This window comes from Coloeus monedula (genome assembly GCF_965178545.1).
Source record: "Coloeus monedula genome assembly, chromosome: 1".
Lineage (NCBI taxonomy): Eukaryota > Metazoa > Chordata > Aves > Passeriformes > Corvidae > Coloeus > Coloeus monedula.
The window spans coordinates 18,053,693-18,125,781 of NC_138781.1; the positions used below are offsets into that span (position 1 = coordinate 18,053,693).

At 37.7% G+C, this 72,089-nt stretch overlaps 1 protein-coding gene across 1 annotated transcript; it reads right to left on the minus strand.

The window, feature by feature from the left end:
* Positions 1-7,723: 7,723 nt before the first annotated feature.
* Positions 7,724-60,222, minus strand: ARMC3 (armadillo repeat containing 3; the record flags this gene model as incomplete). Its single annotated transcript, XM_082281933.1, has 17 exons — positions 7,724-7,924; positions 9,391-9,553; positions 11,947-12,144; positions 17,156-17,224; positions 21,336-21,436; positions 22,321-22,489; positions 25,886-26,022; positions 27,176-27,425; positions 40,214-40,319; positions 40,441-40,593; positions 45,585-45,768; positions 46,399-46,593; positions 47,928-48,103; positions 48,430-48,498; positions 49,578-49,703; positions 51,667-51,784; positions 60,175-60,222. The coding sequence occupies 17 exons, from the start codon at positions 60,220-60,222 to the stop codon at positions 7,724-7,726; spliced, it is 2,463 nt and encodes an 820-aa protein (XP_082138059.1).
* Positions 60,223-72,089: the final 11,867 nt, after the last annotated feature.

Consider the following 72,089-nt stretch of genomic DNA (forward strand, 5'->3'; position numbering starts at 1 on the left):
ACTGGTAGGTCAAGTATAGCTAGCACATTTGTTAGTGCAATGCTTTAGTTCCTGAGTTCCAAGGAAAGATACCTTCCCACCATACCTAATGTTCAGCAGTGTTCCAGTATCAAAACTGAGCACGGACCTGACTGAAACCTGTGCTGCTCTTTACTACTGAATTTCTGTGGTCAGCAAATACACAGCAAGTGGCAAGGACACACTGAATCAGTGGCAGCCCCTGGATGAGACACTGGAACAGGTTCCCCAGAGAAGCTGTGGATGTCCTGTGCCTGGAAGCGTTCAAGGTCAGGTTGGATGGGGCTTGGGGCAACTTGGTCTAGTGGAAGGTGTCCCTGCCCACTGTGGAGGTTGGAACGAGGGGATCTTTAGGACCCCTCCCAACTCAAACCATTCTATGATTCTGTGACTCCCATCCCTCCTCTACCTCAGGCTAATAAATGCTACAGACTAATCCCTGCATAAATAACTGCAGATTTCTGACCAGAGATTTTGCTCCGAAGGAGGTGCTCTGAGCATTGGATCAGTGTGATCCTTGGCATGTGGAACACTGCATCCTGAGTTCACCCTGCATTTCATTCATGTTATTTTTGTTACAGACCTGTACCACATGCCACACAGCTCTTAGCTTGTGGAAACTGCAGTGAGACACTCAGACCCAACATTAAATTTGTCCCAGTGCTGCAAGTCCCAGTCCCCATCAATTCCTGATACTGTCTTGTCATTGGGAGTTCCTGAAGAAAGGTAGTACCTGAATAGCCCAATGTTTGGGCTTACAGTCCCTGACTTTTTTGCACATATGTATGCCTAGGAGCCAGCCTTTGGTCACCTAGTTCTCTCTTTGGTAATGCAGCTCCCATTAATAGCAGGTGGATCTAGGATTAAACCCACTTACATTAGAAGTCTGCAGCAAAAATAGTGTATGAAATGAAAAGAAGCTGGCACTCACAGCCATGTGATTCTTCTGTATGATCTACCATGGATAAGCTGTGTCTTAAGAGTGCCCATTTGTCAGAGAATTCTCCAACTTTGGAAATTAGATATCATTACCAACATCTGTTATATCTTGAGACACTGAGCAGACCTCCAGTCTTTCATAATATGTTCCCTAATGCCAATTAAAACTAATGACTTGACATTTTGAAAAGCCTTTTGACTCTTTAATATCTTTTTGACACCTGGCCTTTAAGGAATCTTCTTTCAGACTGTGTCACTAAAAGCACCTTGTTCAGAGAAGCTCATACTAAAAAGGAATTAAAAACATGCTATGGTGTGGGGGTTTTTGTTCAAATCCTTCTTATTACTAGGAAGCATTGCTGATCTGTAGAAAAGGTGTGCTGATTTTGAATAGGATAGAGTTAATTTACTTCACAGTAGCTGGTATGGGCCGTGTTTTGGATTTGTGCTGGAAAGAGTGTTGATAACATGGGGATGTGTTTGTTAATGCTGAGCAGCTCTTATACAGCACCAAGGCCTTTTCTGCTCCTTACTCCACCTGCGAGTGGGCTGGGGCTGCACAAGAACCTGTGAGGGGACAGAGCCAGGATGCTGACCCTAAGTGAGCAGAGGGATATTCCATAGCATATGGCATCATGTTCCACATATAAAACTGGGGGCAGAAGAAGAATGGGGAGGACATTCGGAGTGATGTCCTTTATGGTGGTGGTGGAGTGTTGGTGGAGGTCCACTCCCTGGAGGTGTTTAGAAAAGACTGGACATGGCACTTAGAACCATAGTCTAATTGACTTGGTGGTGCCTAGTAAAAGGTTGGACTCAATGATCTCAGAGGTCTTTTTGAACCTAATTGATTCTGTGATTCTGTTTGTCTTACCAAGTCACCTTTAACATGCGATGGAGCCCTGCTCTCCTGGGGATGCCTGAATACCTGCCTGGCCATGGCAAATGGTGAATGAATTCCTTGTGTTGCTTTGCTTGCATATGCAGCTTTTGTTTTACCTATTAAACTGATTTTTCTCACTTTTCTGATTCTCTCCCCCATCTTACAGGAGGGGGAGTGCATGAAAGGCTGTGTGGGGCTGACAGCTGGTGTTAAACCATGACAGGATGTAGATTAGAAAACACAACAGATCAGTATCAGACACAGTGAGACAATCTAGGGAAACAGCAAGAGAAAGCAACAAAGAAATGGGGAACAGTGAGACTGCAGGCTGTGGGACCAGCAGGCACTGAGGTCTCTGGTTGAGATTACCTCAACCTCTTTTGCAATTGAAAAGGTGAGGTGACTTTGGAGCAGTTTCTGCTTCACAAGAATTTGGCACCATGTTTTATAGCAAACTTGCACAACACTGGCACCACTAAAAAAAAGATGTTACACACTGTGGAGCCTATGGAGAGTTTTGTTACTTCTATGCAGCATGGATGAGGGAGTGAAAACCAGCAGCAAACAGGTCCTGCTGAACGGCTTTTTTTGTCTCTTATTCTAAAATACGCAAAAAGATCCTGCGGAGTCCAAGCATTTGGTCTGCTGGAAGACAGGGTCAAAGAAACCCTCTCCTGTGCTCATATGCAAGGCAGGACTAGCATGAGGAGAGCTGGTTGTGGACAGCACTTGAATAGGTGGGTGTAGCCTGGGCAAAGGGCTGCATGAGCAACAGGATCTGCTGCCCATCTTACTGTATTTCCCCCAACATCTATCCAACCTCAGGCAAGAACTGGCTTCATTATCCTTTGTACAAGGTTTCCATAGATGGCATCTTAGCATGCCAGTGAAACATCAATGACTTGGAAGAACTAGCTGGTTCATTAGCATGAAAATAAGCTCACTCTTCATGAAAGAAAAGCTCCTTGTGTCTCCAATACTCCAATTTCTTCCATGTCCTACAAATAACATTTTTATAGGTCAAAGACGTATGCATGTGTATGTATGTCTCTCCCACCCTAAGTTTCCCTCGTGCCTGTGCATACTCTACCTATATGCGAATTCTAAATTCTGCCTGGGTGATAGTGGACAAGGAAGGCCAGACAAAGTTATTCCACTATTTCTGATATCTTTTAGTGTCAGAGACATTGTTTGTATAAAAGGAAAATAATAAGCTCATTAAGAGGGCTAAAGAGCTGTTAATTTATCTATAAAGATCTGCTGCAATAGCAGTTCTGGTGAACTGAAAAAATCATGTCCTGTATACACAGCTGTATTGCAAAGGCCACAGCAACAACCTTTGGTTGTTTCCCTCTGTGCCATTTGGGAAGAGGTGCAGCTGCCTGGGAGGAGAGAAGGTACAGTGTCACAGCTGTAGAGTTAGAGCGTCTGTGTTACTGGATGTGCCAGTGGGTGGTTGTACAGGCATATCTGCGCTATGTGTTTTCATCTCTGCGTAAATGTGTTATTAAATCCCTAGACAAATAGAAATTCCCTCAGCTGTGAAGTGCTGAACCTAGCAGAGTACTCTGGAAATACAGAAATGTATTTGGGCCATGCTCTTTACCTTTCTCATACTGACCATTGCTGGAGATGAGTTACTTTCTTCATAGACTCCTGGCTTGATCCTGTCTGTCAATTCCTACGCTTTGTCACAATGTGTTTGGGATTTTAATTACATGGGTTGTTTTTGTTTTTGTTTTTTTTTCTTTTTTCCAGTCTTTGAAGGAAAGTAGGTAGTGCCAAAGAGTTCTTGGGAGGAAGACTCTTGTCTAAACCAGCAAGAATATAATAAATGTTTTAATGCACTTTTCTATCTTGACTAAGTTGACACACTGGCCAGTACATGTCTACTGCCTCTGCTGTTTCCATTCTGACACTCTGTGTCAATAGTAAGCTGGATTTACAGAGAAATGAATCATGTAGTAGAAAAGGTGTTGATTCATGCAAAGAAGCTGTAGATAAAATAGTAAGTCACCATTCAAAGCCCACATTTACTAATGAAAGAATTGTTTTTCCCTGAAGACAAGTTTAGTGAGAAAAGTAACAGAATAAAAGTTCCTCTTGGATTTGAAAATAAATACCTATTTTGTTCTGAGAGCTCTGGATTCTTCTCAGGATCCAGAGTTAATCAGCAACAGAGATTTCCTGGAGGAAGAGCTCATTTTAATTTCTACATGCATGGGAGTGCATGGTTTGAGGAAGTGATGTCCCATCAATGCTCTAGTTTAGCAGTGGGTAATCAGAAACTATTTGAAATGTCCCAATCCTATATATCATACTGCAGTTGTTCTCTGCTAGCATAAAGATAAAACAAATGTAAGCTAACCTCAGTGTTCCTACTGCTCAGGGATCAAGGGCAACAGAAGGGAGGCATGGAAGTGCTGGTGGTGCTGCTGCCAGCAATCTGTACTGCCTCGGCACCTGCTGGGGGAGGAAGAGTCCTCTTCTGCAGGAAGGTGTTTACCAGGAGCACCCCTCAGAAACAGGTCTCAGCCAAAAACTCATCTGCAGAGCCTGGAATTACTCCCTTAGCCACAATGGTCCCAGCACACACAGAACAAGCAAAAGCAGAGGTATGCAGGGCCAAAGCATTAGACTCTTTCATACCAAAACCTCTACTGCAGCTTGCAATCCCACTGACACCACCATCGGCTTGGTCTGCTGCTTTACCAGCTCACATTCATCAGAAACGTCGGAATAATACCTGACCTTTTATCAGCACAGTCCAGATTTTTATTTCTTAATACACAGGTGTGCTATATTAGGCATTGTACTTTTCAATGCCAAATCAAAACCAAAATTCTTTTCAATGAGTAGCAGGGGCAGTGGGGTGTGTGTGTCTGCACGTGTGGTGTGTCACTTGCAGATGCTTTGGAAGAGACCATGCAGGAAGCTGAGCAGGGCACTACATCATTTTGGCACAGTCAATACTAAGCTGGGCAGTTCCCATGAACAGGAGGAAAGAGTCTTCACAACAGCTTCTCTCAGAAGCACAGACACCACAGTGAGGATGACTTAGATGTGCCTCATTTAAATCAGGATCTTCAGTCCCCATCACTGTCCTGGGATAACCATCTACATGCCCTCTCTTTCATGAAGCTGAGCACATCTCATTTGGTTTTCATTCTGCACAGCTGCTGGGCATGATGCCCATTTCTGTGTCATTGCATGGTGGTTACAGCTGTGGAGGAATGAACCTCATCTCAGTTCTTACCTTTGCTTAAGACAGCTTTTCCCCTTGCAGGAGAGCACCTAATTATAAGGATCTTGTTCTAGGTAGGGTACAGTTTCTACATCTTACAGTAGAAGTTTACATGTCTATGCAGTAAACTGTAAGAACATTTCTGGAAGTGGGTACTGGAGACCCAGACTCTTTTTTCCCAAAGGAAAAGCCTAATTGCTACCCCCAAATATTAAGCTGAAGAGGTTGCTCAACTTTTCTGGTTCCGTAGTCTATTAATCCTGCATTCTTGTCTACATGACGGCAGATCTTCAAAAGGGGATGCTTGAGTGCTTAGTGGCCAGAACAGATCCTGCAATGAGGTAGCTGCAGACTGTTTTGTTCATGCTTAGGAAGGCATCAAGCCTGACTCCTTCTGTGTGACTAATCTGCCCAGTGAACTATTACGTAAAAGGAAATATGAGCCCTTCCCCATCTGCTCCTTAAATGAAGGTAGGTGATCAAATCCCTCAGGCATGGCCCAAACCAAATGGTGCGTGCTGGGCGTGTCCTGGGAATATTCACCCAGCTGAGCCCTACAGAAACGTTTAAACGTTTTGTTTTCTGATTCAGTTCTGGAATGAATGTGAGCTGAGCTGCTCTTATCAAGGCTGGAGGAATTCTTCACCAGCCCATGGACACAACCATAGGTCCCCGATTAACATCAAATAAAAAGGTGTGGCATCTCTTGACTTACTTGACAAATAAAGTGCAGCTTTCAAAGCAACAATTTGAGACTGAAGTGTTTATATTCTACCTAGAACTTAATTCTGACATCCAAGTGCATTACAATTTTGAAGTGACAGAACTCAAACAGTTCAAAGTTCAAAACTGTGAACGACATATAACATTTCTGGATCCTACATTTTAGGATCATCAAATTCTGCATTATTCATTGCAGGGTATAGTATTTGGTTTTATTTGTTTAGATAATTATTTTATGTAAAGCGAGCTTATATGTCTAGAAAATTCCCAATTTTTATTTTGATAAACTGCACTTTGGGGCTTTTTTAATATCAATTTTTATTAGAAACAAAACAAATTGCTTTCTTTTCAAGACCTCCTCAAACACAGTAAGTCATACTTTAACATTATGGTTCCAATACAAAATAATGAAATTCCAATGTAAGAAAACTATACAAAATGATAGCTAGCAGGAAATTAATTCTTATTCTACTTCAATTTACTGGACTTTCAAAGTTGTGGGTTTCTATACCGAATCATACCTGTCAGTGAGAGCATATGACTTTCCATCAGTCTCCTACCTGCTACATAGCAATGATAAGAAACACATCCTCACCTTTCCCTCAATTCTGCCGGCACATCCTGCATTTTGTTTCCAGAGCTCTTTTTCATTCTGATGTCTAGAGGACTGCAGAACATAAGGTAAAAATAACAAATGAGCATGAGGCCATATAAGTGAATTTACAACATAAAGATAAAATGTTCCCCTAAGGGCTACCAGGAAATCATGCTGCATGTCAGAGGAGGAAGGAGAGGGAGTGGTGGGATCATGCTCATGAGCAGTAATGAATACAACAGATACAAATCTCCTCCTCAACCCAAAGCAGTCAAGACAAGTGACTGTGCTTATACAAACATTAAAAAGCTAAAACAACACAGACCCCAATTTTTTAAATCACATTTTTGGTGGGCAGGAAATAAATGTCTTGTTGTAGGTGTTCTGGTCCTCTGAAATTCAGTTCTCTACAATGTTGCCTGCACTGGCCTAACTGCTGTACAGGACATTTTCTCAGTTTTCCACAGTAAACTCAATTGATAGTGGTGCTCTCTGAAATACTCCAGTACATTCCTGACAGTTTCACCAGGAAGTGTTTACTAGAGTGCTCTAGCCAGTATTTTACCTCTCTTAGAAGCACTGCCACTCTTCAGCAACACCACGTTACCCAAGGCTGCAAGAAATACAAATTCCCTGTCTAAAACCACTGCCTTCTCGGAGTCCATTTTATCTTCACATCAAAAATAAAGAACTTGAACAGAGATCACAAGCATTAACTTATCAATCATCTGTCTTTCCTGTGCCAGGACAAACAGTATTTACTTTTATCCAGAGTATCCTATCATCTGTAAATATTAACTCTGCCAAGTTCTAAGAAATATAAATGGGATTTTTTTCTACAGAGGCTGAAAGTATACTGTTATTGTAGTTCTAATTCTCAGTTCTTGTGTTATTTCACACAAAAATTGTCCAGTTGTTTTTAGGTGACTTGTTATTTCATCAGATGTCACATTTTCCTGCTTTATGGACATGAAATTCCTACAAATGTGCATGGGATTTGAAGGAAAATTTTAAAAAAGAATCTGTGGTATTGGAATTTAAATCTGTTTAATAAGCATTGTAATGTTAGCACACACCAAATATGATTGATTACCAAATTTTAATCTGTAGTTTTGCAGTTTAGTCTTAAAATAGTACAAAAAATTTAACAAAATTTTTAAGCACTGAAGTTAGATACCAAAACCATGTTTTATTAAACCTTTAAGGCAACATACCAGATATGTTTCTTTTTGATAGTTGGATATGAACCCCCTTATGTTTCATAAATACAGCACTGCAAACATATTTAAAATATTTATTTTGGTGAAATTCATCAAGATGGTTAAATACGTTTGTATTGATCAGCCTTTGCAGTTCCTTGTTTCATCAAACAGCCTGGTTCAAACATCAGATCTACAACATACTCTTGAGGAGGAAGCAGAAGCCCTTTGGGAGAGTCTTCAACCAATTTAACTTCATTCCAAGCTCTGTTATACTTGCCACAAACTAAACTACAGCCAATGCCCATTCTGTCTGCTATCACCTAAAAAAGAAAGAAAAAGTAGTTACAGTTCATTCATGTAGCTTCTGTGATGTACAGCAAGGCCCAGAGATGCTTAAAAACAAAACGAACACCTGAAAGGCCTAGAGCTTTCTTGAAACAGACTTTATAAATGTCTCAGGTGTTACAAACTTCAAATTTTATTGTTGGTTTTGCTTAGAAAATGTAGACTTTTCAATGTTATTTCTCACATATCCTGTGCACAACATGAAAAACATTGATTTTAACTCTTTTCAAACACTGATACATTTGTTTATCAGCCAGTCCTTCAGACCTCAAATGAAGTGCAACACCCACAGTACCCAGAAATGTTTTTTTCTATTTGGAAGACTTACTTCTGAATAACATTTTGAAGTCTATTCAAGCAATTAGGTGTAGGCACACTGCACACATACAGCTAGTATGAAATATTAAGCGTAAAAATGTAACATTTTTATCAGTCTAAGTTTAGGATTGTTGCTTCACTTGGAAGGACACTCCTTGCTTTTCAGCCCTGGAAATGTGGGAGGCAATGAAATGCGAGGCAAGTGTCTGCTAGATGAAACACCTGCCTTTCCTCTGGGCTGCACTATCACAGACAGACCTATAATGGTTTCCAGCTACCAAACTGCTTTTTCAACATGCATCTGCTGTGAAGGAATGAAATCCAGGAAGATTTTTAACTTGTTACAAATGGACAAGGATATCTATTGCTTAGAGTGCTGTGGCTTTAAGAGAGACGTCCTGTCCCTACAAAAGTTTCTTAGAACAGTGGAGCATGATTAATTCATGCCCTCAGAACGTCATAAAATAAGTTGCAAACTTTCTCTCCCTATGGATACCATAAATTTAGGGTTGTACACTTTCTCCTGTGTACTCTTTCCTAGGTCCTTCCTGCTTAATGTGCTAGGCCCTTGTTTCTCTTTTTCTTTCCATTCAAGAAAGAGAAAAATTCAGCCAATGAAAAAGGATGGGACAGATAACCAGGCTGCACCATACATCTTCATACGAAGAAAGAAGAAATAAAACTTCCCAGTTTAAGAAACTAGAACACAGAAACTGTTATATACTATCACAGAATACTGGGTAGATACCAAATATAAATTGTCCCAACAAGTTTACATTTGCAGCATGGAAAAAGAAGGAAGCTGCATAATTCAATATTTTACAGTTTACAGAAAATGTAAAATGTTTTGACTCCAAATCAAATCCTTTGGCTTTTTGCCATTTATCAAGTATTCTGCTGATATCACTTAAGACAATTTAATGACAACAAGAATGTTTACAGAAAGAAGCGATGCTGGCTTTCATTCACTGGGAAATCAACTTTGCTGGTGAAAAATTATGAAACTGTATACAAAAGATTTTACATTAATATAAATACTGTATTATACTGATGCAAATATACTTTAGTTTAGAATATCCATTTAACAAAAACATGTTATGTTGCAAAAGAAATTATAATGTACCTTGAAAAGTAAAGCCCTGTGATAGAACGTCCCTCTTTTGATTTTCCCAATAGGTACAATGTTGCACTTCAGCTCAAATTCTATTTCACTTATCTGAAGTTCCCAGCTGAAGTTGTGTAGTTTCTCTATTTCAACAGGGCCGCCCATCTTGTCTGCAACAAACCTGTTCCAAATGCATGCCGGGATCAATTACATCTATAATTCCTCTTGTATTTATTGCAAAAATGTAGCACAATGAGAGACTGTAACACTTTTTCTATGTTTCCCTAATTAATTTTTAAAAATTCAGTAACTGGTATTTTAAATATGCTTACTGATAAATACAGATAACCATAACTCAGGTGATTCATTTGTCACAGACACAGACCGAAACCAGGTGCAAAAGCAGAGATTCTGGAGAGGTGTAGTATAGGCATAAAGTCCTCAGAAAAAGTCATCAATAACAGTGTAATTACTCAGGAAGTAATTACAGAAGCTAGTGTTCATGTTTACAGGCAACAGATTAGGTGAGTTACATATTACAGTCCCCAGACCTATCATTTGTTTGAAATAGTAATACAGGCATGAGAATATATATGCCAAAAATAAAGCCATACGTAATGATCCCAGCATAGGAAAGCAGCTGTATTCACTGAAGGTACTTACCTTCTACATGTGTTTTCTTATATTGAAGCCAGTATACTGGGGGTGAGAGGTATTTATCCATTAAAACAAATGGCTCAGAAACAGAAACAGATCAGAACTCAGTCAGTGCAAGCTCTGCTGGAAGCATGTCTTTTGGGGGACTGTGCACACACAGGACCGAGACCTGGTTTGTAAGTCTCCCCATATACACACACCTTCACCTCCCCTATGCAGGGTCACTGTACATAAAGATTTTTGTTCCCCTCAGTGTCTTAGCCACAGGCCCAAGGGTTATTGAGGTCTCTCACTCAGGACAAGATGTTGCAAATTAGACATGAAAATGGCAAGCCATTGCTTCAGACAGGGAGCTAAAACCTGTATCCCCTCCTCTGCAGAAGCAGTGAACATGTTCCTCTACACAGCACAAGCAAGGCAACCTCTGAGGCCTCACTTTTCAAAACTTAGGGCTGAGGAGGCACTGATTGCAATAGCATGACCACAGAGAGCTATCACCAAGCGTGTCAGATGGAGTGTCTTGAAGCTGGGAATTACTGGGTGAAGCCGAGGAAGCGTGGGGCTCGAGGCAGTCCCTTGTGCTGTGTTTGCCCATGGCCAGCCCTCATTAAAGAGAGCAAAGCTGCACGAGCCAACGTGCTCACCACTACACAAAGGTGCGCTGTGTGTTTGGTCCAGAGGAGACATCCAGCACTACTGATGTCCCCTCACCTAGCCTGACCCCCTCCCCAATGAGCACAAGAGGAACTCTGCCCAGGCTGCCAGGCTGCTGAAGGATGGCAGCTGCCTTCTCCCCCGCTCCCTATTCAACACATGCTATTCAGGCAGCTGCCTGAAATGGAACACAAGCAGAAAAATCCCCACAGAAAACATTCTACATAAATTTCCCATGATTGTTTCACTGGGTTGTGTGTCTGCAAGTATTTCACTGGTGTGTTAGAAGAGCAGATTTAAAAGAGAATTTTATGGATTCCACCTTGAGGAAGAGAGCATGATTTATACACAGCTAGATAGTTAAGGTTGAATATCTGTCCTGTCAAATTCTGCAATCAATGGAAAATTCATTCCTCATATCACATTAGACCACTTCATTAAAATGAGTTAGTAAAAGTAACAAATTTTGTGAGAGTAAGTGGGATCTGACACCAAACTCTCCAGATTCAGGAGGCAGCCAGGAAACTGCTAAGATATAAAGGTTAAACTATGGAGAAGATGAAAACAGACACACTGCTTGGAGGTGGCAGTGATTGGTGCCCAGGCTGAGAAGTCAGTGTAACTAATGAATCACACATTGATACCAACAGTCTGTACATGCACTATTGCAATATTCTGTCACTATTAAATCATCAGGATATTAATTACAAGAGCACTTAAAAGCTATGTTAGAAAACTTGTCTTATGCTTTTGGCTCTATAGAAAACAAAATACAACAGAGTTGCTGTCCCAAGGGGTTCCAAAACTAAGTAGGCAGGAAAGATGGTAGGAGAAAGAACAGACATGATACATGTAACTTTCAACCATCTTGACTATTAGATTTGTGTTCTAAGCATGCTTTTAGGCTTTGCAAAACCTAGGTCTCTGGGGCTCCTTGATGCGTTGCTAATGTGTTCATTGCAAAGAATCAGTACAGATGCATAAACATGAAAAAGAACCTGAAATTGTCTATAACAATATTTTTTAAATGAGAAATTGATACTCTTTTGTTGCAAGTGATACTTTATTTTTAAAAAAATTAAATTAATTGCAACAAAATTAGAAACAAAATACTAAAATCTAAAATTATGTCAACATTCTGGGCCAAAGCTGATTTGGATTCCACTTAAGCATTGGAAAATAATTATTTTGGAAAAGTTGTCCTTGGATAAGAAAACAGTTATTTTACCAATTCAGCTTATGGAAATACAATTTGGTACTCACTGTGCAAGAGCCACAACCTGTTCCCGGGTAGTAGTTAGTGGTAGAATTGTTTTGGAAGCATCATTAATGTAATCCATTAAAATGAAGTCAGGTGGTGGTAGCCAGCGGGAATGTTCTACATTTATTTCCTCTTGGACTTGAGGTGTAATGTTAATAACTTCTTTTGGTTTTTCCTCTTCTTTTTCCCCCTTCCCTTTTCTTACATTGAAAAAAAATTACATATTTATTTAGAATACTGTAAACTCTAAAGGTCAAATTCAAATACATTAGTTCTCCATCAGGAAATTTAGACAAATTGACTGGGGAGAAGTGGAAGGTAGGAAATATCTTTTCTCTTGGTAACAAATATCCAAAATCTACAAAGCTGTAGAGAACGCTTGTGGAACATGCCCTCAGGAGGTGGTTAGAAACAACTGCCACTAACTCCCTATTAACAATGTTGTAATTTTATTTTTAGTTAATGGCTCTGATATGCCGTTCCCATACATGGATTATCTAGAGGAGGAGACACTTACTTGCCTACTATATACATATAGGGCATATTTTTAGTTATGGTTTAGTTCTGTATGGATATGAACTAAAAAAAATGAACTCCAATGAGATTTTACTTGATAAAAATCTGGTCTTCAAATAAAAGAAAAAATGGTATCAAAAGCATGGCTGAAATCTTGACAGGATATTCCAAAAGACAGCCTCTGTACTTGCAAGTTCAAGTACTTCAAGCATTATGCAAACTACAGCATGGCTTGTCAGAGAAAGATTTTATAACAAGTCTGTGTTTTTACTGACTTTTTTTCATTGCACATGCTTCATATTTTACTAATGCTCAGGATCTGAAAAAATTACTATGATCCTAAACAGGCATCTTAAACACCAAGCAGAAGTATAAATGAAATTATTGTTCTGCTTCAATTAAATACTGTGCATTTCACAAGTTATGCAACAACTATAAAATCAGTATCTTACTAGAGGTATTATTAAGGTCTATACAACCAGACAGTTTAGGATCTTTCATTTGTGGGAACACATGAAACTAGTATTTTGTAAGCATTATGTCTTTTTTCAGCATAGATCCTGAACAGTTATACTGTGAAATACAACAAAATTTCTTTCCTCCATTTAACAGTTCTGGCTTATTTTTTAAAAACCTATAGTACTTCTGGTGATCTTGGAAGGAAAAAGAAAAAAAGAAATTAAGGACCACTGGAGTACATGGCTCCAGGACACACTACCATTATTGCATGCTCTTCAAATTATTCTTAAAATTTTTACTGTGAATAGCACTCTTAAGGTGGAAGGCATTGAACAAAGCAAAAGGGCATATACCATTATCAGTAGTTGAATTCAAGCAATTTGTCTTCAGAATACTTTGCAAAATTTTCTTTAACCTATTGAGATTTACCATATTCACAAAAAACCTTTTTCATAGGTGTCACAAAAGACATTATTTTAGAAGGATAACCAATTAAGATTTAATCTTAAAATTATAGAAAATTCACCACCCTCTTAAATAAACTGTTCTAGTTACTAATTATACTTACACTTGGAAAAAAGCAGACAAACAATTTTCTTTATCTAATTTGACTCTATCTAACTATAGCCAGAGAACTTTATAAAGCTAGATTAAATAGCTATCTACTTACCCATTTAACCATTTATGCACTACGGTTAAAAATACAGTGTTTAAAAAATCCTGAATTATTCCCAACTCTCTGGTGCCCAGTTTAGGAGATTTTCAAAAGAACAACTTTTACAAATGCTATAATTCTTGTTTCTTCACCATTTGCTCTTTCCCCACTTCTTCCCTTCTATCTTCCCAGTACTTTGTTTTCTCTATGAGAAGTGCATCATAAAATTACAGTGCTATAGGAGAATTTGTTCCCTATTCCTATCTATTCAAATAACTCTAGAATCACACTTATTCTCCTCCTTTCCAATTTTCAGGAACAAAACACCTGAGAGAGACGGGTTTGAACAGTGATTTGTTTGGGTTTTTTGCTGCTGCCTATTTCTCTCAGGTATGATTATGTTCTGTTCCTTGGTGGAATAGGTGATTTAAGGTTGTCTTCCACACTTGTCTCTACCTTACTCCTCAGCTCTTCAGTTCATCATATCTGTCTAATCCTTACCTTGTAAGGAACTGTGGAGCTGCTGTCTTACAGCTCAGTGCCGTAAAATAACTGGTAACCACTACAGGAGACTTCTACTGCATTTTTTCCTGCCCTCTTTTTTAAATCTCCATCTTCTTACCAGTGGGAATTGTGACATCAGAAAAAAATCACTCTCATTTCTCAGAGCTGTCTTCCTAGTCATGAGACTACTTGCTGTGAAAGCAGAGGAATATTGCAGAGGAAAGCTCATGGCACTTAACAGTCTCCAAGCTGTTTCTGATTCTTTGCAACTTTAGTACAAGATCCAACAGGTCACCAGAGCATCAGCTGGAGGAAGAAGGCAGCCAATACAGTATTCTACCAAAAAAAGGCAGCCATGACACCTATTTTCTTTCCATTTTGCATAGCTTAAATGCCCTGGTTCTCTTTTGAAAAGGAATAAATGAGCATTGGGAAATATTTTCTTAAATCCAGTACAGAAACATAGGATGGAATAAACACACATTTATTAGTCTACATTAAATACAATTTTTTAGCCCAGTCAATGTATATCAGATATGAAACTGCCTGATTAAAAATGTTGCTGTCAATGCGAATATATGTCAAACTATCAACTAGGCACTTCCTCTACATCTAATTCAAACATTTCCAGCAGACAATTACAACTGCCCTTTCTCTTGGCTTTCAACTATGGTTTATATAAAGTAGTATCACTTTTTCAAAACAGTGGCTTTAAACAGTATTCAGTAGGACTTTGCAAAATAGTGATGAACAGAAACATATGATCAAAGGAAAAAATATGTAAGAAAATGTCTAAGCATGTTTGAGACTTGGAGTCAGCTACTGACCTTCAAGTAACTCCCATATATCTCACAAATTAATAATAACAATGATATATGAATTATGGATTCAAAATGAATGACAATGGGGTTATAAATCATACAACTTGATCATGACATTCAAAAGCAATTATTTCATAGTTGAAGAAAGGAGTCCTTGTACCCCCACAAGGTTTACTATGGGAAATTGAGGCAGGTATTTATTTTTTCCTAACGAAAATTTTTTGCTTTCTGAAGAGTTATGGTTGCAAACAGACTAGTCATTTACTCTGTAATTGACATAAATTACATTAATAAGCAACTATCCAAGTGTATCCTCATCACACACTGTAATAAACAAATATATTATCTTGTCAGAACAGGACTCTCAGCTCCCGAGACTATACAAAATGGCCTGTGACTCTAGAGCATCTTCCGAGGTGAAGGAACCCCCCAGTGGAGCAGAGAAAACATAACTGGGGCTCAATACCTCCCCTTGCCTCTGCTCCCTTTGACTGAATGGGCACATGCACGGTGGTCATGAGCAGAGCACACGGGGCAGCAGGAGGACCTGCAAGGGAGCAGAAGCTGGGACAGGCCTCCTAAGACACTCAAGCTGCCGTATCCACTCTGTGCGTCCTGACACAGGGACCTTCCACGATGCAGTTCATATGATCCATTTCACGTATTTACTATAAAATGATTTAAACTGGATTCCAGAAGTGCTTGCAGTCCTAATGACTAGTCAATTGGGAATGCCTTTTAAGTCAGTAACTTCTGGATAGACTAGTCTGACAGTCTAGTCTATCTTGGGTTGTGACTTAAGTCAAAACCTGAAATGTTCACAGTCAGTAGTTATTATCTGTCAATAATTTGCATGAATGTTCTAAACAAGTTGATATAATTCAAGCATATTCAAATATTACTCAAAGTGTAATACCTTAAGCCTTTTCCTCTAGTGCTGCTTTTGCTGATGTGTCCAGATAACTCCTGCTTTCCCTCTGTTGGAGATACCACTGAACTATTGAGATCAAAAGCACATTTCAGTTTTGTCTTGATTTTCTTACCGCACATTTTGTCTCTCAAGCACAGATACAAACATACACAGAAATATACAGGCAGTGTAAGAAATCAGCCATTATATCTGTCAATAAAACACCTGTACAGACAGTAGGGTATCAGTTCATGAATGAGCTCCAAAATAAAAATTGGAAACAGTACATCAGCTCCTAAAACAGACACACCATTTCTCCTTTTTCTTCAACCCTGCAGCACTTAGCATTCCATTGATGGCAAGAAGGCTCTATTTGGACTGGTTTTGGATTCCCCTGGGATTAGGCATGTACACCTGCCTTCTCCAAAAGGCACTGTTGTGGTCATGATTATGCTGCTGGTTTACATAAAGGACAGTTGGGAGACCATGGCTCAGTTTTCCTCCACAGGAACAAACTACAGGTTAAGTATTTTATATTAGGAAAGGACTAGAAGCCTGGTCTTGGCAAGAGTAAGGAAGGTTAAGTACCTGAACAGCTGAAGTAGAAAGCCCTGTTCGTTACACCTCATCGTTAGTTATCAGCTACAACAAACCACAAAGAGACTGCTAAGCCCCAAATATCTTGTGGTCAGCTATCTGCAGGTGTGAGGGACAGACTCAAATCCTCTTTCTGTAAAAGAAGGAAATTAATTTTCCACTACAAGAGTAGAGGTTCTGATCTACTTGGTATGAAGAGACAGACTGCAGCACTGTACCTAGTATATCGTATGGATCACAACAACTGCTGCAAGAGCGAATCATTTTTAGGCTAGTTGCCTAAAAATCAGGACATCTTTGAGCACACCCTTCTCAGCTTTTAGTCATCTATGGAACTGCACTGGAAGAGATTTAATCTAGAAATAAGGAGGCATGTAGGCAGTGTAGGAACATTTTAAGGGTCTAGGTTCTAAACTGAGAAAGAACTTCTACTGTAATTTCCCTGCGTCTTGGTTGTCAAATTGTAAAATAACAACATTTCACTGCTTCCAAAGGATAATGAAGGAAAGAAAGAGCAAATAAGTGTGAGCTGTTCAAATATAGCATGGGAAGAGAGGACAAATAATCACTAAGGTAGACAAAGGAATATTACTGCAAATAGGAGGTGAAAGAAAGACTACAAAAACATATTTAACATTGTGTTTAGGTCTTTGTACTCCATTCAGAAACTGTCACTATTTTCAGTCAGAATTCTCTTTCTACTGTTAGAGCAACAGAACATTGAAAACTAGCAAATCTGAAAACCATACCTCGCTTTTTCTCTACTGCTTGTTCCTGAAAGAGATGGTGACACATCTTGTGCCTTCTCTACTACAACACTGAAAAAGAATAAGATATTTTTGCACGTTATTTGTAGAGTTAACATTTGCATGTGAAGCTATGAAAATGGAGTTTGGATTTTAAAGGACAGTAAATATACTCCTAGGTGGTATGTAAGTGGAAGAAATAATGTAACTACTAATAAACCAGACATTAATTCAGGGATCAAAAACGAAGTATGGAATCACAGAATGACAAAATATGCTGAGTTGGAAGGGACCCATCAAGATCATCATGTCCAACTCCTGGCTCTGCACAGAACCATCCCCAAGACTCACACCATGTGCCCAAGAGTCTTGCCCAAATCCTTCTTGAACTCTGTCAGGTTTGATGCTGTGACCACTTCCCTGGGGAGCTGTTCCAGTGCTCAACCACCATCTGGGGGAAGAACCTTTTCCTAATATCCAACCTAAACCTACCCTGACACAACCTCAGGCCATTCCCTCAGGTCCTGTCATTGGTCACCACAGAGAAGTGATCAGCGTTTGCCCCTCCTCTTCCTCTCATGAGGAAGTTATAGATTGCCATGAGGTCTCCCCTCAGTCTCCTCTTCTCCAGGCTGAACAAACCAAGTGACCTCAGTCACTCCTCATACAGCTTCCCCTCAAGACCCTTCATCATCCTTGTGGCCCTACTTTAGACACTCTCTAATAGTTTAATATCTTTCTTTTATTGTGGCACCCAGAATTGCCCCCAGCACTTGAGGTGAGGCCGCCCCAGCCCAGAGCAGAGCAGGACAATCCCCTCCCTTGCCCGGCTGGTGATGCTGTGCCTGATGCCCCCCAGGACACGCTTGGCCCTCCTGGCTGCCAGGGCACTGCTGGCTCATGTTCAACCTGCCATGGACCAGGACCCCCAGGTCCCTTTCCCTGGCACTGCTCTCCAGCCTCTCATTCCCCAGTCTGCCTGTACATCCAGAGTTGCCCCATTCCAGGTGTAGAATCCAGCAATTTCCCTTGTTGAACTTCATATGTTTGGTGATTTCCCAGCCCTCTGATTTGTTGAGGTCTCTCTGCAGGGCCTCCCTGCCTTCAAGAGAATCAACAGCTCCTGCCAATTTTGTATCATCTGTGAACTTGCTTAGTGTCCCTTCCAGTCCTGGGTCCCAGTCACTGATGAAGCTGTTGAAGAGCAGAGGGCCGAGGCTGGAGCCCTGTGGAACCCCCCTAGTGACAGGCCTCCAGTCTGACGTCACCCCATTCACTGTAACCCTTCGTGCCCAACCCATGAGCCAGTTGGTCGCCCCCCACATGATGTGTTTATCCACATGTGAGCTGGACATCTTGTGCAAAAGGACACTGTGAGAGACAGCATGGAAAGCTTTACTGAAATCCAAAAACATCGCATCAAGTGGCTTCCCTTGATCAACCAGTTGGGTTACCTTGTCATAAAAGAAAATCAGTTTCGATAAGCAGAACTTTCCTCTCATGAAGCCGTGCTGGCTGTGACCAGTGACTGTGTTAAGGTGTTTATCAACCTCCCAGAATAATCTTCTTCATAACATTACCAGGTACTGGTGAAGTGAAACTAACAGGCCTGTAGTTTCTGGCGTTCTTCTTCTTGCACTGCTTGAAAATCAGGACATTCACAAACGGACAAAATCAGCTTCCAGTCAGCTGGGACTTCTCTAGATTCCCAAGACTGCTCAAAAATCATCGAGAGAGGTTCTGTGATGACATCATCCAGCTCTTTGACAATTCCTGGATGAATCCCATTAGGCCCTATAGATTTATAGGGATCCAGCTGGAGAAGCAGATCCCGCAAAATTTCAGGTTTGACTGGGAGTTGATCATTCTCGCAGTCATGGTCCTCCAGCTCAGGGCACCCTTGGTCCTCATTCTTGTTGAAGACAGAGGCAAAGAATGTGTTAAACACCTCTGCCTTGTCTCTGTCCTGGCTTGTGAGGAGATCATCCTCATCCTGTAATGGGACAATGTTGTTTTTACCCTGCCTGTTGCCATTAATATATTTGAGAGAACTCTGTTTATTGTCCCCCGCAGTTCTGGCTGGCTTCAACTCCAGCTGAGCTCTGGCCACATGAATTTTCTCCGTACAGTGGCAAGCAGCAGCTCTGTGTTCTTCCCATGTCAGCTGATCTTGCTTCCACTGGGCATACACCTTCCTTTTTTTGCCTTATTTTTAAGAGAAGATTCCTGTTCAACCAAGATGGCTTTCTGCCTTGTTTCCCTGACTTCTGACATTTGGGAATTGCCTGCTCCTGTGCCCTTAGGAGGTGATGTTTAAAAATCGACCAACACTGATGGACCCCAGCACTTGCAAAAACATTTTCCATGGGGAAACTTACTAATTGCCTGAGCAGTCTGAAGTCTGCTCTCCTCAGATCCAGAGTAGAGGTTTTTGCACTTTTCCTTCTGTTAGCAGAGATTTTAAACTCAATTCCTTCGGGGTCACTGAGGCCAAGACAGCTGCCAATCTCCACTTTGCTCACGAGATCCACTCTGTTGACAAGGAGAAGATCAAGGCGGGCATTTTTCCTAGCCTGTTCCATAATGTTGTCATTCAAGTTTTTTAGGAATCTTCTGGCCTGGGTTGTACAGCTGTGTTATGTTCCCAGTTAATTTCTGGCAAGCTGAAGTCTCCCATAAGGACAAGGTCAGTTGACTTGGAAGAGCCCTTTAGTTCCTCAAAGATTAATTCATCATTGTCCTGGCCAGGAGGTCTATAGACTCCCACAATGGCATCTGCATTGTTTGTTCCTTGATTCTTATCCAGAGGCTCTCAACTGCACCATTGCCAGCTGTGAGCTCCACACATTCTCCCCCTTCTGTTACATACAGTGCCACCCCTGCACCTCTCCTGCCGTGCCCGTCCCTCCTGAAGAGCCTGTAAACATCCAACAAGGCACTCCAGGCACAGGACTCATCCCACCAGGTTTCACTTATGCCTTATGCCAGCAATGTCAAATCTCTGGGACTGGGCCAAAGCCTGGACTTCCCCTTGTTTGTCCCTCATGCTGGGGGCATTAGTGTGGAAACATTTCAGGTGTGGTACATTGTAGCCAACACCTCCTGAGGCACATTGGGAAATCCCAGTAGTGCCCCTTTCCTCAAGTTTTGACACAGCATCCCATCACTCATCACTGGCCAGCCTGGCTTTGTCCCTTTCTCCCTTCCAGGCTAGTTTAAAGCTCTGCGAACGAGCCCTGATAGCTCCTGTGCTAGAACTCTGTTTTCCTTCTGAGATCAGTGAATATCCAATGATGGACACAAAAGTAACTGGGGAGTTAAGACTGCTGCCAAAGTGCAAAAGCAAGAAGCTGTATCAAAGTCAAAGAAAGAAGACCTGATAGTTAAAGACAGCTCTAGGGATCGACACAGAGCATGGAAGTCTAATTTGTCATAGATATTCCCAGACATCTTTATGGTGTCATATACAAGCTTAAAAGGGAAGCTAATGATACTGTAAACCAAGTATGTGATGTGTTGACAGAGCAGAAGTTTTTGGACTTGCAAAATATTGGTAGAGCAATCTTTGATCTGTGAGACTGTTTACGGGAAATGGCTCCCAGTTAAACAAGCCCAATACCAACTTCCTGCATTCAAATCTAAGATTTGTTAGGCTGGCTTCAACTTAAACAGAGAAGAAATGGACACAGGTTCTTTATCAAGCCTGAGAGCTTAATGCTTGGCTTTGTTCCACCCCTTGGAATGATGTGCTTAAAATTCCATGCATTTGTCTGTACAAGAGGACCATCAAATCATAGGTTTCACTGTCAAACGTTGACATTTAGCTTAGATGATATAATTATTACAGCAGATGACAAGCTTTTTTGTAGCTAATAAAACATTGGGTGTCCCATCATCAGGAATCAAAGAGTGTTAAATGAATGAGTCTTCAAGGCTAAGATAAATAAAGCACCTCAACTGAATAAGCTATTTTCCAAATTCTTCTTTTTTATAAAATACAAATGTTTTGCCTTCTAGGACATAAAAGCATTGTGCTGTGAATAAAACAGATGTCTCTACTTTATATATGTGTGTGTATAGACAGATAGATAGACAGATAGAATGAAGTTTTTACTGGAAACAGTGAAAACCATTAAAAATATGAGCTATTACAACAAATGCTAGTAGATCTAACATGACTCACTTTTCTTGGGGTTTAGCGTTAATGAAGATTATTGCCCGACGGTCAGTAAGCCCTTGCTTGCTTAGTTCTTCCAAAGACAAAAATTTCTCTCCATGTTTTATCTACAAGAAAATTAGCATAAAATATAAGGTGTTCTGTTCAGTTAAAGATGCAGAGAAAAAATATATTTAAAAGATACCTAAACAGTAATTTAAAATTCTTAATCGTAAACCAAAGACTGTGTAAGAACTTATAAAGTCATTCAAAATATCTGAAATTATTTTCTTCTTAATTTGCATTTTCTTCATCAATTATTCTTAGAAAAGATTGTTTATAAATATTTTAGCTTGTAGTTTTTGTTTTTAAGCATTCCAAACAGTTCCAGAATAAGGAAATGTTCCTGATTCTGAAGGCTTTACAACACAGGATGGAATTTTCAAAAGCAACCAAGTGCTTTAGGAGCAGGTATTTCACTGATTGTTGGTAAGACCAGTATTTCTACTTCATTTGGGTATTTTGAAAAGTCCTTCTCGGATTTAAACTGAGCATGGCACTAACAAGTGATACTGGAGTCAGTCTTTATATACAAACACTTCTTTTGTGAAAGAAAGGGTCATGACTGAGGTGAAAATATGAACTCTTTGCTTCCTTATGTAAAAATAAACAAACAAAATGTCCATAGGTCATTCAATGTCAAGTTAGCATTAAGTATAGTGCAGGGAAAGAGACCAGAAGAACTAAAGTTTGAGAAAGGATCTGGAAAGGAACTAGGTCTGAAGAGCTCAGATAGGATTGGCAGGATCACAGCTAGGGAATAGCATGAAGATGATTTCATCCATGAAGAAAGATAATCGAAAGAGATCTGTAGAACAGCTGTGAAATTTCAGGACAGGAAAACAAAGTATTTTTCTGTAGCCAGATTCTGGCTTTTGCTACAGTACTTTTTCTAAATTAAGAGGAAAATTTTATTCTTTCTAAATAGAGTAATTTTTTCAGAATACCTTACCTGACCACAATCATAGAATCCATTAGTAATAATATTACTTGATGATAAATATCCCATCCGGCTGTACTTTTGGGAAAGATTGTTATCAAGTAGCTTTTCCAGAGCAGCTTCACTAAACTTATTTTTACGCTTTGTTGACAGATTAATTTCTTCTAGGATGTCTAAAGCACTGATAAATAAAATACAAAGGCTAATTAATCATTAAATACTAATTAACTGTTATTATACAGCTCAGAGTTAGTTTCAGCTTTACTAAGGCCAAGGTAGATTCACTTCCAAGGGCTGATCCTGTGCCCTCTGGGCCAGCAATGAGCTGGCTGGGATGCACAGAATTCCTTCTCTGTGTGGTGCTCAAAAGCAAAAGCAATTCCTTTAGCTAGTTAAATGCTACCTAAAGAAATGCAGACAGGATGCCACAACCTTTTACCTAGAAGGATGTTATGCACCATAGAGAACTTGGGAAAAAAAAGATGTAAAAGTAATAATGATCAGAGCTGACCATATGATACAGTCCAAGCACCCTCTTTCCCCCCACCTCTATCTCTCTGTCTTTCTCTCTCTCTTTCCAGCTGCAATGCAATTTGCAGATTCAGCTGTGCATTATGCAATGTGTGAATCCTCCTGGTCTAGGACTGTTACTGTATTTGGGGGAGCACAGCTGGCAGGTATTTGCTTAACATGAACGAGCATGGAAACATGAAGAGTTGTATCAACACCACCAGGATGGCAGGATTTTTGCAGCATGGAGATAGAAACAAATAGTAATGTGGGGACATGGGAGGACAGGAGTTAAATTCTTAAGCTGTTTCTGGTACTGAAACACACGTACTGGTAACATTTGACCTGAAAAACTTAGGAAAAGCTCACTAAGAAGATAAAGGAAACCGAATCAGGAGAACATCGCATACTGCAGTTTTGAGACTGTTTAGGAATGAAAAAAAAACACAGGAAAAAAGGATGATATCTTCATGTGTGTGTGTGTGTACATATTCAAATTTCTATCTGTGTGTGTGACTATGCACATATGCAGATATTCTTCACGTCCCAAGGGATCAATTATATATGTACCCTATATATATATATATATATATTTCTGTGAACTACACAGGGAGCCTCAGTTGTGGACATCTACAATGTAGACTTCTGGAGGGATGAATTCAGATGAACTCCAGAGAACAAGTTTTTCAGGCGAGGCAAATGACAACCTTCTCTTATAGAAGAGAGCAGTGGGAGAAGATAGTGGAAGAGCAGTTCAGGCTGTATGTTTACAGCATATTGCAGATAATCAGCAAGCAACACAGGCAAGAATTTTAAATGTGTAAATGAATAAAGAAAGTCTAATGTGTACAGCAGGGTCTAAATCAAATGACATTACAGGCACAATGGCACATTATCCTCATATGGAGGAAAGGTAAGCCAAAACCAGACAAATACAGCTGCACCAAAAATTCCATGAAGAGACAAAAACAAAACAAAAAAAAAGCCAGGAATCAAACAGAAATGAAAACACTGACACTTCCAACAGAATAGAAAAAGTAAGGGAGAAACCCAAAAGATGCACAGGCAAAGTGAGACACAACTATTCAGGGACCAAAACAAAAATAAATGTTTCATATGCTACAAGTCAGAGAGGAAAATGTAGGCCTCTTACTCAATGTGGAAAGAAAACTCGTAACAGATGGCACAGAAAAGATTGAAGTGTCTGATGCCTTTTTTGCTTCAGTTTTCATAGAAAGGTTTCAAGCAGATGCCTGGCAGCAATATTAACAAGGAGGTAGAAACAGTAGTCTTGACATGTCTAGAATAAGTTTGAGGAGAAAAGGTTAGCAATCCCTGAGGATACTTACCTCATACACTCTATGAATTTGCAAAAGCAACATTGGAACTATTTAAAATTGTATTGGGAAATTCTAGGCTAGATGCCTGGTGAGTGGAGAAGGGCAAAGATACAATCTAGTTTTGAAAAAACTGAGAACAAGGAAATTACAATAGAGATCATTCAGCCAAATTTCAGTGTCCAAAGAACATCATATCAAATTATTAAATAATCAGTTCGCAAGCAACAAGAGATGAGAAATAGCCATTATGTATTTGTCAAGAATCAATCATGTAAAGTCAATCTAATCCTTGCTGCAATAGGGTAATTGAATTAACATATAGGCAGAAGAAGTAGATGTGTGATATGAGCTGAAATTGAAATATGTTTTGATTTTTTTAAGTCTTTTCACTTATTCCTACTTGGATACTCATGAGCAAGTCAGGGATATATGATCTACATGAAAATAACATGAAGTAGTGCCTGACTAGTTGAAACACTATGCTTAATGTATTATTATCAATAATACGCTGTCAAACTCAAAGGACACATAAATTAGAGTCCTACTTCGGTACCATCACAAAAAGGGATTAAATAAGAACAGTGCCATATGCAAGATACAGAAAATAATTACTGAGCTTTATTTGATGGTGGTATGACCTCACCTGAAGTACCTCATTCAAGCTGGGAGACGGTACTTCAAATGGCATAAAAAATTAGAGAAATTCGGATATGTGTGATGAAATGATAGAAACAAAACTTGTCTAACTTTTTTATTTTGTCATGAAAAGGAAACAGAGAGGGACATGGAAAATGAGAAAATTTAGTGAGTTAAATGCAAATTGCTATAAAAAGTGGTTATTCAATCTCACTGAAAGCAGGACAACATGATTTGTTTTAAGGGATATTTGAAACTGAGAAAGTCCTTCTAAGTGTAAGGATATTCCAGCACTGGAACAGGTTACCTCAGAAAGTTGTGAAACTCCCTAGGATCAGTATTTACCCAAGCCAAAATATGTCAGTGTACCTTATTCTGTCTTACACTAGGATAGGTGGATAACGTCACCTTTGAGGGCCCCTCTTGATCTGAATTTCTGGGAGTCTCAGAAATCCCCTCATATATGGATCTGAAGTATCTGTGCAGTCATCAGAGAAGTGCCCAGCAGAGGGAGCAGGGCAATTACATATATTTAAATTTAACAGTAACTTAAAGAGTTGCCCTGTCTGAGGAGTTCTGTGTCATAATTCTTATAACCTAAACCAGATTCTGTAATTCAGATATTAATATATGGAACTGGGAGTTTCTAAGAAACAGAGCCACTTTCACATGACACTTCAGCACACCTGCAGTTAACCAGAGCTTGTAAATCAAATCTATCCTATGTGTAATAAAGTACAATTTACTGTATATTAAACTTAGTCTGAAACCTTTATTTCAGTTTCAAATGTATGGGGCACTGTAGTCCCTAATATTGATAGATATAAGTTATCTTCAGTGTAAAGTCTAATTCAGTCACAGAAACAATAAATGTTTTATAATTCTAGACAGTTCTCTCTGCAGGCTTATATTTTGTCAGAAGATTCTGTTCCTAAAAATCAATACCATTTCATCTGTAACATCTGTAGTGAAAAAGTAGTTTCAGCTTATCAGAAAGCTTTGTTATTCTGTTATAAATATGTAAAGATTGACTTAAATTAAATTCTCCCATCAAAAATTTTCCTCTGACTTTTGACATTATTTCTACTCACCCTAGGCTGCACAGTTCAAGAGCAGTTAGTTCATCACTTGCACAGATCATAAGAGCCCAAGAGGCATTTCTTCTGACTTCTTCATTCTTAGAATGCAGCAATTCAATGAGTGGTCCCAGTCCGCCTGCATTTCTTAACTATTAGAAAAGTGAAGACATTGCCACTTATATCTTTCTTCTATCCCAGCAAGAACGGCCTGTGAAATTCACCTCCCAAAACATTCAAGCTTTGTAGACAAGCTATACTGGGCTGGAAAAAAGGTCATTTATGGGGATTTTGTGTTTCTGTGAACTCTGCGTAGGCTGGAGCTTCAGAGTGGTACAAGGCAGACATCCCTTCTGGCTCTGCCCTGCTTTTCAGTTATTAGCCTGTGGTGTGGAACCCGAAGAGACTACACAACCCAAGACTGCCACAGAGAGTTACACGGCTTTTTCTGTGTTCTGGTGCCTCCTAGCAACTAATTTACATCACAATATATTTGAATTTGTATTGTATGTATGACAATCTTATTAACATCCTATTCTCTTGTGTGCTACAATACCTTTCCTATACATGCTGGAGGAAATATTGCTCATTTGGATTTTTGAAGAGAAAGACATTTTAAGGACACTGAAAGAGGTAGATTAATTATCTATGCCCCTTATTCATGTCCTTATTAACAGCCTTGACCCATGGGAAAACCCCAGCTTATGATTTATGAATGCACATAGCATCATTCTTATTTATGAGAAGAAAATACTATGACCAATTCATAAACAGCAAAGAGTTCAACTTGCCGGATGTCACTGATCAAAGGATTAATTATATTTTGAGTTTTGTCTGAAATACACTTACTCCATGCATATCCAATATCTCATTAATCAAGGCCAGACATTACCATTCAGGCCTTGAAAATGGGCAACAGAACTCTGAGGGAGAGTAAAGAGGACTGAACTTCTCATCTTCAAAGTTCACCTGACAGTTGCAGCTGAAAGAAACCTTGATGTTTAATGCTCCTAAATATACAGATCAAGATATAGCCCTGGCTAAAGCTCATTTGAGCTACTGAAAAGCTGCAAAGCATTAATTTGGCGAAAGCAAACAGTCACAAAAATTCAAGTTAAAGAAAACCCTTTCCAAGATCTCCTGAAAAACTGAGCTAAATTCAGCAGAACAAGTATCTCAAAAATAAGTAACTACCTAGAAAGCTCAGGACTTCTAGGTCAGACACAACAGATTCCTGATTCATGTAACTCCCAACTCAGATCTAGAAACGTTATCAATAACCACAACCTCAAAGAGTAGTTTTACCTCAGTTCGTGCATCAGCATCACAACCAAAGGCAGCCACAGCAAACGCAGCTTTGCTCTGCACTTGGCTGTTGGTTGAGCGCAGTGGGCCTGCTAGAGCACGCATGATACCATGGCTCTGGATACTGACGCGGGATGGCTCTTGCAGGGACAGATTTGTTAGCACTGCAATGGCATTGGCAACGGCTCCATCTCTCTGGGCATTCAAGGTGTTCATTAATGGCTCAATTCCTTCAGCCTCAGCAACAACACTAGCAAAATGAAGGAGGGGAAAAATATTTATTATTTTAGGACCATTTTTTCTTCTTAGTGTGCTTTTTTTACCAACTAAACTAGTATTGCAATTCAACATTTACATATATACATATGTATGTATCTGTACATATATATATATGTGTGTGTGTGATTTATATATGACTCACAGTGAGAATTCAAGAGGAACAACCTAAGCAGACAAACCAAGACACAAACTTCTGGATTCTTTAACTTACAAGGACATGGATTCTTTCTGAGTGAAATGAACAAGTCAATTAAATCCTGCATCTTTTCAAAGGTGCAGAATTTCTGTATCTTTAGTTCCAGGCAAATGCTTCTGTAGCCTCTTACCACCTTTCCCCATAAACATTCTAGCATGATTTCTAGTGAGGATTATAGTGAACAGAAAATCACATTTTTCTTTGTTCTGCCTCTGTAAATGTCTGTGATCAGATACCTCGGTGGTATAAATATAAGCACCAAGTTTCTGCCATTCTTACAGTGAAAGTGTACATGTTCACAAGCGAACATAGTGCAGTTCAGTACAATGCAGGAATTACTGAGCTGGACTTACACAAGCTGAGCTAGCAGGGTAACAGCACACTCATCAGAACAGAGCTTAGGGCTGGCTATGACTATGAGTCCAGATCAACTAGTCTATCAACAGCAGATCCAGTTTACTTATTTCCTCTGTTCCCAGATGATATTACATCCACGGCTAAAGGGTGCTGCCCCTCAGCAGTGCTGGGACAAATGCTGGTGTGGTCAAGTCCTCAGCTAGACTTTAAATAACCTATTTCCAAATAACGTTGCGGAAGATGGCTGGGATTTTTTTTTTCTAAGGATAATTTCATAGATTTAGGTTAGAGAACAGTCAGAGGAAAAAAAACACTGAAGAAGCATTATTAATGAAGTAGGAACTTTGGGAAGGAGACAGCAGAAGGTGCAAGGAGCTGCACTATTAGAGCATATATAATTTTACTTTAAGCTCATCTGTTTGTTAAACAAAAGTTGGTAATATTGTTAGCAATGCACAGATGGCAAGTTGAATTTTCATTGCAACTGCTTTATATACCCTCTATTAGTATGTTGTCTACATCAAAACCATAAAAAACTCTTCAACAAAAGAGTTTACACTTTTTATAAGTTTTGCTAAATTTCTGTGAACACAGTAAAAAAGAGATCTGTATGTGAAAATCTTTTCATGTAACAGTGCCTTACCAAAATCTAGTATTTTGATAACTTTCACAGTTACAAAATAAACCAAGCTTAGAAGTATCACATATAAAAGAAAACATTATATAACCAACGACTATTGGCACTGATAACAAACAAAAACCTCATGAGGAATGCTGCCAGTCACACTTTTATGCAAACAGGACAGAAAGTAGAATACATGCCAACCTGTTCCACATAATCCCATTACATGGGCAACATGATGTAGGTCTTACTGCGAACTCATCTTAGTGCAAGTATGTCCACATTGTCAGAGAGGGGGATACAGATGCTCCTGAGCACACTTGGAATGAATCAGCAGAGCCTAATGGGGTTTGTTACTCTCATCTCTGCCTCAGGTGCAAGGCAGTAGCAGCTCACAAGTAGTGTTGGAGCACGGATCTAACAAAATCTGGCAGGCAGGCAGTAGTTACCTGTTCGGAAAACCAGGGAAAATGCAGCAATCCAGGGACTGAAGGTGAGTGGAATTAGCTTGGGTGCAACATTAAGATACAGGGTCAGTTTGGTGTTGCCTAATTAATCCTCCTGGAGCACCAGTAGCTTTAATACAAGCACTTCAGTCTCTATTCAGAAGTGAATCTTACATTTTCAGATGTCCCACACTGCAGACATGTCTTCCTTCAAGTAGCTGGATTTCCCTTTGTGTGTCCTCCTTCCCTGTTCCTACTTGACCAGATGACAAAGAGCTGAAAATGTTTTATTTGATGGGCGGCTTTCTTTCTCGTGGTTGTTTTGGGTTTTTTACTGAGGTAAGTATGTACTTCTTTGGTTAATACTGTCTTAGCTTGCCCATGAAAATTTTATCCAAATTTTCAGCTTCAGGGCTATTGTAGCTCTATCCAGGCTGCTGTATATGAAGAAATTCTGGACATGTTGATTGCACATGTAAGAATGAGCTATACACCACATGTATCACTGGTTTGCTGGAAAACATCACATTCCCAGCATATGTAACAATGCCAGGATGGACCTGCTGGCACAGCTTGGGTGAGATTCACCATACGCACACACACACACACGGCCATACACAGTAAGGTGTGCTCATGAGCTATCAGATTTACTGCATTATGCAGTGCATACACAGACACTTTAACCAGGAAGAAAAAAAAAAAAACAAAAATAAAACCAAGCAGTTTCTCCTTTACAACAGATACACAGAAACTCCAGGATTTATGGGACAGAGTCACTACTCATAAAATGCATCACTGCATCTGACAGGTGTAGTATATCCAATATTTCTGCAGTAAGTAGAGGACCTACTATTCCTATACTACACCCAAGAATACACATATTCTCCCACAGGAGCTCCTAGTAAACATGTAGTCCCTGACAGAGTGGCTACAGAATGATACATAGCACTGACGTAACCAATCACATTATAAGCAGATTTACTGTAATTTCGATAAAACCAGCAAGTACACAAGCACTTAACAAAAGAGCAAGGTGACGGCTCCTTGTGTGTTCAGAGCTGACCTCAGCAAGGTACAGAGCACAGCCAATTTTCTCAAGTGCCACTCAACTTCAAAAAGGTTGAGAACCACTGATTTAGAAGATCATGCATATTTATTTCCATCCTGCATTCTACTTCTGTGCAGACTCATTTTGAATCACAATTTCATGCATATAGTTTAATCAAGTAGTACAACTGAGCACAAGGCAAAAAGAATTTGTTCAAAGTGACAATGGCAGGTAACAAGAGTTGAAGGTAATCAGTGCTTTCGATAATAAGTTTTTAAGATGGCATGAACATCTGAGGCCAGTGCTGTGTCCTGGTAACAGAGATGCACACAGAAGAAGGAAGAATGGGGAATTCATAGTTCAACTCACTCCTACCCCACAGGCCTCTGGAGAACACAGAAATAGTACTGTCACCCTGGGCCACAGAACCTGACCTCAGAAGGGAGCTGAGAGAATGAACACGTTTAAGTTTAAGGTGCTGAAATACCACACCACTAAGTATGGAGGTCCTTGTTCCCCTCTATCTTGGGCAGAGACATGCAAAGCGTAATCTTTTTGTCATAAGGCAACAAAAGTCAGAGAATGCTTTCACCAGCTCTGTCTCTGACTAATGTAGATTAGCACTAGACTCTCCCTGCCTCCAGAACACTCTCCTTCAGACACATCCTACTGAGACTGTGGAATTTATCAGTGCTTCCACTACAGAACTATATCCTCAAGGAAGAAGTGAGCCTTGGTTTATCTGAAAAAAAAAAAATACACTTTTTGATCTGGAAAAGGAGTAAATTAAATAAATCCGCAAGTTTTTTCCTCCATGTTGTGTATATATTCAAAATACATACTTTCCTAAAGAAGGAGAAAAAAGGTTAGGGAAAAGGAAAGAAGACAATGATGAGAAAAAAAAAAAAAAAGATGTTGCATTTGCAACATCACCATTCTTTCCTCAAAAGCGGAAGCTGCCTATCTGAACTACAAATAGGAAGAAAAAACCACACAAGACAGATGTAGGAATTGAAGAGCTTAAATTAAAGTTAAAATAATTCACATGTTATGATTTATAAGCACATATTATGATCTTTAGAATGCCTACCCTAACAGGGTTAAGTATTTACCTTAATCAAGGTATACACAGTTCAGGTATCATAAAGACCTTAAGCATGCTCTTTAGTGAAACAGTAAAATTCTGATTACAATTGGATTCAAATGACTGTATTCAAGAAGAACTAAAATATTTTTTTTAACTGTCATTGGGAAGAGAAATATTAAAAGGTCAGATAATAAATATTTAATTAATTTATTTTAAATATACATTGTAACATTATTAAGACATTTTCTTGAAAATTCTCTAAAAGATAATTCAAGACTCAAAGAATAAATGCTGAGAGACTGAGAAAAACAAACATTTTCTTGACTACTTTTACTGCAAAAATAAATTAAGTTGTCAATAAAATCATTACCAAAAACTTCACAATACAAACTTTTGTTTAACAAACAATTTGGAGAAGTGTATGGATGTCACTGAAGTGAGTATTTTGTTGCTTTAGTTGTCTGGGGTGCAACAGGAAAGCTCACATATTGGAAGCGTGTTGTGAAAACAATCAGCAATAAAAATTTCATGAAAATTCTGTGGGTTTTTTTACTTTATTTTATTTTTAATAGTATAAGCACTCTGTGACAAGAACCACCTCTTTGTTGGCATCACAGGAGCATAAAAGCTCTGGTCTGTGACCAAGCCTTCTTGCCATAGCAAGAAAAAGAACAGATTATTTACTCAGAGCATCGGGAATTTTCCTCCTGAAGAGAAAGTCTAGCCTAAGGGAGAAAGCAACTAAGAGTGTTCAAAGAGCTGCCAGAAAACACTGAGACTGCCCCCCAAACCCCTAACCTAAACAACCTTCCAGGGAGGGGAGATAGAGGAGAAGAGCAGTGGTACAGCTTGACACCACTGTTTACTCAGGACTGTACTAAATTTACACTAGTGAGATCGACACTTCATAAAAATGGTAAAGTATGTTTGGTTTTGTTTCTTCTTTCATGACTGAACATAAACTGGTTTATATTCAATTATTTTTTTTTCACTTCTATGCTGATTACTCCCCCCCCCACTCCTGACTGAAGATTTAACACAATTTCTGCTCAGAAAAAATTCAAATTTTTCCTCCTCACTGGACTTCAGTTTTTTCAAATGTGTTTGCAACTGCATGTTTAATTTCTGTGCAAAATTACTGTGATTGTGTGTGAGGTGCTTAGCTAGCCATTTATGCCTGTGCATATCTCATTTTCATACATAATTGCATGTAAATTATGCATAAGAATTATGCATCTAATTACACATATTTTTTAAAATCAACTCTATGTTAAATCGCATGACTTCTTTTTCACACCAGGCATTTGTGATCCAGCTCTCTTATGCAATTTCTGGCTGAAAAAGAATATCATAACCAGAAGTTTGAAAAAGCCTCAAGAAATAGCTTCCTTTTTATTCCTTAAATGTATTAGTATTCTTCATTAGCCTGGTTATGCCATCAGAATAATCACATCCAATAAATGTCTTCTGCACTTACCAAAAATTTCACTTTGTGATTTAATTATTTTCAAAAGCAATTGACTGTTGTAAATAGTCACTCGTATTTTATTTAAAGACTAATATTACTTCCGTTTTCTTCACTATACAAGGGAAATTAATGTCAGTATGTTTATTCCGAGTAAGAGAATCTAGCACAAGAGACTGATCTACAATCTGGGGGCCCTTTGTGCTCCAATAAAAATATCGATGATATCAACAAACTGTATTAATTTTTCATTTCAGGAACTGAGCCCTCTATCCTATTTTCTAATGACAAGTATCTTGTTAAAACTGCAACAAAACCAAAACTCAATAAACCTCACAGTCTGGACGTAATAAAACCTTAAACTGTCTGGGTTAGCAGAGACTGTAATACCTGACTCTCATTTAGCAATTCACAGAGATCTTCTAATGTCTATCATGGAAGTCATCTGACAAAGTTACACAGATCTCAGTTCTAAAATTGTAGTATACCTAAATTAAAATATTACAGGAGTATTGGTAATGAACTATCTGTTCATGATACCTGAGATTTTCAATTATAATACTAACTGCAACCTTTGTAAAGAATTTCTGACATTTCCACTATTACGTGGAAGGCATGAAATTCAACAATAGATACCCTTTTTGCTCCTCAAAAATCCCACGTACCTTCAGCCAGGATAAGCTCATGAAAATGACACAATCCCCCTCTCTCTTTTTTCTGACCCAAGAAGTAGTGCATGCAAAAATCAGTAATTAGGCACAAATATTCAGAGTCTGGAATCCACACTGTTACAAAAGCCAAGTAAGAGGGAACATGCATGTGTTGCCAGAGCAGCCTTCATGGAGGTGTAAGGAAAGGAAAGAAAAAGCCAAATCAGGGTCCTCAGAATTCCTCTGAACACAGAGAGTGAGGAGACCATGGTTCTTCTTCATCTCTGGAAGCACCAGCTGAGGAAGGATAAAAAAGCTGTGCCAAGTCAGTCTCTACACACAGTACTTTGCACTGTGAATTTGAGCTTTCACTTCTGGATAACTCTTTTCTGGACAACTGTGAACATATTTTAGAAGGCAGCAGTCTCTTTTGCCTTGCTAAAAGTTTAAGCTCTTACAATGATTTAGAGTGCAGAAATTTATGCTTTTAGCTTTCTCTCTTTAAATTACATCTCTAAGAAAATACACATAGACCACTATGTTAAGATAAAATTACTAAGGTTGCATGTCAAAATGTTAAGGTTACTTGTGAAAGCTTATTTTTACCAGACAACAGTCCAAGTGGACAACATGCCAGTCAGTGCACAGGTTAAATTCACAGCAGGGCAGAATTAAGTTTGCAAGGTCAGTCATAACCCTGAAATTTCCCTAGAGACAACTTCAAATAAACAACTTCACACTATACTCAAGTAAGTTGAAACAAACATACATACACTTTAATAATTTAATTTAGAAATCTACTACAAAGAAAATGTTCATACAAAACCACCAATATATTTGTCTGAAATATTTACTCATATGTAAAATAAACCTTGCCACTTTTAATTCATAAAAAGCATAATTTACCTCTGTGGATATCACTGAATGACATTTCAAGGATACACACTCAAGAGTAATCATGGTACTTGTGCCATCATACAAAAGAAAGTTTTCTCTCCCAGGCTTAGGAGTCTCCATCTGGGAAGAAAAAGTTTTCACCTGATCCCACAGAAATATATCATGGGAAGTTACAGGTGACAACACACATGCTCTGAGTAAAATTCAGCCTTCCACAGCCAAGATAAACAGTGATCATACTGCAGGCTTTGAAAGTAGGGGTGTACAAACAGGCCAAAAGATTTTGCTATATCTACAAGGAGCAAAATTTCTATGTAGTTATCATTATCCCAGATCAGAAGTGTTCTGTCTGAAATTATTTCAGACCTACTTAGATTTCCATGCACTTTAGGATGTGGTGACATGAGATCTGTGTTAGATAGAGATAAATGCGCTTATTGGTCTTTGTCTTGAATATAATCTAAAGTTAAAAAAACAACAACAAAAAAAAAAAACCAAACCAGGAGAATGCATAACAATTTTTTTCTTTTTTTCTTTTTTTTTCTTTTTTTTGTGAAAGAAGACCTGTACTTGGAAGAAAACACAGTTAGAGTGTCTAAGCCTACAGAAGGAGTTTCCCATGCAGCCACACCTTCCCAATCTAAGTGAAAAATACAACAGCTGGCTGTATGAAAGATTTTTCACTGCCAGCAGGGCACAGACCCATGTCTGTGGGTTGTGTATCAGTCATCTGATGTGATGTTAAGGTCTTAGTGGGAACCCATTTCTGAGTGACATCCCATACAGGATTTAATTCAGGTTTACTGCCAAGGGAGAAATTTACCATAAAACATTTTGCAGTTTTCAATGGAAGTCAAGATGTAACTTGCAAGGAAAAGCTTATGAGCTTGCAGGTAATGGGCAGTGGCTTTGTAGTCTTTTTTTTTTCTTTTTATAAAGTACCTCACATAATATGGATATACAGTAAGAGAAAGGAAAAAGAGGAATCTGTTCGTGGCCTGAGATAACTGTATTTTACAGGATGCAGTAGATGTGGATGCTAATGTAAAAAGTAACAGCACAACCCACAAAACTCAAAAAAATCCCTTTACCTTGAAGCGCATTAGCTCAAAAAAATAATTCTGTCACTAGGGGTCAGTATTAAAACACATTACATCTGCACAATACTGCCAGCAGCATTCTATTGTTGATAGCCTCCTTCAGAAAAACAAACTTAGGTCATAAAGAACTATTAAACCATAAAAAGGACACAACCTATAGTGGATTATCACCTATTTATGCTATTAAATGTAGCTCTTGTTCTAGAAATTTGTGTTCCTGTTGTGTTCATAAATTAACACACATATTCATGCAAATGTATTATCTTATGTAATATTGACACTTCAATAGTTATGTGACTTAGGTTCCATCTACAGTCTTGAAAGAGAAAAGCTACTACTAAGTTTTCTATTTTCTAATAGGGAAGATTACTACCTAGTGATATTACTACCTAATGGTAGTAATCACTACTTCCTAATAATAACTATATTTGGAATGTAAGATAAAATGGATGTTCTTCAAATTTATTCCTTGACAGCCATACTCATAAATAATAAAAAGATCTGTTGTGTACTGAAAATCTCAGCTGAAAAAGGTGAGACGATCTCACTACAGGTGAAACAGATTGAGGATGTATTTTGAGTCATTAGATCAGTGCATGAATTTCAGTTTGGAATAACAGATATAATAGATATAATATCCAAAGTCAAGGGAACGACCCACTTTCTCCTCACCGGGCGCTGTTCATAACCAACAAGTTCCCAACCTCTCCTCCTATCCCAAACTACTCTCAAATCTTGACAACCTTGATACATTTCAGAAAACATACATTCAGATGCTGCACTAATTAATGCCTGCAACTGCCTATATGGATATAACCTTTGGGAATTTAAATAGGTTCTCTGATTCCTGTGAAGGATTTAAGAATTAGAAAGCTAAATAACATAAAGCTTGATGACTTTGTAAATTTTGGGATGATACTTTGCTGCCTTGAATCCAGATACAATACAGAAATTTGTCACATGACAGTCACTATAAACCCCAGGAGAAATATTCTGTCATAAGTCTGTCACGTACCACAACTTCCTGCAGCCCTTGGTACAGATAAAGAAAAAACATCCTTTTCCTTCTTCCCCCAGCCCAAATTCTAACTGAATGCTATAAATTTTGCACTTAAAATAAACAATTTAGGATAAATATTATTGAGGCTGCTAATTAGTTTTCATGTCCAGTACAAAGTTCTAAATTCCAGAGCATATGTTTTTCTTTAGTGGCAAATCCATTAGGTGCTCAGAATTCAGACACTGCCAGATTTATGAAGGCAGCTATTAGAAATGGCATTTGTGCTACGACAATACTGAAGAAAAGAGCTAGTCAAATTAATATCTGACTAACTGGTACACTTGAGACTTTATTTCTATGTGCTACTTCTAATATTGTATTTATGTTTAACATGATTATCTTATCCTAAATACATGAAAAGCAAAAATAATTGACTATACTTTCAATGAGAAAAAATAGGCAGAGGCTGAGGTAAGCCGTTTGTTCCAGGATTAGATGTGTGGCACAGAATCACTTATTTTCCTGCCCAACAGATGACGCTGCTGTTTCTTTGTTCACGTGTAATTGTTCCATTTGTGCACCACATCCATTACTGAAGTGACTGCACCCACACTGCCCGATGCCTGGACACAGCAAAACCAGAAAGCTTCAGAGATTCTTTAAATGGCATTCTTCTGTCCAAATAACTCTATACAGTTTTCAATAAAGCAACTTACTGCTCTGGATTTAAAAGATGCAATGGAGAAGATGGATGCAAATACCTAGCTAAACATAATTCTCTTTTTTTCCCGACCAGCAGACCACAGAAACAAATTCTGACATATATATCAAGGATGACCTCAGAGCAATGCACACTTAACATATAACGTAACATGTTAGAATAAGCACATGGCATTTTAAACTGCAATGCACTTTGCAATTTTATTTTTACTTAGCCTAATTATTAATCAGTTTACAAGGATTTATCATCAATATTGAGCAGCATTAAAACTCTGTCCTTATGGTAAAATTCTTATAAAAGCATATTCTGGGGGTGTCAGTCTGCAAACTAATGAGGCATTTGACCACTGTATTTTTTTTCTATGTGCTACTGAAGTATGACACAACATCAGCTCTGCAGCAAAAATTTAAATGCTTAAATATTTTAGAAGTTATTTATATTAATTGCTATGTGTTCTGGTAGAGATCCTATTGAAAATCCATTTTTTCCAGTAAACCTGGAAACTCAAACCACTAGTAGGGGACTCATGTCCTCTTCTGCTCTAGATTTTTGGTTAAACTACTATGGGAAGCACAGTAATTCATTAATTTATTTGGTTTTGCCACATCATGGTTGCTTGAGGACTTGTGTGAAATGACAAGCTGGTCTCTGTCCCGTTCATCATGAACAGGTGCTCTAATTACCAAACCTCCACCATATTTGACACCTTTATTAGCTGTCTCAGTTGAGAAACAAACCATTGATTTGGTAGGGGTACAGAACTAGCTTTTCATTGCTGTGGGGAAGCACCTAAAGGTCAAGGTTAATTTATATTAGTGGGGGGTAGTACTGCCCGTTGCCTATGCTGTTCTTGTGCTATTAATCAATGGAAGACTTTATGGGCTACCTATGGCGGGAGTTTTAATTACACACAATTTGTCTTACATCTTATTTTTTTCCATATTATATGGCAGCACTTTTTGATATTCCTAACAAGAGCAACAAATCTCCAGCAAAAATAGCAACATCTTGTACTCACTTTATAGCCTCAAATATACACTGTACCAAATAAAAGGGCAAGGTACACATCCTTCAATCAACATAACATAGAAAAATGCTCATTAATTGAAATACAGCAGAATGTATGCATATGAATTCAATAAGGTTAAATATTTGACTGGCCAGTAAAAAGTGAAAGCACTTAGGGCAAATAGTCTTCCCCATCACTGGACCCATTTTGTTCTTGCCCATAAGGTCCACCTGCTGCTACTAGCTTCATGATTTTATATTCTTGGAGGGTTTATAACAAGAATCTAATACATAACTGATAAAAGGGCACTAGTCTCACCAGTTTCATTTAAGAACAGAATGTTGTCAACATAATCAGACAGCAAAGTCACATTATTATAAAAGTGTATCAGCATCTTCATTATTTATACACTTATTTTCACTGGTCTACAGGACATACAAATGAAACATTCTAGAATGAAATATGATTATGGTAACTCAGTCCGGAATGAATTTTCTCCAAATTATTTTTTTTTTCCTATTATGTGAATGTAAAATAAATATGGGCCTGATAGTCAGTCAGTGAGCTGGAACTGTACCGATTTGTATCAGCTAAGGGTTCAACACTATATATTAATTTTTAGATCCTAGTCACACTCAGACCCTTTTATGACTTATTAATGGTTTTGATTTAGAAATGAAGCTTTGAAGTAATTATATAGTCACATGGAATTCATCCAATATACATATTTAATGTAAATTATTGCTTCCTGATTTTCACAGAAGACCTCTGATTAGATTATCTGGTGCTTCCATATTGTACTTGAAGCTGGATTGTGAGGAGACAGAAGTATATGTAAGCCACCTTTACAATTTCCTGACTCTGCCCAGCAAGAAACAAGTACGGACTTCATTATAATGCAGAGGAACAGAGACAGCTATTTCCCTGCCTGAGGTCTCAGAGAATTGTTCCAGCAGTTGAGCTAAACAATGTCCTGACTATCTCCTTAGCAAAAGAAATGGAATGAGTTGGCATAAGCTTCTATACCAACTCAAAACTCTCCAGAGATCCCCTTTTCACAATGTGAAACCTCAAAGGGCTGCACTACGAAAACCAGCTGTAGTGGAGCTGAAAGTTTGACCTCTGGACTCCAGCACTGTGCTTGTTTTATGTGTGTGTGACTCCCACTGACACCAACTGAAGAGTCCAGCACATGAGGAGAGCAGAATATCAGACAAAAAAAAAAGTACTATGTGAATCTGAGAACAGAGTATTATTCTCTTGTGTCAAATTATGGCTCCATCTGGTAACATTAAGTGAATACTAGTGACTATTAGAGCTGAATCAATAAACTGAAACAAATAGTTTATTTTGTGAGTTATTTTACTTTTTCATGTCAAAGGATGCCTGTGAATTGATTACAACTTCTTTAAGTATGTATATTCCAGGAAACTTTCAAGGATTTTTTTTTTTTGGTTTGTAAGTTTTGTGTGATTGCTCATACACATCACACTGCTCTGTTGCTTTTCCCTAACAGGACTTTTAATAGAGTTGGCATAAAAAACCGCTGCAGCTGACATTAGAATTTAGTTGATACAATTGTTTTCAAACATATAGTGAGCTAACCATTGTTACCTTTGTTAGTAATTTTGGATACTAAAGTTACACTTCTTTTCTTTCAGAGAATGCACTATAAGCATTCCCTATTACTTGGGAAACAATAAAACAAAAGGAAGAGCAAAACAATGCCAACATTCAGAAGATCTATCTCCCTCAAAGAATGGATTTAGATCAGTCAAAAAGGTTGTATGAACCATCAAGTTTTAAAACATTTCGATGATTTTGGACTTAAAAAAATAAACCAACATCAAATGCTTTAGATTAAAAGGCATATTTTGCTCATATGTTCTCTTCAAAACATGATTTATATCTCTGCTTTCATTACATCTGCTTCATACCTTTCCTTGATGAAGCAAACATTAGTAGAGACAGCACAACTCTTGTAACACTGAGGAGAACCAAGCTATTCTAGGTGACTCGTAAGTACCAAAAAGTGCCTTATAGTCAAATTCACACAGACCTGCCTTGTAGGATAAGGACAAGATGAGGCATTCTTTAAAAACAAAAATATTACCACTTCAGATTAGTGTTTTAAATAATAATTTAATTATTGCAGACTCACCTTGCATTTCTAGGACTGGCTGTTGTCAAATTACTTAATGCTGTCACTGCAGCTTCTTTTACCTCTTCATTATTACTGCTTAGCAACTGTACTAGCTGGGGAATCCCTTTGAAAGAAATAATTGTATATATGAGCCTTTAAATAAACCATGGCAGTCTGCAAAATTATAATATTGTCCTTATAAACAGAAAAAACACAAATTCACATTTCATCCTTTCCCACCTTACCCTGGAGTCCAAGGACACTTTTACTGTCTATATTCCCACACATGGCAGAAATAGCTTGGGAAGCAGCAACTTTAACTTCATCATTGTTAGTTTCCAAAAGGTTTAGGAGAAATTTCTCAACCTCTTCCCAACGTAAGATTTTTCGGATTTCAGCTTTAAATGAGAAACAACAATAGCATTAATCTGCATTTGTTTTCCAAATCAGTGAAAGGACATGAATTTGATTTCATTTAGTTGTTGGAAATATTTTGGTAACAGAGGAACCAGCCATCAAGAAATGTGCACAAAGGACCGGAGCCAAATCCCATTATAGAACATCCTGAGTCGGAAGGGACCAACAAGGATCATCCAAGTCCAACTCCTGGATTAGGCTTCATTGAGCTCTGAATTAAGCCCAAATAATGACTATTAAACACAGTATAAACATACATAGGCTGACAGAATGCAAAGTTTGTTCTCTGCAAGACTTTAAAACTGCAGAATGCATAAAGGCTTGATGGAAACAGCTTTTCCAATGCAACACATCATGCTTACTCAGGATCGTGCTGAACTTCAGTTTACGCTAATGAAGTTCAAATGCATAAAATTTAAGAAGATACCAGTAAATGTACAATTAACTTGGTGAAATACCACTCAATGTATTAAAATAGCCCAAAAAAGGCAAGGAGCATTACAAAGAAAAGTTTTAAATTCTGCACAGCTTGTAGTTCTTCATTAATGTTGACTTTGCAGAGAATTTGAATTTTGTAGTTTAGCCTGCTGACACAGAGTTCACTGCTGACCTCCACTGCACTGAGCGGCAGCAGCTGCGGAAGGACAGAGATGCTCCTTCCTCTACACAAGTAACAACACACAGCACCTATGAAGTATCTACAGACAGCTGTATGTAGATACTAACAAACTGATAAACTCCCTCATCCCAAAACTGATGAGATCAGCAACGTAGGTGATTCTTAGAAACACTCCTGAAAGAAACTTTTTCATGAAGAAAGGCACAGGACAGCATAGAAGCTCCACAATGATGAGAGTCAATAAGCATTTAACCATATGCATAATTTAAACCAGACTAATTACATGCTGGAAGTTATATCTACAGAGTAGAATTTTTGAATGTATTAAAGAATTTCAGGAATTGTGAAGTCAGTGGAACTTCAAAATATTTAGAAATTTTACCAGTGCTTTGCTACTGTTCTGAGGGATCACTCCCTGGTTTGGATTGTTGTCCTCCAAATAAAAAAGTTTTAAAAGGAAAAAAATATATAGTAAGCATTCTTTTAGATAAATCTGTATCTGTAGTGAATAAAAGTAAACAAATACAAGTCCATAAAGTCACTGAGAAGCAAGTTTGATCAAAAATGTAACTGCAGAGCAGAAATGACTCAAAGCACGTAGATGAGAGAGGTGCAGTCACTTTCCCCTCTTCAGCTCAGCTTTAAACTTTTTTAGAATCCTCAGATACACAAATGAAATCACAAAACAAAGATGCAACAAATAAAACAGAGAGGATTTTAAGTGTCAGAAGAACTTTGGCCATAAACTTTATACATATCAGCCACCTCTCAGAGAAGGCCTTAATTGGGATAAGAGACTTTTTTGACAGGTTATCAAGTATGTTGCTGGCCTGTTCCTCACCAGAGTAGTCCATAATCTCAAATAGTGATCTCTAAAGGTTCTTTATGTCTCAATAATTTTGGTTTTTATACAGCAAGTTACTTAGGTATTTACAGATTTTCTTTAAAATTATTCTTGATTTTAAAGGCAGCTATGATGATGGGTAAGCATTTATTTTAAAGAAAATTTATGCCTATATGAAATAATAATATAATTCATTTGAATGAGTGAAAATAATAATTTAAAATATTTTAAACAGAAAAATAATTTTATAATGAAGGAGAATCAAGCACACACAACTAAAAGAGTTTGGAGTATCAACTGTTCTGTCCAGTTTTTCATGCATTGACCCCATGGTGGGACAACCTTTATTTTTCAATATATTTTCCTATTTCCCCTTCTTACCCCAAAATCATGATCTGAGTTCTGTCGATTACTATTCAGGTCACTGTGACCACCTTATGGAATTATTTATACCAATTTCAAATGAAAAAAAGTTAACGTTATATAGTATCATGACTTCTCACTGATCTTGAGCTGAGCTAATGCAGACAAACAAGGATCCGTATTGTGAAATGCATATGTTAATCAGGCTACAGAGCATGTTCAGTGTGCTTCCCTTTGAGCATGAGATGCATTGAGATACACAGAAAGAACTGGGAGAGCTTCAAACCAGAAGTTTGGCACAGGGAGCATCATCATCACTTTCTCCATACACACTCCACAGCATTTTGTTGTTGCTGGCATGTCTGGCATTGTCAGGGGAAAATCAGGCCCTCCTTAATCAAAAGTCCAGATAATCCACTCACAGACATTCAATAATTTATAGCATTAGATTATATTTAGTGTTCTGAAATGACTGCATTAATTGGTGGGCAAGGCAGGAATCACAGTATAATTCACCACTATAATTCTGAGCATACAAAACAAAATCATCAATAAATTAATATATTAAATTCAAAATTATGTTACAGAACAAAAAAAATTTCAGGGGCAAAGGCATAATGATTATGTACAGAAATATGATCCATTTTAATGTACTTAAACAGAGCAGCATCCTAAAGATGCTATTTAAAGTTGAATATCAAGTTTATACCATGTAATTTATTCTGATACTGAGAATAAATCTTAAGGGATAAATATATCTTATAACAACAACACCAAGTTACAGGAGTCCCTTTCCAAAGGGTTGAAAGGGACATAAAACAAAACTGCTTGCTATGATCACATCTATCAGGGAAAAAAACCAATCCAAAACTAAATTCCATCTGTCAACAATAATAATTTCAAAACCAGATACTGCTGTATACTCAGCTGCCAGGATTAAAAAACCAGCTAGATACATGTTCTGTCATAGCAGAAGTAGGTTTTTCATTCCAATGAAAAGCAGTATTTTTTTTCCCAAGTATACAGGAAATGTTGGTAAATTGCAACCATGATTATCAAACCTGAAGAATGTGGGTATGGCTATTGCAAATTTAATGAAAAAGTCACCACAGAACTAAGACCTGTGTTGTATTATACTGGATTCACATCAAGGCAAGTACTAGTATAGTATACATTAGTGTTGCATTTTGGATAGGCTATTTAGTATGCTTACAACCAGAATCCAATCAAACAAACAAAACCTGAAAATATTTCTGTTTTCTTTTTCCACTTGGGCTACTTCTTAAAATGGCCTTTTCTTTCCACTCCAAGGCTGACTTTAGACCAGAAGCTCTTTGTATCTGAAAAATTGAGTGCTTTTGGGGGCCACATTGAGCAGCAAGTTTACTGGACTGTGTTTTCCACTGCACCAGGACAAGAAGTTTCCTTTTGTCTAACTGGGTGCCACCAAAATTCTACAGCTTGAAAACAAGTATTTTAAATATTCTTTTGATGTATTTTCCCAGCTTGCTGCATCCATACTAACTGTCATAGGTTGAAGAAGAGAGCAAACCTTTATAATGAAACCTCACTGACTCCATTTGTAAAGAAGCATGACAAGAAGATGCATCTTCACTGACGGTAACATCCCATGATATAAGATCATAGGCAGTACTGTAATATATTATGTGTGGTTCTTGCAACCGTGCTTTAAAAATGTGCTCAGACATGTTTCTACTAACAGCTGCTAAAATATTAGGCCACAAAAACTGAAAAAAAAGTGTGAAAGAGGAAAAGAAGGCTATGCTTATTTGAAAATAAATATGATAAAGGAGTAAGATGCAGTAGAAAGCAGTAGGAGCAAATATAAATCTGCTTAGCATACAACTTACAAGCCTGTCACAGGACTATAAAAATGATACTGACAGTCCTAAGTAGCATAATAAAATAACAACTCAGGAAAATACACAAAGAAAATACTGACATAAGAAAGTCCCTTCCTATCTTTGATACCTGAACATTAATGAAAACAATTTTCAGTGACTTGCCAAGCTTCCAACAGATAATGACAAAAGCACAGAAAAACCCATGGAATACTAGGACACTCTTTCTGTGTATCATCTTCAATCCAAATAATTACAAATATTCAGGATATCAAACTAAGCAAGGTGAGAAAAGAATTGGAAAGATAGCATGGAGAGAGATGAAAGGAGGTCTGAAATATGGCAGCAAGGAGAGATTATTTTATCCATGTATTAAATTAAATGACATATTTTTAAAATACACATAAATTAAAGCCATGATTCAACCACAAGGTACCAGAAACATGAATGAAATATTTAAATTCTACTGTCATAAAAATCCCTTGACAGAAGTAAAATCTTCTCTAGTCAGAAGTATGGTATTAGTTACATTGCATTTTGTTACACAACACTACTTCGCACATGTTGCAACTCAGTAGCCAACGTACAGAAGGAATTTCAAATGTAGTTTGATTAAAAGAGCATCCTTGTGGGCATAAATGATGAGCATGTTCTGCCTAATTCGGAATTCCTTGGTGAATTAAAGAAAAGTATATAAAAAAGAACTATAGGATGAATAATTATGAAAAGATTACAATGAAACTATTTAACTCCCCTGGGAATATTAATCTGCAAGCCATCTGAAAGGTTTCCTTTCATGCCTCTGTTAAAGGAATTTGTATTTGAAATTGCCTGACATTTAGGTGAGCAGTTGAATGCAAAAGGAAGTCAGCTTGCCATGAAGCCTTAACAGATAGGAGCGAGAAACAGCGCCAGCAAAGGTGGCTTAAGATGGCAGTCAGCTGGCATCACCAAACAAAAGACAAGGACCATATTTTCAGAACTCTATTTTCCTTTGAGGACAGCATTTTACAAGAATATATTACATTTAAAAATAAATTGAGGCAAAACCTTAACATTTATATATATATATATATATATATATATATATATATATATATATATATAAAATCTCCTAGCATCCAATTGCTGCTCTGATCGGCAAGACTCATCACTGTAATTAATTCTTTCTAATGTTTACCTCAGTACAAGTACTACCCTCAACCAGAGAAGATGGCTTCATTCTGGATAAAAATTTACTTCATAAACAATTTCATGTCCATGGATTATTGAAAAGTCACATACCATCAAAAGCTGCCTTGGTAATTGCCTTTGCTGCATTCTTCTGAATACCAGGAACAGTAGAGATTTCTAAAAATGAAAGTAGTTTTTTAATGCCTCCTGTCAGCTGAATCAGTTGCAGAGTATGCACATCTTCGAGGCAATTTCCCAACACAGCAAGAGCTTCGATATGTAGATCACTGAGTTCCTAATTAAAAAAAAAAACCAAAACCAAACAACCTTGAAATCAGGATTAAAATATCTTTGGCATTTAAGTTTGTGGGATAATGGTTGTAACTTTCTTTTGGACAGTTTATTCGTACTGCAAAGTACATACTTACAAATTCATATTTTCATGTAATTTATTTGATGATGCCTTAGGATGCAACACAAAGTATCAAAAATAGTAAAATCCCCCGAAGTTTCTCATTTACATCCAAGTGGGTTAGACAGGTACTCAGAACGGGCCTGTGATCTTAAAGCTTCAAAAACTTCACTAATTTCTCTATGCACTATATTTCCCATTGTGACACCTGAACTCAAGAAGTACAAAACTGAGTCTCATAATAACATAAACAATGGTAGAAAATTGTGTTGAAAGCCACTATATAAGGTAAATTCAACTAAAAAATTGAATAATAAACACTTTGGGAAATGTCTTTGCTTCTTTTCTTAGTAAGGTAGATATTCTAGCTTACCCTATTTCTATCATAGTTCACTCCAAGTAAGTAACTCTTTCTTCTTATGTCACTCTTCCATAAAATAAGTAATATTTCTCATTAGTCATACAAACATCAGCATCAAGAACAAAAAAACTTTTAAGGCAAGTAAACCGTACATTGTTTTCCAGTATATTCAGAAGGAAATCTAATCCCTTATTTTCTCCCAGTATTATCCTGGTTTCTCTGTCTTTGCTAATTACTTCTAAGGTTTGAAGGGCTAACAACTGAATGACCGGGTATTCAGATTCCAGTAGTCCCAGCAAGGGGGGAATTACATTCAGTTCACGAACTGCAGCACGGTTTTGAAAATCCTGCAGCAAAATATTCCAACAAAGAATGTTAGTGATAGAGAATATAACAGTGCATCAATTCCTCACTTTACAGAAAGAACACCAAAAATCTGATTTCAGACATTAAAAATGAGTCAATACTCCAAAGCTTCGTTCGGCAGATTGCTTTCTTTTAAGCCAAGAACCAAACTGAATATAATCAAGCCCCACAAACCTTAAATTCTATGAGTTTTTGCATGACTGAAGTACACACTACAAAATCTAGTCCTGTATAAAGAAGCCTGTTCACTCTTGACTTTGCCATGTTTGTCTCAACATAAGAGTTTCTTTGAGAAAGTTTTGTAGATTTAGTTTCACCATTTTTATTTACCTCAGTGGGAGGAAAACACTTTTTGAACTCTGCTGTGGTTGCCTGGTTATATCTTCTTTTGTTTTAGTAATTATAAAATGACAATTTAAAATTTCAAGTTTAAACAGTGGATGTGCAGCTTAATAAAAAGACAGTAGTTGATTATATTAAAAACCAAAATAAATAAAAAAATTACAATTTGCTTTTAAATAGCTTATTGCACATGTGCAGCATGCAATTATCCTTATCAATATAAGCAAGCACCAGGTGCAGTTATCCAGATATACCCTGCAACAAAGACAGCGAGATAGTAAAAAAGGAGAAAGAGTAAAATGTGATTCTGAATAGACATGCTCTGATGCCCCAAAAGAGATAGAGTTATAAACTGAATTCATTACTGAATTGATTCACTTAAGCCATGGGAGAGAACTGCCATACAAATGCACCATTCTTTTGCTAAGCAGCATATGGATGACATTAGTGCTGAGTGTGAAAGTAGCCAATAGCAAATCTATTCCCCCCAGTATGGAAAGTAGCTGTTGACAGCCTTCACCTATCATTAAAAAGATGTTCAAAATTGTGCTATGGACTTGCCGGTCAAAACAAGACACAATGCAATTGGTAGTTATTTAATTTACAGGATTATTCCAACCTTTTAGATAGACAGATTACAACTCTCATTACTAAGATTAATATTTTTCAACTAAGAAGGCAAATTATTATTTAGTTTTAAAAACCTGAAGCTCATCTTGATTTTACTTTTACTGCAGTACAGCACAGACAACTGCATTAAGTTCAACAGAATTACAGTAAAACCAGATATATTCATAACTAATTTAACATTCAAAGACTCAGGTGCAAGGACTTAATGTTTCAAATGCATTGATGAACACTGGGGAGTAAAGGAAACAAATCTTTTAAAATTATTAACCCCACACAGAATGTCAGGGGTGCAAATGCTTATCTGCCTCTGTAGTTTAAGACAACAAACAAGAGCAAACTTTACCTGTACCAAAAGGTAGAGACATTCAACTGAATTCTTCTTAACATCAGGATCAGGGCTACCTAGGAGTCTGATAAGTGGCTCTAACCCACCTTGCTCAAATATTTTTACTTTAGTAGTATATTCAACAGCCATATGTGCTAGACAAAGAGTAGCAAACTCATGGACAACTACGTCTTCTGTGGGGGAAAAAAAGAAACATTTTGATCAAGTTTTATTCAGCACAGAGTATGTTCACTAATCCAGTGGTTTAAAACATTATTTGAAGTCAATAAATAATAGCTGTTAACCATACCCAATGTGTCCACAAACATCTTGTTCCATCTTTACAACATAAAACTCTACTCAGTGAGCTACAGAGCTATATAAAAGTATTTACCTATTTAACAGGTAGTAGGAAAAATTGTAAGTTACAGGGAAGATTTTATTAAATTGTCTCATAAAATGGCAATAATAAAGTATTTCTGACTGTACTTTTGCGCAAGGAGAAAATACTGTAAGGTACCTTCTGGCGCTAGCTGTGATATAAGTGAATTTGTGACATCCAGTTCCCTCAGTAACTTCTTGACATCATCTACAATGAAGTAAATACAAATATGAAGTCTTTTGTTTGGCAATGTTGGCTGAGTAAAGAAACAGAATCTGCTCCAAGCAAAATGTACTTATGGTTACTCCCTGAGTGACAAAAAGATCTGACTGGGAAAGACACACAACTAAAGTTAGACCAAGATCATAACGGGCCCAGAAAAAACAGAAGAGACTTTCAAGTAGCAGATGACATTCTTTGACATTTGATACATATGAAGCTCCTCTATATTTCAATTTCATTGAAACTTTATTCAAAATACTTGCATCTAGCAGGTTCTGACTAAATATTGCATGATTTTAGTTGCCAAAGAAGTCACACCCCAATTGTCAAAATTATTTGTGGTTAAGATTATCAAAATAAAACTAATCCGTTATTTAGTTTTCAAGTCACCACTTTGCAATTTTATGCTAACACCAACCCACACATCAAATGGAAAACATGAATTACACAGGTCCTACTAAAATCACAATAAAGACTTTCAGATTGCATTTTTATTGTTGTCAATGGCAAACTAGCAAAACCTCAACCCCTGGAGAGAAAAATCAAATAATATTCTTTGGGACAGACTTCATGCGATCCTACAGGGTTGTGTTGTTATTATCAATATATTCAACATGTTGAAATGCAAAAAAGAAAGGTATGAGCTTAATTTACTTTTAAATAAAAAACCAATTAAGCTGTGAATATAAATGGGAGATCTTTGTTCATTCAAATCCATGTTTGTGCAGCAGCATTGACTATATGCTAATGCCAAATTAAAAGTAACCCGAGAGGGCAAGGTCCACTGCAGAATGACAAGCAGGCAGCAGTTGACGAAAAGACTTGAGAGTGGTTGGGGTATCCTCATGGAAGACAACTGGGTAAAACATTCACCAAATTAAGACCTGCTTATTGCACTGATCAGATATAGGTCTATAAAGTACTATAAAAATAACAGCCACTGAAACTCAACCTTACATCACTTACTCTTTATTCTGGGCCATTAATCTAGGATTTTTTCACATGATCAACCTCTTGTTTTGATGATCACACACTGAAAAATACTAAAAAATTGAGACTCTTACGATTAGAAGCCATGATGCCAAATACCATGACAGCATTTCTGCGTACAATTGGATCTTCGTGTGAGAGGAGTTTATACAGATGTTCCAGTGCTCCAAGACCAAGAAGTGTCAGTTTGTTTTCATCACCTGAAAAGGAATTGGGTTAAAAGCGCAAGAAAAATTCCAGCAACCTCACAGTTCTAATGTATCAAGGTAAAACTGCAACCAATCTTTTATTGGACAGTAAACTTTAAAGAACAGAGGCCTGACAGGTCCTTTGGAGATCATCTAATTTATACCCCAAATACATATGTGTCAAATATTTTCACGATTAGTAGTATCTAAGATTAATTATATTTTTAAAGCAAAGGATGCTACTGTCTATTGAACACTCCACTCATTTGTTGGAGACTGCAGTGGAAGTAGAAAGGAAAGCTTTCTACTTAGCAAAGTATAGGTGAACACCACCAGGTGAACGCATTTTATTTCCTCTTTTCTTGCCTTCCAATTTTATCTTCCTCAAAATAACAGTTCATTAATTCTATGGATCTTTACTATCCCTCAAGGGAAGCAACTACCAGGATTTGTATCATTAATTCCTACGTGAGATTTCTACTATCTGAGAATGAAGTGCTTTGTAGCTGAATTGGTGCTGGACACGCAAAGAACAGAGGAGTTTAGTGTGATTACAGCCTTCTGCTCCTGCTCATGCAAAACACACACAAACCCCAAGAAACAAAATCCCAGTCCTACTCTTATTTTCAGTTCCCACAACAGCTTTATAATTCATTTTCTAGTGAACCATGCCTGCCCTTCCAGGCTACAAGTGAGCAGTGTGAGAGGAAACTGGAGATCTATGCTCAACCTCAGGACAAGACATTATTAAAATGGAGGAAGTATTTTTTATTGAGGGATGGGACTTAATTTACTAGCAACAGTCCAAAAAAATAGATTAACTGAAATCAACTCCTTCTCTTGTGCTACCCTGCAAAGTTAGTCTATTCTTCTGGAAGATCGCAGGAATATATTAACAATTTAAAGGATTATTCTTTCAGTATAAACATAAAAGACATAAACATCTATCCTCTTGCAGTGTGACATATTTTACTGTGGACAGGAGGGAAGGAGCCAGCAAGAGTTTATGGTTCATAGCTGTCTCCCAACAGTCCACATTCTCTCTTCACATATTCACAATTTGATCTCATGCCGTCAGCCAAGCTTGCCATATTAAGCAGAACCTAAACATCTTTCAGAACCCAGTGACCCCTAGCCAACCATCAAAGACTTCAGCTCTTCTCTCAAAATTTCAGCAGTATTGGTAATTTACATCAGTATAATTATCAGCATATAAATAAATAATTTTAAAATAAAACATAAATTAAATGAAAATAAAATTTAACTCATCAGAGCAAGAACACTACCAGTGTATACCAATTTGAGTGACTAATATCAAATAACATTGAATAAGTAGGAGACAACTTAGGAAATTACGTGCTATATAAATTTGAGCCTCTGTTACACAGTTATTTGTCTCCTGAGTACCTTGAAAATGACATTTAGCTATAGACTGTATAGGGACCTTTGGAAGATGTGGAATCTTGGAGACTTGTTAGACTCCCAACTCATATACAAATAAGTTTGATAAAGGAGGTTGAGCAATTTCCAATGAATCACCTGCACAGAAATACTGATGCAACAACTTTGTGTAAAAATAACAGAAAAAAACTAAGAAGTCCTTTTTATTGAAAACTGAAGCTCCAAATAACTACACTGGTACAGAAGTTTCCAACTGTAACATACAAAAGAGAATTCTTTCACAACTGCAGATCTGTTGCTCATAAACAGCATATCTATATTATATTTAAAACAAGCTCTATTAAACAGTGAATATAAAATTCTTCAACAAAATGACAGAAGTTTCCTTCATGCAAACGACAAGACTTCTTTATTACTGCAAGTACAGGTTGGATAGATATTTCAGAAAACACCCAAAACTTCAACAGACACCTTTGAGAAGAAAGAAAGATTTCAATGCTAGGAAACTAAAGAATTGTGAACTACTATCAAAATCTAAGCAGTGCAAAAGAAAGCTCATTGCAAACAGACTAACCTTTTGATGCAAATTTATATAGAGCATCACATGCTTTGGCCAAAACTTCATTTTCAGGAGAACTAAGCATTAGCACAGCTGTTGCTGGTGTTTTGCTTTCAATCAATAAAGGATCAAACTACAAAAAAAAAAAGGGGGGAAAGAAAAGTTTGATTTATATTGAGTCTTCCTGTGTGCTGCAATAGACTCCCACATTTCACTAAAAATAAAATAAAATCTTGGTTGATATCTACACTGAATTAAAAATATTAATGAGGTGCTGTTTGCTTGGGAAAATCCAATTTTTTTAAGAACAATTAGAGACATTGTTGAAAAATAAGAAAGAAAACTTGACTTCCAAATAAATATTATAATGATTTCATCGCATACAAAGATTTTAGGAAAACCTTGACGCTTCCCTGCAAATCTATAAAGTTTTGAAGATAACACACTATGTAATTGTTACACATGTAAGAGCATTCTGAGGCTTCAGAAAGAGACATGAGAAGTTTCTTTGGAGCAGCTGTACACAGAGCCTGTGAACTCAGGTGGTGTACACAGAAGAGGATTTGGTTACTCTGTGGCAATATCACTTTGTGGTTGCTTAAAAAAACAAAGGAACACTTTCTGTGCCTTTGTCAACTCAGTTCATCAGCTCACCATGATCCTCTACTAGATGAAGTATTTCCAAGATATAATTCCTGCTCACCCAACTAGAAATGATACAAAGGTTTCATTTCCATTTCTGAGCTCTTCCATGCAGAAAGAAATCTTCCAACAAATCAGACAGTTTTCACCCTCTCAATAGACTCCTTACGACTAATATCACTTGAGCAAGGGAATCTTTTTAAAAAGCCTTTTGTTTCTCAAGAAGACTCAAGGAATTCTGAAAATTCTACTCATTAAAAAGTTTTAAGCTTCCTTGGATTTAAAGCAATTAATTAGTATGAAAAAACTGTCTTCTATCCTCACACTTCAGGCCTCTACAGTATCTGTGTTACATACAGAAATGACTAGATACTCGAGTCATGCAGTTTCTCAAAAACAATGTATTAATCTTTAAAATATACCAGATTATAAGACATCAATATAAATTAATTAAAATATTATCACAATAAATATACATATATATTTACAAATGTCAATTATTTCTTTTACGTCATTAAAATAACTTCGAATACCTACATCAAAGGCACATTTTGCTGAACAATCAAGGTATGAAGATACATAAAAATCAGTTGTCAAGCAAGGAAATTATGGGGAGCAAACCTTAAAAAACATTATGAGTGTGCTAGAAATAAATGAACACAGAAAAGGGTGGTTTTTTCTCCCTTCTCTGACTTGCTCAAAAATAAGGCAAAATATGATACTAGTACCAAGACCTCTAAATTCATATTTTCGATAGGTTTTTAAATCTAAGTAATTTCAACACCTTCCATGAGACAGATCACACAATTTAGCAGGCAGCAAGCTCAACATACAAGTTGCATTACGAGGTGGCCTGCCGAATGTGCTTAACTGGTCTACCTAGCTTCAATCAAGTCTGAAAATCCGAAGACACTGTCCAATTTCATGCTTGCTGTGACAAGCTGGAGGCATGGGCCAAGGCATGGAACAAAGCTCCTTTCTAAAAAAAATATAATCAGCTTACTGTACCGTAAGTCATTTTGCCTAATAATGACTCCACAATGGGAATTAAATCAAATAATACTATAGTGGTGCAAGTTACAAATTAATCTTAACGATGGGCCTAAAATGATGGAATTATTTATTGGAATTTTCTTTTTGGATAGTAAGGAGGCAAAAAAATTCAGCTTATCACAGCTCATCCTACCCATGGGAGAATTCAGAGGCGACTGAAAGTCCCTTTATTCTCCTTCATACTGCTCTACTTCTGCTCATTTGGGTCTTTGCATGGGACAGAACACAATCCTCCAGGTAAGTGCTATTACTTAAACACAACCATACCTCCTGAGTCTGGTCAAATACTTGGTGATGAGATAAAACTCCAAGTTTTAGAAAAGGCTGTTAGCTCTTCAGAGAAAAATAAACGTCAATACTGATCTCAGATGAAGTTCAATAGGAAATGAAAGATTGAGTAAGAGTTTACATTAATCTAATACCACAGTCACAATTGCACTGCCCCATTTTCACTGTTTCCCATGTTTACAATTAATTGTATAAATCACAACTCAATGAAAATTCCTAGGATTTAATGACAAGGTTGGCACATGAACACAGTGAAATTAGTCTAATCTCTACCCATTAGATTAGACGTTAGATTTGCTATGACTCTCCGAAATATTCAATAGGCACTTTCCTATTAAAAGCACTTTTGTGCTAAAACACAGTAAAAATAGCCACTGAAATCAATGTATGTTTAAGAAGCCAAGACGCCCTAGCAGCTGAGTGATTGAGGAAGAATTTCTTCACTGTGTGGTGACTGTGCATGGGGACAGGTTGCCCAGAGAGGCTGGGGAGTCTCTCTCATTGGAAATATCCAAGAACCATCTGGATGCACTCCTGTGCAATGTGCACTAGGATGGTCCTGCTTGAGCAGGAAGGCTGGACCACATGACCACTGTGGTCCCTTCCAACCTTAACCATTCTATGATTCTGAGATTTGCAGGGAAGTAATGTTGTTCCTCAAAACTATCATAGAACTGGTTATGACTTCTCCTTATCATAATGCCAGTATATGTACTGTTCCACCTTTTTTTTTTTTTTTTACCCAAGCCTTGCATCTAAATCTTCATACATCATTGCAGACTCTTCCCGTAATGGCACATACAGGACATAATGTGCTAGAATAACATACCTGAAGTCACAAACAACCCAATTAAACACAGAATTTAACTAATTTATAAGCAACAACATTTCCAACATTCAGTTTGTATTAAGAAAAAAGCAAGTTAAATGAAAAAGCAAGCTATAAACTCAAATGCTATGTGTCTTTGATCTTGACTTTTGTGTACATTTGACTTCAAAGCCATTAGAAACTGAAGAGTATGCGGGGTTTAGTTTTGGTTTAGTTTTGTTTTTTGTTTATTGGGTTTCTTTGGGTTTTTTGTTATTTGTTGTTGTTGTTTTGTGGGGGGTTTTGTTTGGTTTTTTTGCTTCCATCAACTTAATTTAGTTGAAATTGAATGTAATACAAAATATGTTTCCAGTCAGACCAAAGACCCACCTAGCCCAGCATCCTGTCTCTGACAAAGGCCGGGTAACAGGTGTGGGCAAGCAGACTATTAAATTTTACTTATGTTCCCTCTCAGATACCAGCATTCTGCAACCTAGAGAACTGGAGAGTCTAGTGATTCTTATCTCTGTGTTCGAAAAGTCCAAGAAAAATTTGGTATATAATTTTTGAAGCCCTCTGTATTTTAACACCCTTAATATTCTGAGACATGAGTATCAGAGTTAAAGGGTCATAAAATAACTGTGCCTCTTCTATGTTTTAAAAATACCACCTGACAATTTTATTGATCCTCCACAGTTCATTCACTATAAGAAAAAGTGAAATAAACTGCACCCATTTGCCTTCCCTGTATATTCATAATTTTGTAAGTTTCTATGATACTCCTCTTCACAGTGATTCCTTCTGGGAATGAAGAAAACTATTCCCTTTGATCTTTCCTAAAACAGAAGCCACTCTGTCTGTTCTTGTTTCTTTCTTCGCTCATTCTTAGTTCATTCTGTTGTCTTTCTATAGTTCAGCTGTATCTCTTTGAGATGGAAACACCAGAACTGTTAATGGCATTCATGTGCATGTGTAATGCATTTGCTAGTAACATAATGTTTTCTCTTTTATTCCTTGAATTTGAAATCTTGCACTTACTCACTTTTTCCTACTTAGGAACTGGATGTCATTTTCATGAAAATACCCACATTAATTCTGATATGCTGGATGACACAGTTGCAGAATAAAACCCCATGACTGACAATTTCTCTCCATTATGAAATCTGAACAATAACTTGTTTTCTCACCTTTGCTTCCTATTTTATAACCAGACATTATTGCTAGGAGAGGAAATTCTTTTTACCTGTTCATGTTTATGTGAGTGAAAAGTCTGGTCTGAAAACTTTTGAAAAAGCTAAGTAACTGTATCAATCAGAACACCATTATCCACTTGCTCACTGACTCCTCCAAATAGATTTCCTCAAATAGATTTCATAGCTCACACTTTCCTCTACACAAGCACTATGATTTTTCCCCATTGCTGTCATATTTATCCATGGGTTTGGTTTTGTTTTTGTTTTTTTTCCAAAACTATTTTTACCAGTTTGCACAGCACAGAAGATAAACTTCCTGTAATTATTGCTGTATTTTCTTTTGAAAATGAAATTTTCTACCTTCCATTCTTCTAGTGTCACATTCTCAGATCTTAGCAATTTTTTCATTTAGCACAAGATCTGGGGAAACACTGTTTATTCCTACTTCAGCAATTTTATCGCATTTATTTTAGTGATTACCATATTGCTTTGGTTTTTGATACAAAAATAAGTCATTTTCTTTTTCTTTCATGACTGCAATCACCTAACAGTGTCCCTCTAAGAAGCTTCTTGCATCTAGTCAATTTGAAAAAGCTTTACTGCTAGTTTTTGTATCTTTGCTAGTTCTCTTCCAAAATATTTTGATGCAAGGTAACATTGATGACATAGTGCTTTTACTTCTCTTTCGGGAGTGAAAGCATTTTTTTGTTTTCCCATTTGGATGAAAATCCCACCTTTTGAAGGTTGTATTTATCTGCTATTATTCTACTGTTTCATCATGCTGGGTTGGTTTTTTTTCATCCCTTAAATTTTATTTAAGGTCAGTTTTAACCTTGCACCTCTCATAGAATCTTTAGAAGCACTACTGATATCTTTGATATTCTTAACCCCTTTTCCTTTACCTAGAAAAACAGAGTTAGTAGATACCTGGACATGCTAATTATTTCAGTTCTGTGATTGTCTGATCTCCTGTACTAACAATAAAACCGAAGATATTCCACTGAATCACAAATAGTTGTATTAGAAGGCACCTCCAAAGACGATCTGGTCCAACTGCCCTGTTCAGAGCAGGGGGAGCTAGAGCTCAGGCCTAGTGCACAGTCTGATTTTGAGTATCTCCAACAATGGAAACCCCACAAGCTCTCTTGCCAAACTATGCTCCATCATTGCTATGGTAAAAGAGGATTTTTTTTGTCATGATTAAATGGAAACCTCCTGCATTTCCATTCGTGCCTATTGCCTGTCATCTTTTCACTGGGCACCACTGAGAAGAGCCTGGCCTGATTTCTTTACTTCTTCCTATCAGCCATTTTTACCCTGACAGACCCCTCCATGCCTTTTCTCAAGACTGAGCAGTCCCAACTGTCAGTCTCTCCTCCCACGACAAATGCTCCAAGACTTTGTTCCAGTAAGGCCTCATCCCTCTTGTACCAGACAACTCAGAACACTAGGACACAGCCCTCCAGGTGTGGTCTCACTAACGAACACAGAGCAAAAGACAAGAGTTCTCTCTCTCAAGTTGCAGGCAACACTGCCTAATGCCCAGGGTTTTGTTAGCTTTCTTTGTCCCAAGTTCATATTGCTGGTGCATGTCCACCAGAATCACCAGCTTCTTTCCTGTAAAGCTGCTTTCCAGCTGGTCATCACCCAGTCTGTACCGGATATTCTTCCCCCAGATGCAGGACTTTGCCATTTCCCTTTATTGAACTTAATTAAATTCCCAGTTTCCTATTTCTCTAGTTTGTTGAGGTCCCCCTGAATGGCTGCACAACCATCCGGTCTGTCAATCACTCCTCTCAATTTCATGTCTTCTCCAAACTTGCTGGGCATGCACTCTGTCCCATCATTCAGGTCACTAATGAAGAGGTTAAAGAGTATCTGCCCCAGGATCAACCCCTGAAGCACAACACTAGTGCCTGACCTCTGACAGGATCTCATACTGCTGATCACAACCCTCTGAGCCTGTTGGTTCAGCTACTTTTCAGTTCATTTACACTGTTTTGTCTGTACTTCCCCAGTTTACCTATGAGGATATTACAAGAGACAGTATTTAAAGCCTCACTGAAGTCAAGTTAAATTAATATTTAGGCATTAATCAAAATAAGGTGTTTTTGTGGAGACAACTTCAGGAGCTGACTGTGCCAATTCACACATTCCACCTTTTAACATCAGTCCTGTGAATAAAGCCATTTTCAAAAATACTCAGGTATCTATAGCTTTCTTCAAGTGATAACACTTCAGTATTTTCTCTAGGGATAATCTTAGGCTCCCCTTTCAATGTCCATGACCTAGCTGATGATCAAATAATTGTATTGTCTAGACCAAACCTAATCTAGTTATCATGTGAAAAGTTCCTATCAATCTATGTCAAAGCTGGCATATTTAATCTGCCGGAATTACTGTTTTAGGTCATTCATATAGAGAGAGATGCTCAAAGCAATGTTTTTCCTGTTGGAGATCAATTCTCAAAACAGAGAATAGTAAAAGACAAATTATGAAAGGCAGTGAAAACAGAGTCCTCAGGAATACTTTCTGAAACATACAAGCAGTGGCTAAGCTAAGAGATGTGTTTCCCACCTGTTCCTAGAAATCTATAAAAAATTAGTGGTCGTCTGCAGAACCATATATTCTCAGAGTATTCCACATGCACAAAGACCCTCTTTTATAAGCTCGTCTACATTATCTCAAGGCTTCTTTTCTTGGACTTGACATTTTCATAAACAGATTATCAATCACAAGATAATAGCTAATACATCTTTTATTTTGTCTGCATCTCATTTCCTGCCATCTGAAATACCCAGGCAAAATTTAAAGTTTTTGGATTCGATTTTACACAATAATTATTAACAAAATTCTCATCATGGTAAGATTTTCTTCATTAATAGTTACAATGATCAATTTTCATGTTTAATATGCAAAATTCAGGATTTCTTTCTCCTGCTAGGATTGTCAGAATAGATATGCTAGCCTGAAGTACAATAAGGGTAAAAACTAAGCCAAAAGCTGTAGATGCCATCTGGAATTCACTCTTTCCAATTCATTCCTTTTTGATAATTTTACTGACTTTTTCTGTGTATTCACAGGTTACTGTAGAACCTAGTAGGCTGTACCACACTTTTCTCTAGAAAATCTAATGGTATCTTTTGGATATAAAAATTGTGGTGCTGCATCTGATTTTCTAGCTATTTACTGAAAAAGTCAACTTTTATTACTTCAGTTCACATGTATGACTTAAATGTGTCGTCATGCCTTTCAAACCTTTTCTTAGACTGCAAAGATACTTAGTTCTAATTCTTCAGACCTGTTTTAATTAGACTTATCCACATACACCTTCTTTGTGACTCCTGGGTTTCGAGGTTATTTTATACAGATCTAAGTTATGTTGAGGTTTTATGCAATTTTCTTTCATAAGGATTTATTACTGATTGAAGGTTGTGAATTACATTGGTAATATTCACCCTTCCACAGAACAGCTGGGTAAACCTGATGTCAACTGCTATGTCTCAAGAACATCATGGCTATTGGATATTACATTCTTAGCCAAAACTATGCTTATTTAATATTGAAATTGTAATGTAGTTTTTGCTGACTAACTTTTCTGTGATCTTTGAAAAAGCTCTTGCAGTACTACAACTCTTTAGACATAAATCCACTGGTTTTTTTAAAACAGTGTACTGAATTTTGCATTTAGTGGGACTCATTGAGGGAGTGGGACTCCCTCTGTGGGACTTGTTGAGGTCCCCATTTTCATTAATTTGGTTCTTATCTGACACAGAATTTATACTGTACTCTTTTCAATGTTTCTGTATTTCCCCTACTTCTTTCTGAATAAAACAATTAAACTTCAAAAAATAGTTATATTTTGAACAATTACCTTTTTGGGGGATCTCTTTGTACCTTGTTAATTTATAGAAACTCTTGAAAAGTGTGCTAGTGTCAGACCCTTAACCTCTACCTTTAGAAAAAAAAGTCATACTATCACCATTATTATATATTTGGCTTCAGCTCTTGTACTTTTCACTGTACTTCCAATGACAACAGAAAAACCTAAACTGCCTCTTAAGACTGTATATATTCGCAAAAGAGCCAGAGCATGTAGTATTATTCAAAATATTTGTCAAATTTAGTATCCAGTAAAAAACTATGCAGATCCATTTAGGCTTTTAACTCTTTCATCCTTAAAGAAAAAGAATGTCTTCACAGTTGAAAAGACAGGCAGATTTCAGGTTGCTCTTCTCCTTTGATTTTTACAAAGAGAAAGTTAACACTGTTTTTCAAATAAAAAGAAGCCTGGATTGTTTCATACATAACTGTATTCAATGCCTGCCAAAGACAACAATCTCTACAAAGAACTACACATGCCCAGTCACTCTGGTTTGTATGCTGTCCAAGAAAAGCAGAAACAGAGTCATCTTTAAAAGCCATTTTTAGAATAATTAGGGTACACTTGGAAAATAAGGAACTATGTTAAGGATGGTAGAGCTGGGCCTGTAATTGTGTAATGTTTATTTTATAGCACATAGCAGTTTATAAACTTACCACATCCTTGGGTGGAGACTCTGCTTCCTTCTTTACTTTTTTACCCATTCTAAAAACAAACAAACAAAAAAAATAAAAGCAGACAAACAAACTCCCTTCTGTGTTTTAGGAACCAGCTTACCAGTGATTTAGGAAAGCTTGTAAGACAGACTTTCTTATTCATTTGACCCATCTAATCAATCTGAAGATTTCTTTGACATACTAATTTCTATATAGAAAGTAGTCCCTCTTTCTAACATTAGTACACATATAGTAAAACACATCTGCCAACAACATACATAGCTAAAAAGGTCTGAGACATCACAGGCTCAGGCTCTAATGTGGTACAAATATATAGAACATCCCTTTCTGTAAATTAGCTTTATATGCATCTATAAATCATATATGAACTTGAAAGTCCTTTTAGGGTATTTCTCCATGTCTGTCTATACGTTCTATGTCAGCAAACATTCCATACAACTGCAGAATGTACAAATAAGTTCTACCTTGAAAACATGGTTCAAATACAACTCTAATTATTTTTTCCTATTTCACAGGCGACAAAAATCAGGTCCACAGGTTCTGCACAGTATAAATTTCACTGACTTTAAAAAGCTACATTTATTTACACAAAGTTCAGCTTGTCCTTTTTTTTTTTTTTTTATTTTTATTAGCACATGTGCATATAACCAAGAAGACCAAGATAGCAGCTTCCGAAGCATATGGATGTAATACCTCATGTGGACCTAATTTCGTGCGGCTTGCAAAACTTCAGCAGAGCCTTCCAGTTAAGGTACCAGCAAAAGTAAAGGGCAATGTGAGCCACTAGCACTAGCTATACATAGAACATAACCCAAGTTATGCCAAACTGAAGTTTGTTTTAACACCGTGTAAAAGTGAAACATGCACTGTTAGTATCCCCTGTTAATTCCTCGGTTAGTTCTCAAGGGGAGACCACACATTCACCCTCAGCCAGGGTTTACTGAGAGCCTCCCTCTGGTATAAGAGATTATTTTCTAGTGCAACATGACTTGTAGCCTGGCTGGTTACAAAAGTCAAGGTTATTGTTTACCGTGTTCAAAAAAAATTTGGAGCTCTTCTTGAATTTTCCAGCTACTGTTCCTCTACCAGCCTCTACAAATGAATTGTAACACATCGGTAATGAAAGCAGTTGATAAGCATATCCTAAAAACAGATCTGAAATTTAAAACTTCATAGGCAGGTCACTAATTACAGTTTGGAGAGGAAGATCCATACAACCAAAGATTTTTCAGCTCCAATCTGCTTTACCCTTGTGCATCTGTACATACACACAAATGAACCACACACATGCGAATTCAGTGTTTCAGAAAGCACAGCTTTGGCCAGAGACAAATTCACTTATATAAGGAAAAGCATAAGGACAAAATACCAACAGTATATTCAACAGTTGTGATGGATACACTACCTTCTGATTTATGCAGTCACTGTAGAAAGTAAGAATCATGCATACATACAAGAATCAGATTTAGACAGATATTGAGGAAATCTGGGTCATTTAAACTGCGCTAAATCTTGGTATGGAGATATGGACACTTATTTAGAATCATTCAGATCAGCTCAATTCATTTCAGATATAAATTAAGCTGCAGTCATAAAAGGCAATTTTAATTCTGAGTGAGTTTAATTAAGTTTAAACCAAATAATTTTAAAAGTTAATTGATGCAAAATTATTTATATAATGTTATATAATTAATGTTCTCAGATTCAAATTATGTATCTATTTCAAGACCAAGAATAACTAAGCCTTTTAATGGCAAATATTTCTTCATTCTGTATAAAAGCATCCAACTTCTGAGCATATTTTAAAGAAACTTTTAGGTATTTCTAAGTGTTCAGAAATATGTCGTTCCTTACAAAATTTCATTTAAAAAGCAGTGTAACCTGTAGCAACAAGCAGAGAGAACAGGTCAATTACTTTACTGTGGATTATGCCCCTCAGTCTGTTTCTTTGCTACAATTACTAGTTTAGATTTCAAGGTATTCTGCCATCAAATGTTGGTGTAAGCTTTGTTTCCATAAAGCTCTCTGTATTCGGTGGTCATTCTCTGACTTGAGGGAATGACGGACATGGAATTCTTTGGCTTACTGATAATTAAAAATGTGTTTTCTGCATTGATCTGTAATTATCACTGACAATCAATGTGTACAGGTATTGAAAGGCTACTGACCCATAAAAGAGCTTCTTTATTCAAATCCCTTTCTCTCCAAGATAACTGCATGTTGTCTTTTTCACAGTAGGTTTACAGTATACCTATCTTTGATTCTCAGTTTACCAATCTAAATATTTAGAATTAGAAAACAATTGCAGTAGGGCTTAAATTTATATATCTATCAAATGCTGGCTTAATGTCACCTGAAAAACTTATTTTAAAAATGAAAACTATTCACTAGTAATTATGTGTAATTAAATTAATTAATTCCTAGAGAAATTGGCTGCTCATGGCTTGGATGGGTTAACACTTTGCTGGGTACAAAACTGTCAGGAAGCCAGGCCCAGAGGGTGTTGGTGAATGGAGTTACATCCAGCTGGTGCCCGGTCACCAGTGCTGTTCCCCAGGGCTCAGTGTTGGGACCAGTTCTGTTTAATATCTTCATCAATGATCCAGATGGGGGGATCAAGGGCACCCTCAGTCAGTTTGCAGACACACTGAGCTGGGTGGGAGTGTTCATCTGCTGGAGGGCAGGAAGGCTCTGCACAGGGATCTGGACAGGCTGGATTGATGGGGAGAGGCCAGAGCTCTGAGGTTCAACAAGGCCAAGTGCCTGTGCCTGCCCTTGGGTCACAACAACCCCTGCAGTGCTACAGGCTGGGGACAGAGTGGATGGAAAGATGCAAGCTGGAAAAGGACCTGGGGGTGCTGGTCAACAGCAGCTGAACATGAGCCAGCGAGTGCCCAGGTGGCCAAGAGGCCAATGTCATCCTGGCCTGGATCAGCAACAGCGTGGCCAGCAGGACCAGGGCAGTGATCGTTCCCCTGTACTTGGCACTGGTGAGGCCACACCTCAAATCCTGGGTCCAGTTTTGGGCCCCTCACTACATGAAAGGGGGAGGTGAAGAAATTGAGGTGCTAGAGTGAGTCCAGAGCAGGGCAACAAAGCTGGTGAAGCCTCTGGAGCACAAGTTTGATGAGGAGCAGCTGAGAGGGTTCAGCCTGGAAGAGACTAAGGGGGACCTTACAGCTCTCTGCAACTGCCTGAAAGGAGGATGTACTGAGGTGGGGGTTGGTCTTTTCTTCCACATAACAAGCAATACAGCAAGAGGAAATGGCCTCAAATTGTGCCAGAGGTGGTTTAGATTGGATATTAGGAAATATTTCTTCACCAAAATGGTTGTCAAGCATTTAAACAGTCTGCCCAGGGAAGTGCTTGAGCCACCAGTCCTGGAGGTATTTAAGACATGGTGCTTAGGGACCTGGCTTAGTGGTGGGCTTGGCAGTGTTAGGTTAACAGCTGGACTTGTTGATCTTAAAGGTCTTTTCCAAACTAAATGATTCTGTGTTTCTAAATCTTAAAGAGAAAATAATATTCTCATTTAAGTAATATTCTCTACTTCATGTCCTCTACATTTCTAGAATCATAGGAGCATGCCTTTTCTACATATGTTTTTTGAGATTAAAGGCTTCATTGTTTGAAATCATGTAGAGCTAGAGGTAATAAAGTACTTTGACCTAACAGATGTAGCCAATACATAGCCAAGCAACCTATGAAGTTATCATTCTATGCTACTTCCTGTCCTTCACCTGGAATTTATTGCCTCAGTGGTAGACAAACTAGTTTGCTTTACTTTACTCTGACCCAGTTTTAGTGCAGTGGTGCAATCAGGTGTTGTCTCTCAAGCAGCAGGACAGTCATTGTGTCTAACTAAATCCTCATTCGAAAACCACAATCCCCAAAGCTCTCCCTCAGCTCTGGCTATTCTTAGTGCCTTAGCTCAGGAGGCACTTCTCTGTTTCACTTTGAACTCCATTAGGACCTCCAGCTTTCCCACAGGACCAAAACCACTCCAGTGTGAGTATCCAAAGTTAAACCCATATCCGGAATCTATGAGTAGTGTCCATTAAACTAAACTAAGCATCAGCACTGAAGTTAATCACTCTGCTTGATAATGGATGGAGATACAGTCAACATATTCAACAGCCCTTAAAGGCAGATTCATCCTAAAGGAGGTATCTAAAATGGAATACCACCTTAAAAATAACTACTTTTTCCTTGGACCAAAACCAGAGTCTAGAGTTGTTAGCTCATGTATTTACATTTACATTGACATCTAAGTTTGTGAGCAAAGTTTATTACCCCATTTCTCCACATGAATCCACATGCCAGGATAGGTCTGGCAGACACTATCATAGCAGACTGAACATTAGCAGAACCGAGCATACAACAAAACACAGCCACCTTGTCTTTTTTGAAATGGCTGCAGGAACAGGAACATCTCCAGTAAAATCTTTAAGACCTGAACATTGTCCCTGTAAGTGGAAAATGATTTTGAGGAAGGTCACAAAAGTGGATTTTTTGGTTCAAAGTGGAACTCTCTAACTTCTTGACTATTTTATCAGGAACTGCCATCTCTGCCATGTCAAATAAAATACGGAAAAATTATTTACTTTTTGAAATAGTTGCAGCAGATGCCTGCTTAGAGGAGCAGATTCCAAGTACTAGATCATAAGATAACGATGGCCCTGATCCCTGTACTTATTTATTTTTACTGTCATGCTTTAATGTGAATAGTTTCTTTTCTCAGTGTGAATAGTTTCTTAGATTGCAAATCTGAGATACCCACTTATTTCTAGTCACTGCACTGTTTTTTCTAAAAAAAACACAAGATGATGGCTAGCAAGTGAGCTTTAACAAAAAAAAAGAATCTATAAATCGTACTTTGAAATATGAGGAAAGTCTTCTGATTGTTTTTCTGTTTGAAATACTGAAGTCTTATAAATACTTCCTTTACACTATTAGAGTCCTGTTGAATACTCTTAAAGAACATTATATTTCCTGGTTTTATATCAGACAATGCATTTAGAAAACACTACCTGTTCCATCTGCATCTTCTGTTTCCTAAAACTTTAAATAACAGATGCAATAACCTAGGACCCTGCACATACTGCAAGAGCTGAGACAAAGAACAGGAATAAGTCAAAGGCACAGCCAGCTGTGGAACTTACCTCTGAGTCAAGGAATCAAAGGTCTCTTCTGAGAGCAATTACCCCTGTAGAAAACCAGTGCAAAGAGAAGGATTTAGAAATAGCTTCTAACCAGTTGTTTATCACATGATCCACTTTTCAAATTAACAGTGCAATGCTTTAAGGCAGTCTGAATCTGTGTTACTACAACCTAGCCACGATTTTCAGGTTCTTACTGAAAATGATGCACAAGTAAGATTCTTTTTGCCTTACAGGTGAGAATAACATAATGTCAATTTAGCTGAGTAAGTTTAAGTGAAGTCTGGCTGCTCATTTTTGTCTCACAGAAACTATTTTTTTCTTGTGATAACAGTGAAAATTGCCTATAAATCGGTCATTATCATTGATTATTTCAATTGATTTTTGTATGGACATTCTAGTACTGCTGCCTTCCAATGCAATCAAAATATAATCATATCATCAGCAGACAATCTCGCTCCTTTCTTGATCCTCCTCATCGTTCTCAGATAACCTCATCTTAATTAAGAGGACAATGTGGAATAGTCTTGAAACTCCTTCCTTTCTCCCGAATTCTTGTTTCATCTTTTTTTCTACCCAGCTCCTTAAATATGGATCAACAGGATCCCCTTTCCCTGTATTGTAATGACAGGGCAAGTATCAGCACACTGTTAAAAAACTTGGCTTCATATAATAAGAAAATTAAAAAGAGATAGCAGGTCCAATTTAATATTCAGTTCCTGCAGATATGGATATATGGGCCACATGAAAATAATACATTATATGAGAGATCAATTAAGTCAAGGCCTTTGAATTTGCCCACTGTTTTATCTGTGTCCATGTGTCTATTTGTCAAAAGAATGATGAGGAACTTCCACCTGAATACAAGGAAGAGCTTTTCCATTCTGCAGGTGACCAAGCACTGGAACAGATTGCCCAGAGAGGTTGTGGAGTCTCCCTCACTGGAAAGATTCAAGAACCATCTGGATGCAATCCTGTGCAATGTGGTCTAGGATGGCCCTCCTTGAGCAGGGAGGTTGGACCAGAGCCACTGTGGCCCCTTCCAACCTGATCCACTCTGTGATTCTGTGCTTCTGTGAATAAGAACAGCCTTCCACATGGCTGAACATTATCCAGCCTCCAGAATGACAACACACAAATGTTTCTGATAAATGCATGAAACTAATCCCAAAAGTCAGATTTCCTCCATCTGTTGCAGGGTTTCTATTTCCCTAAAGTACCAAGGTTTAGATCTCCTAAAGTTTTTATGTTCTTCCTAACAATAGTAGCTATTTTTACTGTCCGCATAAATGCCTAATCCTTTTACTCTTCATTCTTAGTCAGACATGCTACAGCACAGGTCCAATTGTCAAGTGTACTGTATAAGGAAATATTCCTTAGATTTAAAAATATGTAAATAGTTTAAATGTGTTATTCAATTCAACACAATAACCCTTCGTTCTTGTATTACACCTTTAGTTAACAGATGCCTTAACTTGATCTTTTTTACCTTCCTTTATAACTCACTGTACATTCTGATTTACCTCCTTTCTAAGCTGTCCTAATTATTTTTTCCATATAGCTTTTCCAGACATGTATGTTTCCTGTCTCAGAGTCCCTCTGTGACTGATAAATCTTTCTCAGATATGACATACCTAACCAGAAATAGCATAATCAATTCTAGAACACTGCTGACTTATTTGAGTGACATTGTAACTTTCAGGGTATTTATTTTTACCCAGTCTCCTCAGTGAAGATTTTCATTAAGTTATCCACATATGGTAAACAGTTCATTTTCTCAGTCAATCACAATTAATTTAAATTTACTACTGAAGAGTATATTGTTCCAAGTATTTCTGACAGTATAAATTACATTGCTTTCATCAACAATGAATTTTATTTGTCATGGTGTTACCAGTTCACCCAACTGCAGAAGAGCTCTCAGAAGTTTCTACAAGTCTTCTTTAGTTGTAACAAATTATTTTATCTCACCAGAAAATTTTTATTTCTCTATGTTATTGCTCATTTCCAAATTATAATGAACATATTAAATAACATCAGACCTAGGATCTATCCTTGGAGAATCCAAGCTGTGACAAGCTTAATCGAGGAGATTTTTAGAAATTATGTGTGTGATTCCAAATGTCTGAGAAGCACAGTGAAATCCCTCATCCCATGAGAAAGAAAAATTGACTTAATCTAAACCAAATGAGAGACAGTAGTTACACAACCATTATCTGAGCTATAATAGCAGGACACTTCCATTCAGAAGGCAAAGATGGTCTGACTTAGGAAGAAGTACTAGTAAAAAATTAAAGACACTCCTCAGATTTTTGCCAGCTGTGAAAACCTACGTGTCTTAAAATGAACGCCTTCTCCTGGCTGTTTCACAGGGACATAGGGGGAAAGGGACATTCTGAACGAGTGGACTTGTCCCCCTCCCCATCACAACCATGGCATCATGTTAATCCCACTTATAACACTATCTTAAAAACCTTAGGTTTTTTTCCCACCTCTCTCATTAAAAAGTTGTTCCACAAGCCAATTGCTAAGAGCATCAGAGAACTTTTTTTAATTTTTAATTTTCAGTCTACAGTTTACTATATATGTGTCATGTCAGAACATTTGTCAATTACTTTCTTTGCTGCCATGTATGAAAATACTATTTATAGTAACTATTTATACTATACAATATATATTTACTGTATTCTATATATACTATATAGTACATTATATAAATTCCACATTTATTTACATATATAGAATCAGAATACATTTAGAATCATAGAACGGCTTGGTTGGAAGAACCTTTAAAGATTATCTCATTCCAACCCTGCTGCCATGGGCAAGGACACCTTGGACTAGACCAGGTCACTCAAAGCCCTATCCAACCCGGCCTTGAACACTTCCAGTGATGGATCCACAACTTCTCTGGCAACTTGTTCAAATGTCTCACCACCCTCTGAGTAACTACCTAACCTAAATCTACCCTCTTAGATTTTAAAGCCATTCCCCTATGTCCTATCACTACATGCCATTGTAAAAAGTTCCTCTCCAGCTCTCCTGTGGGCCTGTTCTAAGTACTGGAAAGTGCTCTAAGATCTCCACTGAGCCTACTCTCCAGGCTGAAAACCACCAACTCTCTCAACCTGTCTGCATAGGAGAGGTGCTCCAACCTCTGATCATGCCCTTCCTCTATCTGAAGACAACAAACATATCCCCACTCAGTTTTAATTTTGTTAAAGAATTCTAATTTCCCCCAAAAAATGATTCCTTATTTCCCACATAGACTCATGAATATGCTGAGTTGGAAGGGACCCATCAGGATCATCGACTCCTGGCCCTGCACAGAACCATCCCCAAGAGTCACACCATGTGCCCGACAGTGTTGTCCAAATGCTTCATAAACTGTCAGGCTTGATGCTGTGACCACTTCCCCCGGGAGCTGTTCCAGTGCCCAACCACCCTCTGGGTGAAGTAACTTTTCCTAATATCCAATCTAAATCTCCCTTGACACACCTTGAGACAATTCCCTTAGGTCCTGTCACTGGTCACCACAGAAAAGAGATCAGTGCCTGACCTTCCACCTCCTCCTTTGAGGAAGCTGTAGACTCCAATGAAGTCTCCTCCTGGTCTCCTTCAGGCTGAACAAGACAAGTGACCTCAGCTGCTCCTCATATGGCTTCCTCTCCAGACCCTTCACCATCCTCATGGTCCTCCTCTGGACACTCTCCAATAGTTTAATATCTTTTCTATATTGTGGCACCCAGAATTGCCCCCAGCACTCAAGGTGAGGCCGCCCCAGCCCAGAGCAGAGTGGGAAAATCCCTCCCTTGCCCGGCTGGTGATGCTGTGCCTGATGCCCCCCAGGACACGCTTGGCCCTCCTGGCTGCCAGGGCACTGCTGGCTCATGTTCAACCTGCCATGGACCAGGACCCCCAGGTCCCTTTCCTAGTCTGCACATACATCCAGGGTTGTCCCATCCCTGACACTTGACGTTGTTAAATTTCACGTCTGGTGATTGCCCAATCCCCTAATTAGTCCCGATCTTTCCGCAGGGCCTCTTTTAATTTAAGTAATTACAGAAATATGTATCTAAATTCAACCAGAATGTTTAAAGACTTATCTACATAAAAAGATGTTCAAAAAAGGGGCCTCACAAACTTCCTGAAGACACATGCTGTTGACTGAAGTGTTCAGATTGCTTTAGAAAGAAAAATCATGTCCCAGCAGCACCTTATTCATTGAAAACTTTTTAATAAAAATTGTAAAACATTATAATGATTATATCATACGTAAAATTTTATGGATTAGTCAAGCTTTTAACAAATAAAAATCCTAAATGGAACCCAAAAAGAATGTTTATCCTCATCTCTATTTTAATTCATAATATTACATATACATAAAATTTTAATACATATAATGTTAAAATATATTTTATACATGTAATAGTCTCTGTCTATTGTAAGGATGCAAAACTGCAACCTTAATCAAAGGATTTCTCACACTGCACATACTGAAACTCTATGTTCTTTCCTGTCTCAGTAAAAAAGTTTACCACTGAAAATACGTAGTTTATACATGTACAAGAAAAAGAGCAAGAAGAGACATGGCCATATGTCACCATCTGGATAACAAAAGTATAGTTGAAGAGTAAGAACTATTTTTCAGAAAATGAAGGTATTTTAAACAGTATAAATAAGTTCTGAAAAATGGCTGTGATGGGACATAATGAAAGCAACGAAAGAGTTTCTGCTGTAAGGGGGACTTAACTCTAAAAAAAAAAAGACAACAACCACAAAACACATAAACACACACACACACACGAATTTTGAGTGAAGAACACCACAACATAAGTAGAACCCCAGGAAATGAGATAAACTCTAAGTTTAGCCCTTACTCTTCCAAGACCTTGTAAGAATACAGGGATATGGAAATTGCTTCTATTAATAATTTTCTCTTCAAAGAAATATACTGACTGTTTCCTTTTCTGAATTTTTGCATTAGAAAGATCATCCTCAAAAGTGTTTTTTAAGTCAACCTTTTGAAAACATGGATGACCTCTGCTGAACACCACATCCCACATGAAGCCTCTCCTGTCTTGTACAAAATTGTACTCGTATTTCTTTGTCGACAAGGGAAATGTCTCAGATGTGTTATTATCATGTTCATGATTTTTATGGTTGTATCTGCAAGGGTAGCCCTATTGTTTAATTTTAACTGCTCATTTACCAGACTTTATTATGCTAACAGTAAAAAAAAAAAAAAACAAAACAAACAAACAAACAAAAAAAAAACATTTGTTGCAGTTTTAGGCAAATATGCAGGTAGCAGGTTTGCAAACATAACTGCAGCAATGGATATATAAGCCCATGTTGGCATCCATTGTGTTAGAGTAATATTAGATAATCAGAAAATAGCAACATGATAAAAATCACAGAAATTAAAGGAAATTAAAAAAGAAAATGTTGCTTCCATCAATAAATGTGAAAGTGATCTTGCCTACTGTCAATGAACAATAGAAAGCAGATGTCTTTACCTTGCATAAGTACCAGACTATCTCATATAGATGATCATTTCAGATAACCAAAGAGATTTTAAAAGAGTTCTGTACAACAGACGATGCTTCTCTACCAGCTGACCCATATTTTGCTTTGAAATTCTCATCTACAAAAGTCCCAAAACCTTTGAAATATTAATAAATGAGGTGAGGTTTTCCCCCTAAAAGCCTAATCACCTGTGACTGTTCTTTCAGAGAAAACTTCTGTATCTAATTGGGTTTTTATATTCTTATCTCTGATCTACAGGATTTTAGATTTCATACCTTTCACGTTACTGTCACACAAAAATTCCATGTCTCACCTGAACTGGTTTTTTTTCTTTTTCCATATTATCTGTCTAGATTTTTAAATAAAACTCTTTTTCCTCTACCATCTAAGTTTCCTTATGGCAGGTCCACTGCAGTTTCTTGGTTCCCAGTTCACATCTAAAAATACTGGTACAGTTATCCTCTATTGAATGTGTCCACCCATACCTTATCCTACCTTTGCTGACACCAGTTCCTAAATCCCCAGTTTCTAGTATAAAATAGTGTCAGGAGCCCTTGAGTGCAGGATATTCTCTGTCTGGGTTTAAATTTTATTTATGTTCCCACTGATACACTTCAGCTGTTATTAAACACCACAAGTTTAATATAAATCTTGCAATTGTCACTGCTTTTCTTAAAGGGGTAGATGTCCCTATCATGGAGACAGTTAAGTTTTTAGTGGACTTTTTGGTTGTTGTTAGAGGAAACACCAATGTATGCCTTCTAAAATTATAGAATCTTAGAATAATGGTTGGAAGGTGATCTTGAAGATCATCTAGTTCCAACCCCCCGGCCATGGGCAGGGGACACTTTCAACTAGACCGGGCTGCTCAGAGCCCCATCCAACCTGGCCTTGAACACCTCCAGGGATGAGATACCCACAGCTTCCCTCGACAACCTGTTCCAGTGCCTCCACCACCCTCACAGTAAAGATTTTTTCCCCAATATCTAGTCTAAACCTACTCTCTCTGAATTTGAACCCATTCCCCCTTGTCCTGTCACTACATGCCCGTGTAAATAGTCTTGCTCCATCCTTTCTGGTACCTGGAAGGATACTACCAATCAAAAAAAGAATTTTTAAAAAAATTCTTGGAAAACTTTAACTTACTACTTTGAAGGTCTACAGACACGTGGCCCTCAGTTCACTGACAAGCACTAAGGAGCCAGA